The sequence below is a fragment of the Strigops habroptila genome, chromosome 5 (assembly GCF_004027225.2).
Source record: "Strigops habroptila isolate Jane chromosome 5, bStrHab1.2.pri, whole genome shotgun sequence".
In the NCBI taxonomy this organism is placed as follows: domain Eukaryota; kingdom Metazoa; phylum Chordata; class Aves; order Psittaciformes; family Psittacidae; genus Strigops; species Strigops habroptila.
In genome coordinates, this window is record NC_044281.2 from 64695936 (window position 1) to 64761644 (window position 65709).

Consider the following 65709-nt stretch of genomic DNA (forward strand, 5'->3'; position numbering starts at 1 on the left):
TTAAAACTAAAGCTTGGTCAAAGGAATCTGTTTCTTGGTATTTTTAAGTGATTTATGTCTCAGTCAAGAGGATAACAAGTAAGCATTTTCAGTTGTGATGGCTGGTCACAAAACTTGGCTGGAGGACAAGAAATGCTACTTTTTCTCATTCTAGAAGGTTTGGCTAGCCATGTATCTGGTTTCCTGAAGAAAAGTCCCACACTGAGGCAGAGAAGCCTTCAACCCAACTGAAGTTACAAATCTCTCTTCAGTTCACTTTTTTCTAGAGCAGGAAGCTGGTGGTACAGTATATATCATAAAAGCTTCTGTGCTGTAAGACAGATTGTACTATTTATCATAGAATTCCATGTTGGAAGGGATGTCAGGGATCATCTGGTCCAACCTTTCTTGGCAAAGCATGACCTATACTAGGTGTTCCAGCACCCTGGCCAGCCAAAGTGTCTACTGAGTTTGAGATTGGTAGATGGCATTGGAAAAGGAAAGGCTCCATGTCTAGTGCAGGCTTTGCAATGTGGAAGTTCTACATTCATTCCCTAGGTCAGAAACATGCTGTTCGCACCATTTTGCCTTTTGGGAATTGCTTTTTCATAATTAAAACCAGGCTTCTTGCTTTGAAACCCTTTGAAACAGATTGAACTAAACTGAATCTTGTCACTGAGCTGACGTATTAAAAAATCCCATCTAAAGTATCTGGTGCACAACTGTTGCTGGGTAGCCTGTTCTTGCTCTGTGCTGATCTAAATTGTCACTGAGGAGGAGCAGGGGTCTAACCAAGACCCTCTGCCCCCTGCAGACTAGGGCCCTTGGGAAACAATGCACCATTTTCTCTATTCTAAGTAACTACAAGGGTAGATCCACGCTGTAGTGTCGAAGGTGAATGGCTGGCTTAAAAACAAACACTCTATTTTGCAGGGAGCTGCTTGGTTCAGCTAGGTTCCTGGATGTAAGAGAAAACCCAACCTCTCAGTGCCACAAACAGCCCCAAAACACAATGAGCCAAGTACCAGGTGAAAGCAAAGCAAGGTAGAGAACACAATGTGCTGTTGTGTAGATGCACCTATGCAAGCATCACATATGCTATAGCTCCTGCCAGACAGACTCCTGTCAAACTCACCCATGCCACAGCAAGACCCCAGACAGAATCTGTCAAACCAATTATATTCCAGTTAGAGTTGGTGAGATACAGGGCTGTTTTTTTAAATGACACAACTCAAAGTGAATACTTTTGAGGATCTCTCTTTTAGTGAAAAGCTTGGACTTAATCTTCAGGGTAATGTCAGCTGCCAACCTGAGATACCATACCACAGCCAGCTTTAGCAACATCCCATGGCAAAGAACTGATTGGGCCTTATATCAAAACTGAAGTTGTTTAAAGAAGTTGAGAAAACAGATTGAGCTGACACAGTAACAACCAGGTGTATCAAAATACAATTTATTCTTAAAATGGCCAGTTTTCACATAACAGCAAGGATTATGTAGGGAAAAAGTGCAACTAGTGGAGGAGGCTTGTTTCACGTTAATATTTATCATCTTACTGCACTGCGAGTAGCTTCAGACTCAGGATATTATACTTAGCAATGGGCAAAAATGTGATTTATATTTTGATGTTAATACCACTTCCGTACAGCTAAAATGTGTGCCAGTATTCACACCTGCTGAGTATGTATTGGACAATTTCTCACACAAGTCTTGCATGAAACATAGATCACCTTTCCAGTTTGACACCTCAGCTAAATTATAAGCATACAGATATAAAACATACATTTACTGAAGTCTAAAAAAAGAAACTTCAAAAAATGAGGTACAATAAAATAGTTTTCTATTTATGTGCAAGCCTATATTCAGTCTAGAAAAAAACTAGTAGCAACCCTACCCTTTTAAAGAAAATAGCTTTCACAAAGTGCAGCTAACTCACTGTCTTCAATATGAAGGACCTTGCCTACGTTATACACTTGTGAAAAGTCATCACTGACTTTGCAAATGAGAGCAGGACACTCACCCATCAGATGCTGTAAGATCAGGTGATGAGTCAAATCATCTAATGCTGCTACAGACTGGGAATTTTGTTGTCACCTGACCCTGTTTTTGGCATGTAGGGCGGTTTTTAAATTTTAAAAGGCATGTTTTTCTTTTAACATTAGAAGGTAACTCTCTGCCCAATGAGTAGGATGATGTTGAGGTTAGATTTGTTCTCAAATGCAAGACATTTATTATTCACAAAGCAAATGAGGACAGAGATGTCTTCCCAAAGCAGCGGTCACTTCCAACGCTCACTATGCATCATTTTTTGTATCCTCTTTTTTTATCCCATAAAACATCCTCTGGGATTTAGAAGACTAGCTTTGGAAAGCACAAATTAGAACACTGCACATCTCCAAGTTATTCAGCACATCCTACCTCTTCTTTTCCCACTTTCTCAATATTCTCTCCAAGTTTCTTAACCTGTATTGAAGCCACAAATCCTAGCCATGCATTACTACCTGCCTCTGCTAAAAGCACATAGAGTCGTAGTGAGCCTCCATCCCGATAGCATCACCCCGTCTCTACTGCACACCTAATAGGTGTAAAATGAACTGTTATGTTCTGTTCATGTAACATCCCTGTGTGCACACACACACTTACTCACACATGCAGTTACTACAGCTTGCTAAGATACCATTGCCTTCCCTACTTCCTCACAAGAGTCTCTCTTCTAGTGACTCAGGAGAGTCAACAGCAGAAAGAAAGCAGCATATACTTAAGATACGGACATGCTATTTCTATAGTAGGTGGCATATGCACTGGTTGTATCCTGGTTGCCTTCCTTACAAGGATAAGGTTTGGCTACGAACTTCAGTAGCATAACGTGGTTTAACAAGTCCCACAGACTAGTGAATTTGATTTGTTCAGCCAGCCAACAAAACCTGCCAGCTGGTTTTGCCATGTAGTATGTGAACCAGATAACTAACACTGTTGCCAAATGGAAGAATGCTTCCTTGCTAATATTGATCACCAATATGGTGATGAATTTTCTAACTGCCCCAAGCTCTGCCACTGGGGGAAGAGACCCCTTGACAGCCTTGGACTGCCAAGTTGATCAGGCACTCTCTCCTGTCCTCTCCTTGGAGGCTGAGGATTTACACAGTCCTTGTTGGCAGATGGTATCTGAACACCATCAGGCTTCCACTCTGCATGGAGAATCTTGTAATTCTGACCCTCATTATTGTCCCAGAACGTATGACTTCCACTTTGGTAAGAAATGCAAAACTCTATCCTATCTTCAGAGGAAATGGCAGGAGGCAAGTCAATGGTAAATGAGAAGGTATCATTTTCGGAATCACTGTAAACATTGTTCATGTACACACACTCAACGTCTGTGTAGGCCTTCCATGTATCGAAGGTAATTCGAACCTGAACTTTTTTTTCAAAGCTCACATTTTTTACTTTCACAGTGCCTGACAGCACCTTCTCTTGCAGGGTGCAGTTCTCCAGGCAGACTAAGTTCTTCTGCAGGCGGTTCCTGAAGTCCAGGTAGTCAGCTGAGGGTCGAGGGAAACCCAAAATCAAGTTTTCTTCCTCATGTAGCTTTAAGCCAGATGTTATGTTTTCAATGCCTAAGAGGTCAAACTGAAGATCCCACCCAGAGTGCTCCTGGACCTCGGAGAAGGTGTGTATCGCCGTCAGGGACAGCCCTTTCGAGTCTGCAAACACAACTCGCTTCTTGGCTCGGGCTGCTGAGTGGTTCCAGCCACTTTTCTGAGATTCGGAGTCACGTTTCACGTGAAGACACGGTCTGAGGGGTTTCAGTCTGTTCACAAAGTTGTTTCTTTGGCAGTCCTCAAGGGGGCTGAGAAAACTCTTCAGCGGTGGAGAATGAGCTAAGCAAATTCTCATGGCCACATCCACAGGCATCATGGAGCTTGGCAAAGGTCTTGGGTCCAAGATCTGTATCATTCTGAAATGAGCAGAAAGACAGGATGTTATTTGTTACATCAGGTAAGAAGCTTCTTAAGAATGCATATTTGCACCATCAACTGTCTTAATTATTCATGGCCTCGTCTTTGCATAGCATTAAATAATGCAGCCTAAATTAAAATTGACCGTTCAAGCTAAGGAACTAGGGTGACATTATTCAGTCATTTCTTGCTAATGCTGAACTCTTCCAATTCAAATGTAGTCTTGTTTGCTTTTTCCAAATCTCTGAAAAACAGATTTTAGTGACAGCTAATTAAACATATTTCCTTGAAAATAGAGAAAATAACATCCTAGTAACAAGCAAAACGGATACAGTTGCAGTAGAAGTGCTCAGCCACTTCAGCCTCCCTTTTAGAGACTCTGAGCCAGGTCTTAAGGCTTCCAGCAAGCTGGATCAGCTGCTTCATCTCTGAGTAGAGACAGCACTATATTAAGCAAGCCACCTACCCCATCAAGCATCAAATGGGATGCTATGTACCTTGATGCAGAACCATCATGCTGTGGCTCTGAACAACCATAAGTGTCAAAACTCTGGTTTTGGTTAATTTGGATGAATAAAAATGCTAAAGTACCTTTGGAAGTATTTTTCTATGAGCTGTTAACCCAGGTCTAGGTAACAGAGCTCCTGCACTGTTACCTTTGACTGCTGATTGAATGTGGGGGTGAAGGGAGGGCAGCAGGCACACATTTTTTCACCTCATTGTGCTTCAAGAACTGGCTTAAAAACATCTTTTTATAGTCCCCAAAGCCCATGCCAAAAGCCTACTGCAAGTATTCAGTGAGAATGATACAGCTTTATCTTTAAAGATTTGTTCACAATCTGGCCTCTTAGATGTTGACTTGGCAATTACTATGCAAGAGCACGGCCCATTCAAAGCCAGTTAACTTGACTATTTGTAGAAAGGGGCTTCAACTGCAGCACATTCCTCCTGGGAAGGATGCAGCCCTTGCTGGAAATGCAGACTTTTGTTGAGTCATGGGAAGGCAGAGCGTTTGCTTCGTCACTTAAATAAATGGCTTTCTCCTTCCCAGGGTTCTCACTGGTATTCCAGAGCCCAGCCAAAAAAAGGCAGAAACTGCTCTGGCCTCTTAATTCTTCTCCTTGTTTTTTTTTCTTTTACTATGGCAGTATTTACCATAATAAGTAGGACGAGGAGAGCACCAGCATCAAATTAACCACGTTTTGCTTTGCTTTAATAGGAAAAGCACAAAAGCTTCAAAAACACTCTCTCTGCATCTACTGTGACCAGGTTCTAGGGCAATTGCCCCTAAGCTTTTGCGATACCAAAAAAAGAAGAGAGAGGGAGGAGAGCAGAAAAGAGACAAAACCCATCAAAACGACAGAAACCAGCCAACCAACAACACCCAACAGCGCAACCTGGAAAAGGCAGGCTGCTAGGAGAGGCACAAATGAACTGCCAGCACGGGATGCGGCGGGTCAGCAGTACTGACAGGCGCCGCACAAGTACAAGGACGCTTTTGCAGGCGCTGTAAACCCGGCGGAGCGGAAGAGAGCAGCGCAAGTTCCGAGGCCGGAGCCCGCCGGCCTGGGGGAGCGCACCTAGAGACAATCCGGAGCAGAAGCCCGGGGCAACGCGGGGACCTGAGCGCAGTCGGGGCGGGCGGCGCTTACCTGCTGCAGTGCATGGAGCCGCGCAGCCACTGCTGCTCTCGGGGGCCGCTCCACGGCTCGCCCGCGCCGCCGCCTTTATGTGCCCTGCCCCCGGCGGGCGGCCAAGGGGCGGCCCCGGCCGGGAGGGCGCGGCGGGGCTGGTCAGGCCCGCGCCGGGGGCGGCGGCTGCCGCCGGTTCACGTGTCCCGGCCGGGCGGCGGGCCCGGCTGGGGAGCGCGGAGTGCCGCTCCCCCGCACGGACAGCCGGGGTGTCCTTCCCCCCTCGCCTCCCTATGGTGACCTGTGCACCGTCCGAGGATGCGACAGGCCCTGCCGTAGCTCCCGCATTCTATCTGCTGCCTGTTTCTGAAGCAAGGGGACAGAAGTCAGCAGGACGCAGCGCCCGCAGCGTTAGCAATAGCGATGCTGTGCTGCTGCTCGCGTCCTGCCTCCCAGAAGGCCCTACGTGCAGGATCCACAAGGGTGACAAGCCCCTTGCGGATGCTGGAGGGGTGGACAGGCCTCTGGAAGCCTTGCTAGCTGCAAGGGGTTTATTTCTCTTCAGGAAGAGCTACAAATACTTTCAACCACAGCTGCCTGCCTGGCAGCAGTAAGCAGGGCCCAACATTCCCCATGGGCATAAGAGAGGATTGGGCACATGGCTGACACTTAACAAATCTCCTCTATTTACCCATTATAAAAGAGGAGTGAATGGCTCTGGAGAAGTTTTATGAGCCTCCGATACTTGAATCTTTGTCCATTCCACTTCCCCCTCAGCATCACTTAGCTAGGCTACTGGGGAGCACGTGCAGCAGCTGAGGCTGCTGTATCACACTACCTATGTGCAGGCATTAAATAAGACCTGGGAAATTATTTTATTCCATGCTTGAAGCCTACACAAAAGGAGTCACCTCAAGGCTTTGCTACCATATAGCACTGTTCATCGCACTGTTTACTGCTATAAAACATTTTGTTCCTGTTGTGTTAAAATACCTGACTTGCCTGACTTGGAAAACATCACGAAAGATTATTTAAGGTGATATGCTTAGCAAAAAAAAAAAAACCAACACAGTAGTAAGATACAGAGCCTTTCATGGGCAGATCATTGCCCAAGTCAGTAAATATGGACTGGATACAGCAGCTTCGTGCCTGCTTGGTAAACCTGGAGCACGTTCATGGCCATGGACTGGTGTCCCAGCTTCCGGTTGCCAATACAAGCAGAAAGCGTTGTGGCGAGCCAGGATAGCTCTTTCCTCATCCAAGGAGATGTCTCCACTTTGAGGCAAACTGACAGGGTTATCTGAGGTAGTACACCAGTTTGCTCTGTCAGTGATGGCTCCCTAGCTGCGCTTTTTATAGAGGACTCAGGTTTCCAGTTACTTTGGTTCAGCAGCTCTCCTGTCATTGGCAGCTTAAAAGGTAAATCTGTCTTGCCTTTCAAATAGGGCTGCTAAAATGGGAGCACTGGAGGAAAAAAAAATCATTGTCTTACTCTGCATTTGACAGCACTCTGTGGCATATTAGCTTTCCTGACATTTGTAGGTGCATATAGAAGCAATGGCAAAAATATATTCCCGGAAAAGGCAGGGTTGATTATAAAATCAAGCCCCATCATAGGGGGTACCTCCAACTGCTTCTGTAACAAGGAAACCCAAACTGACCACCTAGACCAATTCTTTGTCTTTTTCTGAAAACATTGTACTTTAAATGTAAGACGCTAATTGTAACAAGTTAGTTATAGTAAATACAGTTTTAGCTTAGTCACCATAGTTTCAGTAAACTTTATGTTTTCAAAAATAGTTGCAGCCTAGATGATCTGGAGGTGATGTGAAGCGCAGGCTCACTTTGCAAAGAGTTCACTGAGCCTGCTTGGTGGCAAGCAGGCAATTGGGTTCGCACTGTTCTGTTCAAAGACAAATATTTGGTATTAGCTCCTCAGTGAATGCTTTTATATGCAGCCAGCCCTCCAGGTCTCACTGTTCTTCACCTGTTTGAATTAACCAATGCTTTTCGATCAGCATCTCTGAGAGCAGATAATGGGTGACTTGTGTGTTTCTGTCAGCTATTGGGCAGCATTGGGCTGCTTTGGTCATTTGTTTGTCGGCTCTGGTCATTTTATGGCAGAGTAGAATGAAAGAGCTGCTCTTTTCACTCCATGTTTTGAAATTGAGTAATTATTCAAGGGTTTTGTGGTTTACTCTCAATTTATTACTTTCAGGTATTTCTGCTTCTCTGCTGTCCTCCCCCACAGCTCCAGGAGGAAAGAAGTATGTTGCGCTTGACAATTGAGCAAGAGTTGAACAGCCTTTGGCATTTAATTGAAGCTTTTTGAAGCAAAGATAAGCATTTCCTCAGAGCAAAGTTAAATCATGACCATATTTATCAGAAAAAAGTCCAGACAGAAAAAACCTTAAGTCTCCATTTCACTCACATAGTAACATAACCCGTGAAAAATCATTGCTGTTTGCAGGGTGGGAGAGCAATGCTAATGCTAGCTCAATGCAGTTATAGTATGCAATTTAACAGGGAAGGTTTTGACTTTGTTTTGGGCTTGAGAGTAAAATCAATTGCTGTGCCAAAGGCAAAATACTGGGGTAACTAGAAAACAGAACATCTACCTTCTTTTGGCTCGCACATACTTGGTGCCTCTAGTATCACTCAACGCCTGTGAGTGAAGCAGAGCTTTAATGAAAGAATATCTGTGATAATAGATGTGGCCCAGTAGGCCAGGGGACAGTGCTGTCCCACGAGATTTACAACAGCCTTTCTTTTTTTCCCCTTCTTGAATTGAGCTCTTCTGTTCAGTATTTGCTCTCTGCTACTAAGACTTTGTAAACCTGTATCACCTCTGAAGTTGGGCAGCAAGTTTCTATCAATGTGACTGTGATGCAAATAGTAATTATTCAGCTACCTAGGAAGGGTAGTAAAGTACAAACTGAGTTGAGCCTGTGAGCCTTTGAAAATTTAAAATCAGTGATTTATTTGATGAAATACAGTGAGAAGTCTTATATAGTCTTCATAGAAGGTTATTTTCTTTACTTGCTTCTCAGAGCTCTTTGGTGAACTTTGAAAATTCCTAATGGTTACAAATATATACCGAGAAAACTTGTCCTGGGAAACTCCATTGTTGTTTTAGGGATTTCTTTGGCACTGGCACAGTCCATATGTGGAACAAATAAGTTTTGGGTATTTTCAGAATTTTTAGTACCCCATTCCTCATGGTTCAACCAGACCTAACACGCTCTAGCCTTTCGGATCCCCTCACCAAGAGAACATCAGTAACTTGCAACTACTTCTTAACAGACAAATCAGATAAAGTCTGGAAAAGAATATTTCAGTGCCCACAAAACTTCTCTTTACCATGATGATACTGCTGTGCTTTGGGAGACTCCAAAAGCATTTTTTGTGGGTATCATTCAGGATGAAATTGCCGCTAAACCATGTTTGTTTGGAATATGCTGCCTTTGGAATAAACTTTAAATTTTGAAAGAAAGAAGGTAAAGAAACAAAAAACATTTCAAAAAAAAAAAAAAGACAAAATGACATGAAGTTGGGGATGGAAATAGTAATTTTTCAGAAATGTTTAACTTTTCTAGATACTGCATTATTAGACAATATTAGAAAATTCAGACTTGGACAGGACAGTAAATCCATTTCCTGCTTGCAGAAATCATGCCTTTTCACCAATCTGCCCACCAGAATGCACCCACCCCCTAGAGAATGGGGCAAGGAGCCCCCAGCCAAACTCACCAAGAAACTATGCAGAGATGGATGGGGTTTATAACTCTTACAGCAGTTATAAGGATAATCAGTCTCACCAAGATACAGTGTAGGCCTAGCTCTTCAAGCACTGGCAGTGGGTAGAAGTCTGGTTCTTTTTAAGTCAATAGCAAAAAGTTCTTGCCAGTCACTGGGTCTCAGAACTTTGCAAGGTTAAATTCAAAGGCATTTAAATTTTAGGCATTTAAATTCCTAGAAACTGAAACCTTTTGACTAAATTAGAAGCTAGAAATTGATGTAAAATGTCTAATCTTATTAAGACTGATTAATGATAGATTAGCGAATGGTAGGTGAGTCATCACTTCGGAAATGTATAGCGTAAGAGAAGTGCATTGCTTTCTGAAACAACTGACAGAAAAAGCAAGAAGATGTATCTCAGGCTGCTCAAATGGTTTGTGTAATGTGATTATATTAAATTCAGGATATTTTGAGCAAGATTCCCTTAATCTTTTATGCAAAATGAAGCCTTTTAAAAGTATAATTGCTTTGGTTGTATGTAGTAAGCAACAGATGGAATAAAGACAATACCATGTTACTTATGAAGTGTTGCTAGTTAGAATAAAAAGGGAAGGAAAAACTGAAAGAAGGAAGAACATGAATGTAAGTATTCATTCTTGGAATAATCTGAACGTCCAATGAAGGATTAATAAGAGTGCAGAAATCAAAACATACACATGTATTTTATACATTAGTATAAATTTGGCTTATGAATACAGGCCAGTTTTTGAGAGTGCAAAGACCCTCCTAAATGTTTTAAAGGAATGCAAAATTTCTTTGAAACTACATTTCTTTTATCTTTTTTTTAGTGATTTTTTTTTTTTTTTAACCACTCACCCAAGAAGGTTGAACTTTGAGATTCTGCGGCCAAACATTTTGTAAATATAAATGATGTTTCTGTGTACAGATAATCAGTGTTTATTCTCTATTCCTTTTTCTAGGCCCAGGTGGAGGAATACCTCTTCTGATCAGTAGTATTTTCCAAAGAAAACAGTAAGTGGAATGATGCTTTGTGCATTTGGGTTATGTTTAGCCTTGTGTGACCAAGCAAATGTTGGTTGAATAGACACTTCCATCAGCTATGTAGAAAGTATTCTCGTTCTTTCCAATCTTTCAAAAATTCACAAAAATGTGATTTCTCTATCCACATGTGAACAATTCTTTACAGCCTTGAAGGAGCCACATGATTTTTCTATATGATCATCATTCCCATAAGACACATGTTGAATGAAAACCTTCGTCCTGAATGAGCATTTTTCCATCTGACAGCAGCCCAGCTAACATCTGCAATATGTTCATCCAGAGTGTTTAGAAGCCTTTAAAGGGTCTGGATAATGCTCCCTTTCTTGTTCTCCCACCCAAGAGACATGATCCATTCCTGTATTTTAGGTTCTCTTACAAAGTTCTTTTTGTCTTGTGTATCACAAGGGAAGACAGGGCTTGGATATCAGTACAATGAAGTTCTGTGCCAAGTTTTTCTTGGATTTGCTGTGTGGAGGGAAAAAGCTCCCCTATGGCATAGGTCTAAGAAATGAATGAACCTTTTCTCGTTCAGATTTAGTCTAATTTCTAATCACTTCAGCCATAAAATCAGTTTCCTAGGATCTGACCTAGTTATCCTTTCTGGATGCACATGTATGTGTGTGTGTATATATATATTTCCCCAGTTTCATAGGGATCAGATTTCATGCAGAGATTAATTTCATTTTTTGATTTGCTGGAAGGAATGAAGCTGTTAAATCCAAGTACTGTAACAGCCTCAGTCTTGTTTCATCCTATAATGGGAGGAGAAGTAGTTTGGGCCCTCAGTGTAGAAAGATCTGTGGCCTAAATAACATATTTGCAATAAATTGGTTTCCTTGGGTTATTCTTGGATGCTGCTTCCCAGAACACAGAGAGTTTACTGTCAAAATGTGCTTGCTTCATATATGCAATAATGCTTACAGTAAGTTTGCAATCTTTAAAATGGTTTAATCAGTGAGAAAAATCATGCATGGTTCTCTGGAGAATTAGTCATAAATAACAGAGGTTGCAAGGGGCCTTTTGAGGTCATCTAATCCAGCCTCCTCCTCAAAACAGGACTAACTTCAAAGTTAGATCTGGCTGCTCAGGTTGCTTGTCCAGCTGAGCTTTTAATACCTCCAAGGACAGACAGTCCACAGCTTCTCCACGCAACCTGTGCCAGTGCTTAACTACTCTTGTAATTTTTTTCATGTATGTATCTGGAATTCCTCTGCTGCAGCTTGTGACCACTGCCTCTTCTCCTGTACATACTGGGGCAAAACCTGGCTCCACCTTTGCTCCTGCTTTCAACAGTGGGAGACCGCACTCTGACCCACTGTTACTTAGCCTTTTCTTCTGCAAGTTAAGCAAACGCAGCTCCCTCAGCCTCACCTTGTGCCGTACGTTCCAGTCCCCTAACCATCTTGATGACCCACCACTTTCACCCCAGTTAGTCCATGAGGCTTTCTTATTGAGGGACCCAAAACTGGACACAGTTCTCCAGATGCAACCTCACAAGTGCCCCATGGAGGGGAATAATCTCTTCCCTTTAAAACTTCAGGATTTTAAACAAGATCCATGGTGTTCTCACATACATAGAACAGAAGCAGAACTTCTTTGTTTGCTGTGGCAAAGCCTCCGTACAGGTTGGTACGTAGAAATTTGTGCAATTTCTTCAGGGTTGTTTGGTTTGTTTGGGACACAGCAGTTATTTCATTGCTGTTTTGGCATACAATAAGTTGCTTTTTTTTTGTAGAATGGGGATTCTCTTTTTATCACTCTTTGTTCCAAATCTGTCAGTTTTGGAAATCATTCTCTCATACACGATTTCAGTCATCTATGGAAGGGATATTGCACTTCTGTAAACAGACTATTGCAATCTTTCCCTTAGGCCTTCAGGACTTTTGCTTTAACATCTGTCTTCATTTCCAAATGACAGCTGCTCACACTTATGTGTAAAACTGAAAAAAAGTTTTCCTCAGAATGCTGATACACAAACCAATTGCTTTGCTTGCTGTCATGGATAGGCCAACTTCAAACTTCTTTGGAGACTTTTGCTCTGACACCACATCTTAAGATCTTCCACATCTCTATTTCCACACATGTTGCTGCTTTCATCTTCCTATCTCTTCTTCTAATCAGTTTTGGTTGTGTGACTTCTCATGCTGTCAATTTGCATTTCATCTTCTCATCCCTTCTGGTTCCAAGTCTACTAAACTGGTTCACCACACTTCCACTTTATCTCCCTTAATGTATTACCAAAGGCTTATTGCCCTGTTAGCTTAGCAAAAGCCACTAAGATTTTCATTACTACTTTACCTCATCTCACCTAAGCATTCAGGCTGGCAGCTTTTCTGTTTTAATTTCTGAAGCCCATTAAAAAGGCAACTAATGCAAAAAATCACAGCTGCTCTTTCACCATGCTGTTTCTATACCACACCAACAAAAATTTGCTTCAAACCACCTAAAGTTGCTCAAATGCTAATCTAACCCACACACATCCTTCCTGGCCAGTTCTCTTTAGCCACTTTGTGTTAACCAGGCAACTGGATGGACTTTGTTCATTGAGCAAAACACAGTTCATGTACTAACTTCATCACACTTGCACTCTACTGTAAAGGCATAGATCTCACCACAGTGACACATTTACCAGTGATAATGTACTATTTAAGGGTATGAGGAGTTATTGGAGGACTCTTCTCCAAAGGAGAAAGCACTGAGTTTGTTGGAGAGGAAAAGGAATTCTGTTTTTCTTCCCAAACTAATAAAAAGAAAAAAGCTTCTCTTAACAAGGTGTAGTTAGAAATTTTTATTACAAAATTGGAATGTTCAGAGGAATCAGAGGAATAAATATTCATCAGAGTGCTTCCTGAAAACATGAGGGTTTAAAAAAAAAACCACCAAACAAACAAAAGAAAACCAAACCCAAATTTCTCTCTTTGTCTTCAGGAAGGAGTTCTACCAGGGACCCCTTCCCAGAGAATGAGATGGGACACAAAATAACATATGGCATGGTTGGCATGGCATTCATGTCCTTCTGATGGTTTAGGGAAAACCCATCCTAAAGTTCCTGAGCCTCCATATGGTTTTCTGCGGTTTATCTATGTATGCAAAGCTGCACAGCTCTTAACAGGGAAGGCTGAGAGAGGTGGATTCCAGTAAAGGCAGCTTGCAGCCTCTGATAGGGCAGGAGCAAGCTATCTCCTGAGCCCGTGAGTGCCTAGCTGTATCAACTGGCTCTGGGAGAGGAAGTTGCGATTCTGTCCTTTGGGAGCAAGATAAGGAATGGAAGGAAGTAAATTATTTATAAAACAAAGCTTAATAAATCTGTTTCCATCCAAACCAGAATGCTAACTTTTTTAAACTCTCCATCCCCCAAGGGACAGAAAGTTGCTCCATTTGTAGCTTTTTTCTCAGGGTAATCATAAGCACATTAGGCATGAGGAAAAACTTAATTCTAGCTTTGTATAAAAATGGTAGCATAGAAATGATGCACGCATTTTATTACTGCCATCATGCATTACACATTTGGCTTCTTGAGATAATAACCATGTTCATAATTCATGCAGTCTGTATTTAATATCCCACAAAGAAGGTATTTAAGGAGAAACTTCTCTGCTAGTCACAGCACAGCAATGTTGAAAGCAGGATGGGGTGCTGGTCAATGGAATGTCTCTGTTTCAGAAATGACACCTTATTATCAGGGCTGCTAGCTCCAAAATCAAATTATGAATGCCCTGCAGGCGTAATACCAGAAAATAAAATAGCGTACCTGGCCCCTTTATGTAACACAACGTAGGTACAGATAGAGGAAGAGAAGTGATGATTCATTATCTGTTCATCCAAAAGCCAAGATCGCTGATTCATATGCTACATCCGAAAGCTTCACAAGTCTAAACGTATTCTTGACTAATCTCTATAAAAAGATGCTGTGCACAGGAGCATGCCCATGCTTTCTGTCATTGCACTTGTTCTAAACCATAAGGTCTAGATCAGCCTTAGACTTATTGGTATGTAATGCTGCTTCTAGTATGCCCTACTTCTAGCATCCCTTTCTTTACAGGTAATATAGTATTAGTTTTGTCCTCTGTGTTTTCAAATGGCATGTAGAACTTCAAAAATACGTGATATAGTTTATAGCACGCTACAGCTTTTATAAATTGCATTCTAGATTCATGCTTGTGCCCTATTTTTTTTTACAAAAACCATATACAAAAATGAAGGCAAATCACTCCCTCTTGCAGGTCAAGGTCATTCTGTCCAAGGCAGGGAGCTTCCTGGACTCAGACTTTTTTTTAATTATTTTTTTTTTTTACATCAGTTTGTTGTAATTAGCAAAACCCTCTTTCTATCATTTTTATCAAAAGGCATTAATCTCTATTTTGTTTAAACTCTATGAACCCATTAGAGTTGGATGCAATGTTGATTAAAGACAACTGTGCCTAATGAAACTGCAGATTTTCTGAAAACAAAAATAAAAAATAAAAAGAGACCTACTCCAGAGTAAGTACCTCATACTAGTGAGAAGTGACGAATAACTTGGTACCATATAAATATAGAAAGTCCCTGTCATGATTCTCTGGCTGACGTTTCTAATGATAAGTTCTCACCTAAGTCAACAGAGATATTCCTCCTGCTTTGTGGGTCTTTGAGGTCCTCTATTCTTAAAATCATTTCCTTTCTTTATCCATATGGATTTGAAAGAATAATTATACTCCTGAAGATCTTTCCCTGAACAATGTTACCACACTCAGTGTGTAACCCCTACAATGCAAGTAATAACAAGGGTGGAAACTCCCACTTGAAACTCCTACTACCAGTCTTTTTTTTGATGGAACAAGGAGATGCTTAGAAAGCCATTTAGTGGGATGTGTTCTGAGCTTTGAGACAATCCCACTTCCACTGTGCATCATCTCCACAGCCACAATAGTTTGCAACTACTTAATGGAGCACAAGGTTCCTTTGAATACGTGGGTTTCTGTACTTCTGTGCCGGTAGAATTTAATCAGCTTGAATGGCGAGAACCAACACCAATCTGTTGCAGTGCTGAAAAGAAACACCACAAAAAACCTAGGATAGTTTCAAGAAGTGATGCCTAATATTTATTTCATCCGTCTGTATTATTTATGAAAGAAGTGGTTCAGCAGACCAGCTGAGCAAATCTGCTACTCCCTGCAGATTGATATTGCTATAAGTTTCACAGCTGAATGATGATGTTTTCATGCTTTATCAAGAGAGTCATATGGTCAAAGATCTGAAATAAGGAATTAGAGCAAAACTTTCTAGCAGGAGGGAAAGGAGACTTACAGATACACTGTACTATATACACTCCAAGAATCTATAGCCAAGCTACTGTAGAATTCTTTGAGCCACTGTTATGCAGTACAATGATTTAATTGTTGAGTCAGCATACTGTTAGCAGGGTAAGACTACTGAAACATATTATGACTCCACTGCTGACACACAGCATCATATCTAAAATCAGTTTTCTTCCTTTTTAAGTCTTATGAGTAGGTGAGTTCAATTACCCACTGAGACTTCATTCTTGCAGATAATTGACTACTCATCCATCTTAAATTTGTCTTTGGTAGCCTGGCTCAGAAGGCAGGTGGTAGAATGACTGATGTAAAAAGTGTATGCGTGGATTTAGAGTGGGTAAGAGAGACGCGAGCATTCCTTCTGAGAAAATGTTTAGTTTGCTTTTTTTTTTTCCCACATGAAAAACAGGGCACTGATTTCCTGCCAGGGGACACTTTTGAATAAGAACATCTGGAATTATCTATTAAATTTGGTCTAAGTTGGAGTAGGAGGCAGAAAGCAGGAGGAAATGGTTATGGAAAAAATGGATGCCAAGCTAGGAAGTAAGTTGAGTTAGAGGCTCTGTATCTCAGAGGCTTTGTTCTGTCTCTGAGCAGTGTCCCAGAATGGGTACTGACATGGCACTTTGCTATGGTGTCCTACAGTTTCCTCAAATGGGAACTGGAAGACAGCACTGCCAGTTCACATTGTTAATTTTATCCCGTCACGTCATAATTTAAATGTAACATGTGCCAAGAAAGAATTAAGCAAAAATCTTTTTATTTAGATACATTGTCTAAATATGAAGGGAAATTTTAAACCTTCATAAGTTCTGTATTTTCACTGCAAGTAAGTGTTTTGTAGGCACATTTGATTTTATCCAAACATTACTACTCTGGCAGAAATTCCCCGTTGGGGGAATGTGTCCTCGAGCAGTGTGAAGCACAATGGCCCTAATTCGGAGGTGATGTTGGCCAATGCCCTTCCTTTGCTGTGTTCCCTTCAGCTTGTGCCTCAAGTGATGTAACATAAACGTTGTAAAAAGGTGAGAGCTAAAATGGTGCATGACATTTGAAGAGGCACATTTTCCTGCCATCCCATTCCTCCTCCTCCTGCTCTTTTTTTGTCCCTGCAGTCAGAGGAACTGTGCCAGTCCTAAGCATGTCTAGCTGCTGTATGTGCCAGCCTCAGGGCTGGGCTCACACATCCACACAACAAATGCTCCACAGTGGAAAACTCATCTCTGAATGGAGGCAAGGCAGGTTGCTGGAGAGAATATAACTGGGAACTCAACCTGCCATTCTTGCCCTGAGGTCATGAGGGGAAAGAATCAGATATGACCTTGCCTCCTCTCACCTGTAGCTAACAGAAGACAGAATTGATTCATTGAGTCTTTCTAATTAATTGTGGGTCATGTCAAAGAGGTTTGCTGAAGCCACAGCAGGACTTCACATGAACTTCCTTGCCCTGAAAATCAACTCTGAGCAGTCAGGTTCTCAGTTACAGCTGAGAGGCAGCTTAAAAATTTAGCAGCCTGTCAGCTCCAAAGTGGTGCCTCACTGTAACTGTGTTATTAGACACATAAGCTAACATGTCAGATGCAAAACCAGCGTTTGCTTCTGAGTGGGTCTCATTGCGAACAAGTTCCAATTCAGCTCAAATGCACAACGTGTCTTTTAAAGGATAGAGTCTACATCAAATTCAGAAAATTTAAAAATAGGAGGCTGTCAGTTTCATACAGATAAATGTGGGGGAGGGATATAAGTTGGCAAAGGCACATAGCAAAGGGAAAGAACACACAAGTAAGCCCTTGCAGGTCACTGTGGCCTTGCTTTGAATTCCTTCTGAACTTAGCCTGGAATATCAATGCCCATGTCAAGTTTTTGTTTGAACACAGCACAACACAACCTGCCCAAGCTAAGCTGCAACCATAAAACCCAGTTCCTCTACTTCTGTCATATTTTTCCTTGTTAATCTCTTGATAATTTAAAGCCTTCTGATAACTGATGAGAAAATTGCTAGTAAGCTTTTTAGAGATCCCCGAGTTGAAAGGCAGAATGTGAAATGAACACCAGTAAAAATTCCAAGAAATTACAGAAGCTCTTTCTCTTCTCTGTGATCAGTCCCTGGAAAAAATTAAGCAGCCACAAAGTGCAAATAATTGTCACGCGCTAGTGAGAATATCACCACCACCACCACCACCCCCCCCAAAAAAAAATTAATAATCCAAGACTTATTATATGTTCACCATTTTTTGTTGTTTGGGATTCTTGGTTAAAATTTATGCTAATGTTTCCATCCATTAATTTTACATGTCCCAGTGTATTGCAAAAGATCATGGTACAAAATAGCCTGTGTGCAGAATTACAAGGTAATTTGTTAGCCATATTTCTAAGGCAGTTGTTACCAGAACAAAAGCACATGAAAAATCAAGGTCTTTCACTGATTTAAAATTTCTGATCTGATACTTGTTGACAGATAATGCACATCATGTTTACAGTGCTTTCTCCTCACTTCTTTTTCCCTGAACAGTGGGGAGAAGTCAGAGTTTCCAAATGGCACCGTGTTCCAAGATAGTATCAGAATGTTTGGCATCAGAAGTAAAAAAAGCAGCAGAATTTGCCAGTACTCGCAATAACCACATATCCAGCTGCTTTACACAACTCCTCCCAATATAGGTACAGTGGTGCTATGTCAAGCTTTTACAGAATGCAAGTTTGGAAGCTCTGTCTAGAGAGTATGAAGTCACCTAAGCCTTCACATTTGTGCTGGGATCAGCTGGAACAGAAGCAGGGGTTTAAAAGAGGACACTGGCAGTTTGCCTAAGAAAAATATAACTGCCAATAAATCTTCTGTCTGAAGTATTTGGACAAAGTGTAACTTAGAAAAGTAAAAGAATTAGTAACTGGGCAATTTCAAAATACAAACATAGACAATCTTAGATTTGTTTCTCTGTAATGAAGAAATGTATTTCTGAAGTAGTGTAGTAACTAAAGGTCACATCTGGTTCCTGAGGCTCCTTCCCAAAAGATGAGTTTCAGTGTTGTCCCAAGCTGACTTCTGTCCATACATATAGTTCTCTAGCTTGAGTAACGCTATGAGCTTGGCCTGTGTGGGAGCATAGCTTGGAATTCACGTGTTTCTGATGCTCAGACCAATAATAATAGCAAGGTTAGGACTATTCCATGCTGCCAATGTAAGTATTTGGGTGGTTCTAATATCACTTTGCAGCATGTCTCCTTTTACTTAACTCTTTCATTCTTGAGACAACACTTTTACCATATCTACTACAGTGAACTCTTCTACCATCTCTGCAGGTGAATTAGCTCCATAAAAAAGACAAAATAGCTGTATATATCCTGCTTGAAAGAGTCCACACAGCAATGCCATACTCCCTGTCCATCTTCCATCCATCCTGTTGCCTCACAAGTAGCTTGCAACCGGCAGCCTTGGTGGCCTCAGGTGCTGGCATCTCAGCACTGTGAGGGATGAGCTTACACCATCTCTTAGCCTGTTGCTTCCAAGTTGGCATCTGACTGATGAGATTGTTGCTTTAGAGAGTGGTCTCAGGGCAGCCGTTAATGCATAATTTAGGTTTAGCCAATATGGTTTCCCATAGCTTTTTTCCAGCAGTGTAAGTAGCATGAATACTTGTTTAATTTCTTACTGTACTGAAGCATAATGTCTCCAATTTCATATAAGAACTGGTTCTTCTCTTCAGGGGCTTATTAAACATTCCTTTTAAGAATGTTATGAGCTCAGCATCAAAGTACATTATAAATCTGTCTGTGGATAAATAAAACAGTACTGAGGAATGTTAGCCAAGGGAATCTACAGTAAGATTTATTTCTTTCTCTATCCTTTCTGCCAGTGCAGAGCTTCAAGCCTCCCCCAGCAGAACTGCCTGGCCCAGAAGCAAAGCCTTTGGTTTTCTTTCCTATCCCAAAGGGATTGGCAGCTGGTTGGCTTATTTAGCAAAGCCTTTAGATATGTTATTGAACTTCCCATATGCAGATCTCTCTATGTAAGTCAGCATGACTACTCAAAATATTATAATACTTTGCTAGGCAGAGCTAGGCCACCTGGGGAAAAAATAACTGATTCAGCTCTTAGCCAAGGTGGGCTACACCTACAGGACTCCATGAGCTCTCTGCTAAAAACAAAGTAATTCTTCCCCAGAAGCTGGTGTTGCTGCGCTCCTAGATGCAAAGGGCAGTTTCTAGTTCATGCTCTTTATAAGGTGAATCCAGCTTTCCGGAGCTGCCCTCTCTGTTACCTGAGCAGATGCCAAATCAGAATAGCTCAGAAAATAAAATATTTTATTTGGATCCAAGTTCATTTTGCTAAAAGCCATTTTGGCTAAATTGGAGGATTCCTAAGACCTCCTGATGCTTCCCTACTGTGATTGTTCTGTCTCAGATAAAATGCTAGTAGCATGAGAGCAGGCATGTATCAGTTGTTCTAATAAGAGAAGTCTGCACTTCTGGTCTGCACTTTTGGATCCGAGGTCACTCAGATCTTTGCCACAGCAAAGAGACTGCTTTCAGATCACTTGATCTAGCTATAAAATGGGAAACTGGTATTTCCAACAAAATTATTAGATATTGTTATAGTCTCAAGTGCCTGAATAGAGAAGAAAGTCCCTGAGCCATTTGTGTACTCTCCTGTGTATGCTGTCCTAAGTTCTACAGTGCTCTGCACCCCTCTGAATACATGGGTGATACTAGAGACTTCATTGGCTGCATCAAACTAACTAAAATGATAAAAATAATTTTTGGCCTACAATTGGAGATCCCTAGTCACTAGCATGCATTCCATATATTTTTTTCAAGGAATATCATTTATCTTGAACAAATACAAATAAGGCCAACTTCTGTGCAGTGCTTGTCTGTTGCATAGGATTTTTGTTTACAAGATAAGAGGGCCACAAAAAATGGCTGGGTGCTATGTCATCTACACTGCAAGGGCTATTCTGGTCCACACTGAAGAGTTTCCATACATGGATAGTATCAAGAAAGCCAGCAGTAGAGCTGCTGCATGAGCTGTCCAGATAACAAAAAAAAAAAGGATCAACAGTGAAATAATTTCTGAAGAAAACCAGTTAATAACCTTCTGGGAGAAAGCTATTCCACTGTTACAGGCCTGTAGGGTATTTATTTTGTGTGCACATGTATTGTGTGCAGTTACAGCATTTCAGATGTCCTTGAGGCTTCAAGATCTTAATCATGCCCGCTACCTCCACACCCATCTAATCTTCCATTCAGCTGCTCTGTTTCCAGGTTTGAAATTGTTCTAGTTATGAGGTAGATCTGGAAAGTAAAATAAACTCTCACTGGGCACACACTGGTGAAGTGAGGTAGGAGATTCCTCCAGCTAAGTACTCTGAGATCCCATCTTGAAGGCCAAAGGGCCTGGCCACATGATGCAAAGAAGTGAAAAGGAAAGGGAGAAGGAAAACCACTCACTCTCCTGGAGGGACTCCAGAGTGATATAACCTGAGATATATTTAGTTTTAACCCCAAATAACCTTGCTGTTGAAATGACATCCTGTGTAATTTAATCTTAACAGCAATAGTTAGCACTTATATCACTCTGAAAAGTAGAAAGTGCCTATTTTTTAATTTCATAGAAATGTGTTTGGTCACCTCTAAAATACAAAAAGGATAACTTTTAAATACATTTCCTGGATAGCTAAAAACCCCCACTGACATAGAATTGCCCTGTAGACTCAGAAATGTTGCCATCTAAATTGAAATTTATCAGGTGTTAGGCACTGGCTGTACTGGCCAAGTACACAGCGGGTGCATGCTATGCAAAATAATCACAGTTCCACGTGAAAGAAAAGCATTACTATTTACTATTTTTAAGCAGCTGCATTATATCACTGTGTAACCATGATCTTGAGACTGACCCTAAGGCAACATTTCAACAATCAAAGTATGTTAGATACAAGAAGAAAACCAGTCATTTTCTGGAATTAATGGAAAAATTACTCTCCATAGATCAAGAAAGACATAAGTTTCAAGAAAGACATAAGGCTTTCTATAACCTATGGAGAAGAAACATCTCAGTTACTTATAAAGAATTGCAGAAAGAAGTGGATCACAGAAGTAACCTCAGAATAAACTGCTTGAATAAAGTGCTTATTACTAGAAAATACGTAATCCAGAAAAAGGTTTTGTATGTACGCAAATGAATGGTACATGGTCCATTTGTTTACATCGTTCAACTGTGATAAAAACAATACTTAATTTTCTAATATTTTTTCCCATCCTTTAAATATGTAATATTGGCGATAAACAAAGTCTACCAATATACTAACTCTTCTTTCAATTAAGAAGTCAATTTAAAAATTGCTTTACTCATGTTTTTTTGTGTGGCACTGATGCCCAAGAGATTCTACTTTTAAAACATTTTAATTGCTATTTTTAGTAATCAGTTGAAAGAGAAGTGATATTTGATAATTCTGTGAACCTGTATGTAAAAGGTAATCCATGTGAAAGTACAAAAATCACAACAGTTAAACAGTTTGAACTTTGGTAACATATCAGTATTTGTAGCTGGTAAGGTCTCTTTGAACATAATATTAATAATCTGTCAATGAATGGAAAATAAAGATGATTCTTTTCTTGCAGCCTATGTAGACAAACCACCAAAAAACCCTCTGCTATAGATCAGGAGTTAGTCTGCTATCATGTTTCAGAGCCCATCCTTGTGCTAAATGCTCACTGAATCTTTGTAATGATATACTATAGTGTAAAATCCAATACATCGTTTGTATACACCTGTGAAACTGGTAGATTTTTATCTTGCACGCACTTAGCCGGGTAATACATACAAAAATAGAGACCTTCATGGCAGAGTCTCAAAATTAAGCCTAGTTAATGACTTTTAATTTAGTTTTGCAATTTAGTTAGCTCTTAAGATAGTTCAATCATAGAATTATTTTAGAAGTTTTTGGCTACCCACGGTTTTCTGTTTTGTTAGGCCTGATTCTGTCTTAAATTTTAGGTATAACCAGCTGTTGTGGTGCTTTGCTTTGATCTGAGAGGTCTGATAAATAGATTGTGTTTTCAATTTACTCATGGATTAGCCACTTAAATGCAGTGTGGCTGCCCACTCTGCATTCAGGTAGGAATGCAAATATGTTTACCTGGTAAATGTCTGAGTCTCTTGAGATTTATCTGCTACAGGCAAAAACACCTTTGGATGGAGATTTTAAACACTGTTTGCAGGAATATAAGAATTGTTTTAATGAATCACAAAACTCTCTTTCTCCAGGAATATCTCTTGCAAACTGTACTAAAACCTTCTTGAAACAGTACTACTTGTTACAGTGAATTATTAGATGTTAGAAAAATCACCCCAAAGGAGAAGTTTCTAGTTGTCATGTGTTGGTTTATCTCTGTGAAAAGTTATGTTAGCAGGACAAAACTGTGTTCACTTCTTACAATCCTCTAAAAATCCCAACTATTTGTTTTTATTGGTTTTTACCAACAATTTGTGACCATTAGAGTATGATTCCAATAACCTTTTGAACCCGTTTCCTACTTCTGTCACTCAGTTAAAAATCTACATAAATATTCATGGTAAGATTTTAATGTTTTCATATCTGATTTTAATACTGCTGTAATGACATTCCTTCTTTTCATCACAATTCCTCTTCTGAATCAGTGCCATGGATTGCTTTTCAGTAGGAGCCTTCCATTAGAAATACTGAAATTCACTGTATTTGATCATTATTACTTCATGGTGAAACTATAATTACTGCTTGAACCAAGTAACTGCATTGCTCAGACTTAAGTCAAGTTCAGCCTCTTATTTTTTTTCCCAGACTGTGAAACTAGCTGTTCCACGAAGCCATCATTTGAATTGTTGAGAAATTGCCTCTCAAAAACATCTTGCCAATCAATGTGCAAGTAGTTGGAGTAGTACACTACCACTTAAAAAAAAAAAAAAAATCATTACATTTACTCACTTCTTTGATTTCTTTCACACTGCATACTCTGTATGGTATTTACATTACGTACTATTGGCAGCAGTTTAGGTATCCAGATTAAAAGCATAGGCTTCTTATACCACCAATGGAGAGATAAAGTGCTTCAAAGGGCAATTAAGAGTACATCAGTGAGAAACCTGCCCGCTTTGTTAATTACTTGGAGGATCAGGATGCTTCTGATAAATGCACAGGACAGATGGTGAAGATGCCTGAACCCTCCCCAAAGTCTGGGGTTGTTTTTTTTTTCCAATTGGGATAGGAAACTAATACTGAAATTTGTTCAAATAATGTCACTGGAACTGCAATTTAAATGCGTGGAGAATCTCTCACTATTTCTTGTTCCCCTGAAATTTTCTCCCTCTAAGATGATTTTTCCAAGAAAATTACCATTTCCCATCTCAGTTATAGATAGATTATAACCTAAATAGCCCACTATTTTTTTCTTTTGATCAGCTTCAGAAAAGCTGAATATGTCATGGTTGGACAGACATTCTAGTTTACCTTTATTTGCTTTTAGCTTTTCATATTATTGTACTTATTTGAGACGCAAATTAACCTGTTTTGCTTGCATCCCTAGTCAATGGCCTAGTCTTTGGCCCTCCTGTGCCTCTGCTGCTTGTGGCTTTCTTCTTAATAACAAATAACAATTTCTCAGGTCTCTGCCATGTTCCCATGCTGGCAGCCCACATAATTCCATTTTGCATATGTGGAGTCTATGCTTTTAAAACAGCTCTCTGTCCTCTGACGTGTTCCAGGCACTACAGAAAAACAAAAAGCTCTCTTTAAGCCCTCTAGACATGTTTCTGTCTATCAGTCGTTGACAGCAAAACTGGAATAATTTTAAAGAAATCACAAGGGTCCTAGACTAAAGGCCTTTTAGAGGCTTTTTTTCCTGTGTAACCTCAGACACTTATCTGTGATCCTGGTGTCAAGATCAGAAGCTTCTACCACCACTGAGAAGAACCTTCTCTAATGCATCATGTGAACTGCTGTCTCCACAGCTGGTCACCAAGCTGCTGAACAGCTATCTTGGTTGCTGCATACAAGGATACAGAATTTTGATAACTAAGTTACCTATCGTTACAGCTTGTCAACAACCCGCAGTGTATCCCCATCTCCTAGAGGGACCACTTGGCCCTGTATTTGCTCTTCTCTGCAATGGTCAGTCTCTCAGTGTTTCACTCTCTCAAAGTCTCCTTTCATTTACTTTTTTTTTTTAATCCCTTATAATTCCAAAACATTTTATATTTATTCCACTTTACCCCCATCTGCTGGTAAAACAAAGCTGGCACATGTAATATGCCATTGACTACAGATGAGTGACTGGCAGAGAAAAGGAATTGGCTCCTGCTTGTTTAAGATGAGTCACCAATGTCCTTGATAGATGGGATGGGAAAGGGAAAGGAATGGGAAAGGGAGAAAGCAAGTTCCTTTATAAATCTAATTGTACAGCCTGTACTGCTTTGATTTTGCAGCGAGCTCTTTCTTAAATTGATCAGCCTGTCTTTTCATTTAGAAAAAGTAGCTTGCACTGAGGAAGTTTCTATTTATCATTTTAAAAATTTAGTAACTAAACAATAGACCATTTCTGCTTCTCTCCACAATTAGCTCTTTTCTTTATAGGCATGTATGTACAGCATTAATTATTATCGGTTGGGGTTTTTTTCCCAAGTCTTATCTGAAAATGCTTCAAATTGAATAAATTTTAAATCATTCTTCTTTCGGAATAAGCTAAATTTCTGAACACTTGAAATGTCATATTAATTCTAGCATTTCACATTGCTTCCAAGAGCAAGGCAAACCATTGCAGGAGCCAATTAGAGCTGAGAAATGCTCATAAAATGAAGGGCTGACAGCTAAAAATCCTAAATCCGATGTACTGTCTTGCAGAGTGGCATGGCCAATGTCTCTGCCTATAAGCAAACTTTAATCTCCTAAGCAGAAAGAAAAAGGGTTTATTTTTAAGGCTAACTTAGTCTTTGCATACCTAAAACAGTCCCTCTTTTCCTCCTCCTCCTTTTCTGCCCTCTAGCGACCAACCAAACGTGTTTCTAACTAAACTAGTAAAGCACACTTCAAAAACACTTTCAGGTATCTATTAGGCCAGGTTATGCCACTAACATAGATGAACTGCAAAGGCAGAGGTAATGGCTGAGCGCCTCTGGTGGTGGTAACAACAAGTGGGTTAAGACACCCCTGCTTCCTCTAGAAAAATCCCTACCACATATATTGGATGGGATTTGGCATTGTATTTCAGCTGTGGTTTTCTAACCATACTGTTGAACAGAAGGCTGAAGGAAAGCACTGGATTTTACAGGGTATTTCCCCCCCCCCAAAAAAAAAAAAAAAAAAAAATTGTTACGTGAATCTCAAAAGTTAGTGTGAAGCCTATTAATACACCAATCCTAAAATATGCCAAGAGTCTTTGATTCACTGAACTGAAGGCTAATCGAATCCTGCTCCTATAGTATAATATTTTTTAAACTGTTTTCCATTCACAGACGCCTGCCAAAGTTTTACACTCAAGCTATCAGGAAGCCATACTAGAAAAGGAAGTCAGGCAATAGGTAATTTAGAACAATAGTATCTTTTTGGTATAATGATGTGGAAAGAATTGGTAGTTTGTTTCTTTTAGATCATGTTCTTTATAATCCTGCCCTTTTTCTAACTCAGATAATTTTTTCCATTAGCATTTGATATATGCTTTTGCCAAGAAAAGAAAAAAAGATTTTTATACTGAACTAGTGAAATATTGCTCTAAACTTCTTTAGAAAACCTGGAGAGCAGTATGTGTTTGTATTTACACTTCCACAAACTTTCAGATACACGGTCCCTTCTTCAGTCTTGAAATGGAAGCAGCCAACTTAATGCATTTGCTACTTCTGCTGAAGGCCTGAAGAAGGGTTTATGAACTCAAAAGCTTGTATATATTTTCCAGCTATGCTAATGGGGCTAATAAAAGATACAAACCCAGGTCTTGTTTTCAGTCTGTGGAGCCTGTATGTAGAAAGAGCAGTTTTCAACATGCATACTTTGGAAAAGTTGGGAAAGTCTGAGATGGCTGCAGGCCTGTGAGCCACATTTGATGACAGTTTATGCTGGAACATTATGGCCACATGCAAAGCAGCAGATGAATTATGTATGTGTGACAAAGCTGGAAGAGACTCTGGTCATAGCCTGACTCTTCCCTGCCTGCCAAGCACAGCTTGTCATTTTAGAGGTGATTGAGAGAAAAGCCAGTGGGATTACAGAAAATACATAACCAAGGCAGCATGTGTTTGTCAAAGCACACACGTTTTGTCCCTGTGCTGGCTGCATTCTTCTGTCACACTTCAGCTGTGGCTATGTGTAAATTAGCAAACTGAACAATGTCAGGCCATTGATACAGGCATTGGACCTTGACCTGTTCCTGTAGCGCGGGTTCGGCCTGGTACAGCTAGTAGTCTCCCCCAAAAAATTCCTGGGCACAGTTTAGGCATTAGCATGGACCAGGGACAGTCAACTTAGATGTAACTGCCCTGTTTCAGAGACAAGGATGTTTAACAGAATGGAAGTGACTAAACGGTACAAATTAGTAGCTAGATCTGTTTCCTGGTTCTTAAGCCACATTTAATTTGCTAGTATAACAATTTTCTGCAAGTTCAATTGAGTTTGGAGGCACTTACCTTTCCTGCCTTTGGAACAGGAAGCTACTGACCCTATTCAACTACCTTTTCCAGTGTGTTTTATTATGACATGAATGGAAAAATACGTTTCAAAATTACCGAATGAATCCTCTTCTAGTTAGTCCCATCTAGGCTCAAGCTTCCCTATCACGGTTGTATGGCTTACAAGAGGGAAAGAGATGCTGTTGTCTTCCAAAACCTTGAACTGGCAAAGTCAACTAACAAACAGTATAACTAAGTAAACTATGTAATTTATATTGTATATTATTTCATAGAAACTATGCAAGCACTTAACTTCCTTTTGAGCAACATATGAAGTTATTAGCACCAAAATGGTCTTACACATTTCACAGGGAAAAAAAAAAAAAAAAAGAAATCCCTCAATAGTTATCAATTCCTAATTACATTTAATTGCTATAAGCAGCAAAGGAACATTTCTGTTCTTCTGGGACAAACTGCTAGTGCTGTGTTTCTGTGCCACAGTTCTTCCCTTAAAATGGAGCGGGCAGCAGGTTAAAGACAGACCGTGTGATAAGTAGTGTCTTTTATCTTGCTTCCTCCCCGTCCTTTAAAAAGTGTACTGCAAGACTGTCTTACATTAACAGGAATCCAGTTTCAGATTGTTCCCGCAGCACTAAGCGGGGGACCGAGGAGCAGACGGGGACAACACTTTGAGACACGAGGAGTTCCGTGAAGTGCAAACGGCCACCAGAGCGGGAGCCCCCCGCCTCAAGCACACCTCCCGCAGTCCGGCCCCGGCAGCACCCCCCAGAGCGCAACGGGGGCGCCGGAACCCGAGGTAAGGACTCTGCGGCCCCACGCACCGCTCGGAGCCGCCTGCAGGCGGCGCTGCGCATGCTCGCTGCGACCTCCCGCGCGTGCCCGGCCACCCGGGGCGCCTGCGCAGCGAGGCCGGCAGTGGTGCCGCGACAGCTCCGCCCGGATCCCTCCGCCGCGGTGCGCCGGCCCTAGCGCCCCGCCCAGCAGAGCGTGTGCAGGCCTGCCGCCGCGCAGAGCCGCGGCCTGGGAGCGGGGCGGCGGGGACTGCTCGGCCGCCTCCGGGGGGCCCGGCATGGCGGGGCGGCGGTGCGCGGGCGGGGTGGCCGCCTTGGCTGAGGCGCCGGGCTGCGGCGCGGCGGCGGAGCCGGCGCGGGAGCTCTTTGAGGCCTGCAGGAACGGGGACGTGGAGCGGGTCAAGCGGCTGGTGCGGCCCGAGAACGTGAACAGCCGGGACACGGCGGGCAGGAAGTCCAGCCCGCTGCACTTCGCCGCAGGTACCGGCCCGAGGCCGCCGTTACCGCTTCTGTGGGGGAAAGGGGGAGCCCGGGGGAGAACCCCGCCGGGGCCAGGCCCGCTGCCGGGCCGCGCACCTCCGCCTCGCTGTCGGCGTGGGGCGTGGGCATTGCCGGCCCGGCCCGCGGAGGGGCCCTGCGTTGCGCTGTTCCCCGCGGGCCCCTCCGTGGGGAGGGGGTCTGGGCCCTTCGCCGGCCGCCGTGTGCGGCCTGTGGGCGTCTGTAGGTGCGACGCCCGCTCTCGCGTGGCTGGTTTGATGTGACCCGCGCGGTGGTGGTTTTGCAGAGGGGTGCGGGTGGCGTCTTGCTTCTGCTCTGCTTTTCGTTATTTGTTTATTTAAATGAACCTCAGCTGGTGTTGAGGACATCTGGACTGGGGTTTAGACTGTTCGTGTTGTGGCATGTGAGCTCTGACAGGTAACATATGCCCCAGGTGCTGTTTCCGTTGATTTTAGCAGGCCTGCTCATCTTTAGAATTTCACCCATGAAGGGTGCTTGCATTCTTATCGTTAACAAATAGACTTTGTTAATTCGGGCCTTAAATGCGCAAACAACTGACATCACAGAACAACTGCTTTTGCTGGCAACAGGCCAGAGGATTGTATCCCACCTTTTCAGACAAAGACCTGACTGTGACTGTTGTTTTCATGTTTGTTTTGATTTGATTACAGCATTGGATGTAGAACCCCAAGGCTGGCAGGCCACAGAAGACGACAGCTTCTTTTCAGCTAAACAGTATGGATAGTAATAAAGAACTTTGTTTCTTTACTCAGTTGTTTTAGAAAAGGTTTCTACTTTAGGTGTCCTTTCCAATAAGTGTAACACGTCTAAGTTCTTGAAGGTCTCTTCAGGACAGCTGCATTTCACAGATCTAAGAAACTTGGTCAACAAGAGGGCCCAGGAGACAAAATATCCTGTCATAGGAAAACAGTTCTGCAGCTATCTTTTTATATACAGCAATCTTGCCTATTCACTTGTAAACGCTGAACTTCTAGACAAATGGGTACATTTTACAGCATTCTGGAGAAGTGAGGGGGTTTTTTGGGAGTGCGGGTGGTGGGTTGGGTGTATAAGGAGTTCCTCATGCAATATAGTGATCTAGTTTCTCTCTCTGGACAGGAATAATCTGTCTTGACTTTAAAGAAGTCCTGGTCTATAGAGAGCCCTTTTTTTAAAAAGGGCATAGCAGTAAGTTCATGTAGTTTTTAAACCTCCAGTGTTAAACAGGTTGGTGTGTAAATAAGAGGCAGTTGCCATGCTTGTGTCTGCTTCAGGCTTAATACAGAGAAATTATATAAATACAGCTCTTCTCACAAGACTGTAGGAGATGCCAAAAGTTCCTGGTTAACATGTGACATAAAATACTTGTGTAATTTCTCAATTTAACACTGCTCCCCTGCTTCACGTAAAACTCTGCTGTTGTCAGCCTACCTGTGATAGGCTCAATGTGAAAGATGGACATAAGTAACTCTTGGATTTTGGGCTTATTGTTTTTGCTTTGTTTTGCTTTTACCCCATTATTCATAGTTGGAATAATAGTAGCTTCTTTTGTTTTCTGTCTCTAAAGGAATTACCTTCCAGGAAGTAAAAGCAAAAGTGTGTTGTATTCTTGCTTTGTTTAGCCTAGGTGGCTAGGTGTTCTCAGATGATGCATTACAAAACTTCTCTGACTAGTTTCATTCAGCTTCAAGACTTGTTTTGTGGAAGAGGCGGAGCTGAAGTATGCAGATAGGCTTTTCTATTGGCCTTTTTGTCTTTTTTTAGTGGCATTCTGGGGTTTGAACTTGGGTTCCAGTTTTTAAGTCTTTTCCCAGATCTTACCTAGCAATTTAAAGAAATAAAACAAATTCCTCTTTTTCCATGCGTCATTTTGGAAAGATGGATTTTAAAATATGTTAAAAGTATGTATAAGAAAATACCGCAAGCTCTCCCTGGGTGTGTGTCATTATTAGAAGTAATACATACTGGCATCTTGGTGAAGGTTGCCCTTTGGATTTTGCAGTACACAATTGTGTGTGTGGTAGATAGGTTGTACTGAAGCTTCAGTCAAGAGCCCACCACCCTTCACAACATCGTAGGCTCAGTCCTCTCTCACCATAAGCTGCATATACTTCAAGTCAATCCTTTTCACCACATTGTATGTTAAACTGGAAAGTATCACAACGGTTTAGGGACTTGGCAGGAACCAAAATGCTCCTTCTGCAAACTAAAATTCATTGAAAATATGAATGCCTGGGGGCAGGAGAGAAGAATTGGAGTTCAGCTGTTTCTGCTAGGTTTTCAACCCATCACAATTAAGTGAATGTCAATTATGACACAACAGTGACTATATTTTTTTTTTTTTTAATTCATATGCTGCTACGAGTTGCTACTGTGATTAATATTCGGGATTTGTTCCCCAAAAAGTTACAAACTTTTAGCTGACAAGTGCAGTGAGCTACTCAGCTGTCATAGGTGGTAGAAGAATGTTGGCTGGAGGACCTGAGTAGCTTTTCTGCTTTGAAGCAAGAAATAAAGTGTTCATGATGTTCAGACAGTTTTCCTGGACATTTGCAAGCTGTGATACTATTTAGTTGATAAAAGCTCAAAAGCCAAAAACAATCCCACAAAACCCCCACCCCTTAAAACTGACAGTGTTTGGTTTTGGTTTTGTTTTTTTGTTTTGTTTTAAGAAAAGTGTTAAAATAACTTTTGCCTCAGTGGACTAATGGCAAAGAGGAATTGTTACAGTAGACAGTGGCTCCCTTTCCTGTGTGAAAGGCTGTCCCCTCTTTCCACTCTCAGTGAAAATGAGAGGAGAGGGAGACCATCATTTGGAGTTTGGCCACCTCCTCTGTACACATACACCCTTTAGAAAATAATGAGGAAATGCTTCTCTTCCCATATATGGTGCCCTATTATGCAGATGCTTCCACAAGGAAGTAAGGAATCCCAGCTGTGTACTCAGTGCTGAAACGAAGTTACAAAGGTTAGTGTGATGCAAATGATCCTGTCTCTACATTAAAGTAACTACAGGTAGTTTAGGGATGTTGCTATACTTAGGGTATTTTCCAAGTGGATGCAGGCTTTGAGCAGAGAGAAGGTATGTGTTGCTCATGAACTGTGCCTGTTTGAACCTATGTACAAAATAGAGGGCACTGAGGTGAATTCTCTCCACCCATAATGAGGTTTACTACAGCTGATTTTCGGTTATGGTATCAGTTCCCGCTAAGGTGGGCATTTTACATTCAAAAACATGGCTATACAGCAAAGCTTTGAGGGACAGGAATGCCTTCTGTACAAGAATGAGTGGTTTGTCTAGCAGAGATCTGGACAGAGAATTTGACCAGAGGCTTTTCTAGTATGACTAAAGTAGTTCTGGAAAATATTTTTTGATACTGAAAGAAGATACCAAGCAGTCTGTCATCAAATAACAGCTTTGGTGATGTGTTTGCAGGGCTCTGGCACTTGTGAAAAGTCACATCTAAGTAGATCCTTAAATAATGTAGCAAATTTTGAGTATGCATGCAAACTAGAAACAGAATTTCTTGAAATTTTGAAGACATAAGAAAAAAATCTGGACACATTTATGAAAAATAACCTTATATGTCTTAGTTATGAAAGCTAAATTTAAGAATGAGAAATATGCTGCATATAATTTACTGTATAGACAATGTGGCTGCATGGGTATATGTTGTATAGGCACTTATTGTGGTTTTTTGGCAGCAGAAATATGTATGCATGTGCAGTGAATATGGCTTGCTATGCCTGGACAGATAAATTGTTTCTGCACAGACCGTACATCTGATCCAACTTTCATCCCAGTTGTGCTGAGCTCCTGTTCTCTGTCAGGATAGGCAAGGTGCCTTCTGTTTCTTAAAAGATGGGTAACTGCAATCTTGAGACTCAGAAGGGAATTTGCTATAAACTATGGGGTTCTATTGTAGTCAAGGTACTAGCAAGCTAAGATTTGTATTGTTGGTAATGTACTTTGAAAAATCGAAGCATGTCACCAGTATAGTCTTGTGACTGTTACTTGAAAATACCGTGGAGTTAATTCTGGGATTAAAAATTTTCATATGAAATTATTTTTATAATAATCAGAAGTCTATGGGGAATGTGGTTCCTTTGCCAGGCTTTTGAGAGAAAAGAAGGAAATACAGAATTTTAAAAAGGCTTTTCTGAATACCTTTCCTGGCCTCTTTACCTGTGGCATATACAGCTTCCATACAAGATCTCTCAGAAGGTAGGATCCAGAAATAGCCTAATAATGGCAATGTTTGGTTTTTGCAGTTTGAATAGTGAAGGTGAAAGTGCTTCTTACTCCAGGATTTCAGTTGCTGTCAGTTTGGAAATAGCTGGGTTTAGTGAAGAACGTGCTATGAAAACGTTCAATTGCAACTTAACTAAAATTGAAAACTTTAGTTGTAACCAAAATCCTGGCACTTCTCTCATGCTTCTGTGACTTTCTCACTGAAATACTGTGTAGTTACTGGAATAAACACTACTTCTAACTTGTGGTTGCAGGCATCTATACCTACCGACCTTCCATGGATGATTTGTAACAAAGTTTAAATTTGCTGCATTCTGAGCATCACTGTTTTTGACAACAGTGTGATGATTCCCTCTGAGGAAAGAGCTCAAGGCTTAATTTTCACCCAGTTCTTCAGGTTTGCAACGCAGGTATTTAAAGCAAGGAACACCAGCCAGGTCCTGCACGCACGGGTTATTTCCCAGGAGGCACTTGGCACAAGTTGATACATACCCAAATACGGCTCTAATGTGCCCTAATAATCCCCAAGACCCAAAGAGACCTTCTTGAAACCTCTGAGGGATTTCTGTAGGCAGTGGCCTTTGGAATGTAACCAGATGGACCTAATGGTTGCAAGCAGAAGTCCTAGGTCATTCTGGCCTCTTGTGAAGATACTAGAGAAAATGTAGATACAGTTTGATGTCCTGATTTATCTGCAGTTACATAAATGCACAAGATACAGCTGAAATTAAACATTTGTAGTTGTAGAGTTGTTTTATAAGAGCAGCTACCTTATTTGTGATATGTTTCTAGCTCCAAGTGTACAAGCAGGTGTATTTTTTTGCTGTCCATTAACTTGAATGACGAGTTTATAAAAAAAAAAATGCCTCAGTGTATAACAGCACTTTTGTGCTTCAGTCATGATCAAATATTTATAATCATTTTAGGCATCACTGAAAATAGGCATTATAAATATCTTTAAATTACAGTTGTGCATACTCTCATAATAAATATCTTGAATAGAGCATGGTTTCAGATAAACTTTCTATTATCCCTAAGGGTTTGCTTAAGTGGTCATTTCTAAGATGGAAGTGATGTGTGCATTATGTTAATTATTCCTCAGAAAGCAAATAGCCATGCTTCTAGTTTGAACCTGACAGCAGTGCTGCTTACTTGCTTTTTTGAAAATATAATCAATGTGTTTCTCTAAAACACTTTGCATGTTTTGGGGTCTTTTTTTAAAAGCTTAGAATATGAATTGGTCATGCTTGGCTTGTAGCCAGTCTTATCCTTACTGCTCCCAGGGCTCATCTATTGGTCCATCCACAAACTGGCTGTGGGTTGGCAGAGCATGATTTAAAATATTGTTTGGTTTAATGGCAATATAAAATAACTGAAAGAGGTTTTGTTGTCAGTGTTTTGTTCTTTTTGTTATGTTTTCAAGAAGCTGTTGATTCATTGGAGCCCTATCAAGATATTTATTGTTCCAGTAATCTTGAATATCATTTTTCTATTTATTTTAGTCTAATTTTGGATGGCTTCAAACATCTTTAGTGTATACATGCACTTTCAATAAAGAATGCCAGTTGTGATTGTTATTTGGAATGGTTACTGTTATTTAAGTTTGTTGTTTTAATCTGCGTATGTAAGACAGGGAATTCTCTTACACGTGACACATTTCCTCCTTTTATCTATTCCAGGTTTTGGTCGGAAGGATGTAGTTGAATATTTACTTCAAAGTGGTGCCAACGTCCACGCGCGAGATGATGGAGGCCTTATTCCTCTTCACAATGCTTGCTCTTTTGGTCATGCTGAAGTTGTCAATCTTCTCTTGCGGCATGGTGCAGATCCTAATGCTCGGGATAATTGGAATTACACTCCCCTTCATGAAGCTGCCATTAAGGGCAAGACAGATGTCTGCATTGGTAATTTTCTCCCACACTTGCTGTGACTGGGTCATTTCTTTTCACTGTGAAAAGTCAAGAACCTTTTAAAGACCATTTTTATTCTATGAAGCCATGGCTGGTATAAGGATTAAAACTAAAAATCTTTCATAAACTTAAATTCAGATGCCAATTTTGTAAGAAACAAGTTGAAGCTGATGTGAAGTAGCTGCTCTTTTTTTGGGTCTGTCAGTCACAGTCAGCTGAGATTGCTTCCTGCCAGTCTGTGATTGTTCCATTTCTGCTTTGCTTTTTTCTCATAAAATGTGTCTAGGCATTTTTCACTAATTAAACTGTTCACAGGTGACATTAAGGATTTCTGATGCTAAAAATTAGTGAGGGGAAATTAGGATCAGTAACTGGATGTTTTCTTTTGTTGCTTGTGGCTTAGAGTAATGATAACATCTCATAGGCTTTGTCTTGTAGAATTGTTTTCTTATGGAAAACTTTGGCATTTTGTAGTACTGCTGCAGCATGGTGCTGAACCAACCATCCGGAACACAGATGGAAGAACAGCTTTGGACTTAGCAGACCCGTCTGCAAAAGCAGTGCTGACTGGTAAGGGATAATCTTTAGATAACATTATGACTAATAGCAGTCAAATGAATATAATACAGTATTTGGGTTTTGTTTTTCTGATATTACTTTAACTTCTCTCTGTTTTATAATTCTAAATAGAAATTCCCATATGGCCTTCATTGTGTCAGTCATGGGATGTGTTCTGAATAAATAGTTTATTGTGCTAATTCAGTAATGGACTGCCAGATTTCTAGCACTCATGTTCTCTAAAGTTTTGGAAGAGGAGGATAAGTAGTGAACTTCACATAGATAGGTATTTAACAACTAAAGAAACTCCCTTTTGTCTTCCAGGTGAATACAAGAAAGATGAACTCTTAGAAAGTGCCAGGTATGCACGTTTGGAATATAACTGTAATTTAGTTATACTTTTAGAATTGCATGTAATGACTATATATGTTGGCTTTTGAGCTGGCATTCCATCTAGATGCTAACATTTGGCTGTTATCTGTGAATAAAGCTACAAAAGTAGTTACATAAATGCATTTATTGTTTCATTTTAATGCCGACAACACATCAGTGAATGTATTGGTTCAAAATAGATCTGCCAAACATAGCAAGGAAAAATATAAAATATTAGAAGCTGTGAAAAACTGAAGTACAAATATTTCTGCCCATTTCATATCTTGTTTTTCAGGAGTGGAAATGAAGAAAAGATGATGTCTCTTCTTACACCATTAAATGTTAACTGTCATGCAAGTGATGGCAGAAAGGTATTTTTGTTCAAAACCTGATTTAAAATCAGTTCACTCTTATATGTTTCACAGTTATTATTTGACCAGACTTTAAGAATGGTAAACATAGAGTCTATCTATTTCCTTTGATATATGTGGGAAAATAAGATTGTTCCTCTCTAGCAGTGTAGCTGATTTTTTTGTTTGTTTGTTTTTTAACCTTAAAAGGACTATGTAGGTATTTCCATCTGGGAGCAATAAACAAACACCTTTTCAATTGGAACTTCTGCTTGACATTAGTATCTGCAGTGATAAAGAAGGGAGGCCTTCTCATATATTCTTATCACTAGCACAGAGAGATACACACAGGTCGCTTATTTTGCCATACAGCCTAGGCAGGTTATTGCTGCTGTTTCAGGAACAAGCTATTCATTGCTACAAGTATTGGTAAAGAACTACATGAAAAATGTTCAAAATCTGCATTCTAAAAAATCCTGATAGTCCCCTGGGTTCAGCCCCTGGCCTACTGAAAGTTTAGATTATTGAATATCAATTTTTGGCATCCTCATTGTTCTCATTAAGTATGTGTACTCATTCACTTAAGTTTTGTTTTAATTAGTTTCCCTGTTTAAGACTTTGTGGTAAGATTTTGGGATCTCCAGAACACCTACACATCTCTATTTTCTCATCTTCTACTTATGAGACTCATCCTCTAGGAACCATACAAACCCGGTTCAGTTAATGGGTTTGTAAAGGAAGAGCATGAGATTTCTCTTCACTAATTTGTAGCTCTGCCTGTGGTGCTGCTGATGGGAATGCTTGAGTGGGTTTGCTACAAAAGATCTTAGAGCGGTTACCTAACTGCTGTGTGGAGGGTGAGAATTTTCAAGAGAAGATTAAGTTACTGCACAGATGTGGATAACAATCTTGATAATTTTTAAACTTCATCTGTTGATTGGCAGGGAGACTTGTTAATAATTTAGCAGTTATCATTTCTAATGGCCATCTTATTTCCCCTTTCAGAAGGGCCCAGCAAAGTGTGTAGGCTAAAAGACAAAAACAGACCGCAGGACTCAAAAATCCTTTAAGAAGGTCTTCCTTGCCAGAATGTATTAGTGATGGAGTCAATTCAGGATTTGTGTTTCTGATGACTGTGAGAGTGGTCAGTAAACAATGAACATAGTTATCAAATGTCTGATTCAAACACTCTGGGTTTTTTTTAATGTTGCAATTATTTTAAGAATTTCAGTAATTAGTACTATTAAGTTTTGAAAAAAATGAATATAAAATCAACCCTTGATTTTGTGTTACTGATTAATTCTACATTCTGTCATTTCAGTCTACTCCTTTACATTTAGCAGCTGGGTATAACCGTGTAAAAATAGTACAGCTCTTACTGCAACATGGGGCTGACGTACATGCTAAGGATAAAGGGTAGGTTCATTTTTCATTTGTTCAGAATAAACAGAATTTGTTTAAAATTGAGAAAAACAACAGTATTACTCTTTTAGCTATGAAGAATTTCTAACTTGAGACCGTTACGTCATTTTTAACCTTTCTGTTATGACAAAAATGCAAAGTGTACAGGCTTAAGACTGATGAATCAGTAGAATCCAAGTTGAGCTAGCTATAGAGCATGCTGCCTTTTAGGTATCACTAGCCAAATTATTATCTCTTGTTTAATAAGTTCATACACCACTGTGAATGAAGTAATCAAATATTTCAATGATTGAATCAATCTTAATTTTCTTCTCACTTTTACGTTTCTGCATTTCTTTTTCTGCAAAAGAATTTGATAAAAATTGAAGATCTGTTTCACAGAGCTTTTATTTGGGCTACATTTTCAAGCATTTGGTTGCTATGTCAGGAAATGTAGTGAGATACAGGCATGCTAAGTTTAGTTACATAAAATATAATGAAAACCTAGTTTTAAAATGTGTATTCATGTACATTTAAGGTTATGCAAAGCAAACTCTTATTCCTCGTTTTTGCTAGGATCACTTCACTGCTACATAAATAGCTGCCTGATCAGACAGCTTTAATTGTCCCATTGGGGTTGGAATTCAGTTCTGTAATTTCTCCCTTACTAGCCCACAGTGAAAAAATTTGGGCCATTTCTCACTCGCTCCAAAGACCACTGGGTTTGAGAGTGTATGAAGTTGCCTCTAAAACCTCTGTGGCGCTGCTGTTATTGGAGAATAGTGTTCCTTAAACATTAGCCAGTAATACTTGGTTTTAGTTTCTAAGGGAGAAGATAATCTTACAGCAAAGTTCTTGTGAAAAAGGAAATAATTACTGTCACTTCCAAAAATCCCCTGCTTAGGGTTCTGAGTCTGAGCAGAACCACTTCATTTGCAGTAAGACCTTGCAATTAATTTCTCATCGTCTGATTATTTTAAATATTTATTGTTCTGAAAAATGCTGAAGATATTTTCTGGGTTCTTCTCCAGCTTCGTATTTCCCCTCAACTTCCTTCGAACATCTCTGATGATATTTTTGCAAAATGATCAAAGCGCAGCATAGTACCATTTGCAATGTTACAGATGCATTTGAAATTGAAATATGCATACTAAGATAATCATCCTCCCCCTTTCTCTCCTATATAGAGATTTGGTGCCACTTCACAATGCCTGTTCCTACGGTCATTATGAAGTAACAGAGCTCCTAGTAAAGGTTAGTCTTTGAAGAGATAAAATTGCACATTATTAAATAAGAACAGTTTATAATAGACTACTGCAAGTTGAATATATTTTATTGTTTTGTACTTAGATTTACAAAACTTAAAGAATGGTAGGCTGCTTTTGCTCTACATGTTAGTGTTTACTAAGCTGGAGCTACGGAACCTTCTGCTTGCAAGGAAGCTTTTTTCCTTATAAATGTGCTTTCTGTTTTTAACTCTTTGTGCTCCAAAACCGAATGCTTTTGTGCCACCAAGTAAACATTTCTTATATCAACCTTTCCACCCTCACTCAAAAAAAAAAAAAAAAAATACAAACCATAAAACAAACAAACAAAAAAACCAACAACAAACCAATTTTGGCAATAGAAAAGTATTTCAGAAGACAGAGGTTTTTGAAAATACTGGTAAAGATCATAAATGTTTTAAAATTAAGGAGTAATCAGCCTCTTAAGAGAATGAACTTTACAAAATTAATTCTGGCCCTAAACTGTAGCCTTCACGCCAAAGGAGGAGAAATGTGTCAATTTTTCTAACATAAGTGAACTCTTGGAACTGAAGTGGCTTATCTGGATTATGTTAATCTTAAAGCTAAAGTATGATGTGCATTAAACTAGTGGCTGGAAGATGTGGCCTGCAAAAACCTGAGTGTTGTCCACCAGGGGACTTTGTGCCCTTTCTCAGCTGCTACATCAAATTGTGATCGTTATAGCAGCTGGGGTGTTCTGTTAGATAAATCTACGTGTTTGGATGCTCAGGGAATAGCTGTTGTTGTTCTGTTATGTATGTCTCAGTCACCACTAATTCTGTGTGTCTTTCTATTGGTTTAGCAAAAATTAAGTAAACAAAAACTGAAATAAGCATATGTTGAAGTAAGTTCAGTCAAGGTGATATTTATTTTTTTTTAATTCAGAGGTCAGTTGTAAAGTGAATCTTTACAGTTGTACTGGACAAAGAAACCCTGTTGCTTAAACACTACTGTGTCATAACTGTCAAGTAGGGTTGTATTCCATCTTGGATTTCAGCTCCAGTGAATCTTGAATTATTTTTTGCAAAGCACTAAGGCTTTAACAGGAACAATGGGAAAGAGCATGTTCTATTAGACTGTTGAAGTCAACTTTGAGTACCTATCACCTTCTAGATACCTTGGCATTCATATCTTTGGGGATATTCACAGAACATGTATGTATCTTAGTGCAACTGTTCACTTATTCTAGAGCTTGTTCAAAGGTGATTTGGAGTATATGAATTCGGCTCTTTCTTCAATTAACAGACCTGTAGCAGAGCTACTCTTAGAGATTCTGGAGAAAGCCTGAAAAGACTACCCTGCCTTTGAATTCTTTGAATGTACCTATGAGACACCCGAAGATCAGAAACTGCAATGTGCTGAAATGTTGTATTATATTGAAAATTAATGTCTGGAGAATGTCTTGGATACAGTTTGCATAGAAGCATTGATTTTTATTTTAACGGTCTACTGCATTGAAACTAACGACAGAAGTCTTTCTAATTACATGGTTTTGATATTGCATCTTTTTTACCCCTTTCAAGCATGGAGCATGTGTGAATGCAATGGATCTGTGGCAGTTCACCCCTCTGCATGAAGCAGCTTCTAAGAACAGGGTGGAAGTATGTTCTCTTTTGTTAAGTTATGGTGCTGACCCAACACTGTTGAACTGTCACAACAAAAGCACCATTGATTTGGCTCCAACACCTCAATTAAAAGAACGATTAGCATGTGAGTATAAAGTGAGATCAGTTATTGATTGTAATGTGTACTTACGTTCCCTAGACAAGCGACCTACCAGAAATCAGATTTGGAAAATGCTTATACTTTCCTAGCAATTGTACTGTTGGACAGTACATTACACTGTTTATAATTTGGGATTGCTACATTTGTCTGAATCTAGGCATTTAAAATAATTTTATGGTCAGTTTTATAATCATGTAGTTATGATGGGGTTTGTAACTTTTCTTTCCTGAACGACCTTGCCAGTACACTTTCATTTTCCATACTTGGTCCTTTCATTGCATCAAGACTGTTGAAATATTCATTTTTATTCCACTGTTTTATTTGGAGAAAAGAAAAAGCATAACTGTTTAGAATGCTGAATATGTTTGAATATGCCACAATTGCTGGAAGGTCAGAGAAATTGATAAAAGACATAGCCTTTCGTCCAGCAGACTTAAGGAGTTGGAAAGAATGCCCTCAAATCGTGTCCTTGAGTGGCCAAACAGTAACCTTCTGTGATATGTGCAAAATTATCAGTAAATACTACATTAGACTTCATGTTAGCATCTAGAAATGGTTTTTCAAAGACAGGTCAGGAGTAGAGCCTTGTATATGCTTGAATTGGTACATATGTGAAGAGTGGAAACTAGAACAGTGGCAAGTAAAATAGTTCCTGTTCAGCCAGCTTGGATATCTCTGGCTTTGGTTTAGAAACAAAGCACATTCATTTAACTTAGCTAACAAGTTCTGTCAAGTGATGTAAAAGGTTAAGTCTGAGTTGGAAATGTCTGCACTGTGGCCTGCGGAATAAAATGAATATTTTTATCTAAGTGAAAGAAATAATCTTCTTGATCCTTCTCAAGTTAAGGAGTGTAACCTGCTCTTATGTATCTATTTCTTTTTAAAGATGAATTCAAAGGTCACTCACTGCTACAGGCTGCAAGAGAATCAGATGTAGCTCGTATAAAGAAACATCTTTCTTTGGAGACAGTGAACTTCAAGCATCCTCAAACACATGAGACGGCATTGGTAATATTTCAGGATTTATTAATTATTTGCATGTATTGTGACTGAACTAAATGTACTAGGTAATAGTTCAGAACTGAAAATTTCAGTGTCAAGCAATGTAATTCAAACCAACGTGGAATATCCAGTGTCTAGTTAAATAACATTAATATTTTGTTGTTAAGGTTAATGTTAAGACTAAATTGCCTGTTTAATTTGTCTAAATGACTGTTTCTCTTTTTCTGTAGAATAGTCTAGTTTTAAGCAACAGCAAGCTTACATATGCGAGCTTTGTTTGTAAAGCATGAAGGTTTCTAGCAATTATTGGGGAGGGAGCTCTGGAAAATGCCAGAGTAAATACAAAAGCCTGTGTGGAATCTCCCAAATTAATAAGCTTCTACATGTTTTGTTGGGGTTTTTTTCTGTTGACTAGGCACGTAACCAGCTCTTAACTGCCAGCTGATCAGCAAGCAGTAAAACCTGTATATTGCTAGCTAGTTGTAATGCTACACTTTTTAATGTTCTCAGCACTGTGCTGCTGCATCTCCATATCCCAGGAGAAAACAAGTATGTGAATTGCTACTGAGGAAAGGAGCCAACATCAATGAAAAAACAAAAGAGTGAGTGGTTACAAATGAATGCTCTAAACTTCTTGTTTAGAAGATTTTGCAAAATGCGTTTTGAATTATTATTCTGTTTTGGTTTTTTTTTTTTAAGCTTCTTGACTCCTCTGCATGTGGCATCAGAAAAGGCTCATAATGATGTTGTTGAAGTAGTTGTGAAACATGAAGCTAAGGTATGAGCTACTATTCATACTTCTTTTTTTGAGGTTTGCCTACTACGTAGGTTTTCATACCATGAGAATGGACAACCCTATGCATTGAGGCATCTTGTTGGTTTGGTCCTATTTTATAAGAAGCGTGAATGTAGTTCTCACTGTTAACTGAAAGCTTGTAGAGTGTCTTATTCAGTGTTTATTCAGTGATTCAGTCATAGTGAAATGCTTAAGGAAAGAAAAAAGTGGGGGATATATATGAACAACAAGAAGCTAGACTAACCTGTGTAACAGGTAGACTTTATGTGATGTTGTGTGCAGTAAAAATTGCAGTGAAGGCAAATGTTAAATCATAACACAGTGTTTAGTTCAAATTTGCACAAAAAGAGAAAATGGAAAGGAGCTACTCTCTAATGCTTGAGTCCTCCAGAACTAGAACTGAATCTCTCGTGGGAATTTGGTTACAGCCTGACTGCAGTGGAGTTTCCAAAGCAATGATCAAAACCAGGGCATGGTAGAGAATACAAGTAACCTTTGCGTGCAGAGTTTTAAATTGTTAAATACACCTTGACTAAAACGCACAGAAAGTTCTGTCTGAAAAAACACAATAAGCCAATGCATGTAAAAGCTGTTCTACAGTGTTGGCACTGAGGATTTGTGCTGCCGTGAGTAAAATAATGGCAGTAAAATAATAACTTCTGTATGCGGTTAAATTCTGTAACTGTTTCTGCTGGATTGTCCACATGCCTCTAAAGGGGGGCTATTCTTCCCCAGTAAATGCAGTTATAACTTTATGAACTGCTTTTGTTTAAATTTTATCTCTTGAAATGTCATGCCTTTTGGAAATGTGCTGAATATTCAGCACATTTATTTAATTAAAGTCAGAAGAATACTTGTGAAATGCTCTCAGTCAGCAATGGAAGCAGCTTTAAGTTTCAATGGTGGTGCTTCTTGTCTGTTATTTTTAGGTTAATGCATTAGATAACCTTGGCCAGACCTCTCTTCATAGAGCAGCACATTGTGGTCATCTTCAGACATGCAAGTTGCTGTTGAGTTCTGGATGCGATCCTTCCATTGTGTCTCTGCAGGGCTTTACAGCCTTACAAATGGGGACTGAAAGTGTGCAACAGCTACTACAAGGTATAACTGATTTAGTCAACATCCATTTCTGAAGTAATGTGGTGCTTCATTTTTCTTGCCATTTCAAGTGCTGTCAAGAAATAATGGTGAATAGAAGTCAGGGGAAAAAAAAAAAGGGCCTTCTACAAAAGACAGTACTGGGTTGTGCAGTTCTTATTCTATAACCAGGTTCATAGGGAGACTGCCTACTCTAGGTGTAGTTAAAGTATCATATGCTCTCTAGTATTCAGTTCAACAGATGATTAGAGGTGCACAGAATGGTTTCATGGTTTCATAGCCACCTGGAATGATTATAGAAAAATCCAGAGGTAGGGAGGGGGGAATCTTTTAAATAGAAAATTAGTTTCAGAAGCAAAAAATGACTGCTTTGTATTTGTGAGCAGAAGCAATGTGGTACATGAATTTTCAAGAGTAGTGTTTGGACACTGTACACATAGGTAAGCTAATTCTGAAACTGAAATAAGAATGCTTAGTTGGTTCCACAGTACTTCAAAATAGATAGGAAGCATGTTGCTAAAGGCAACTTGCAAAGCACTATTAGAGATAATATCTGCAGTTGTAGGTAGTAACAATAATATATATATTATATTGTCTATAATAGGTTAACTTTTTTTTAAAGGGATATAGTTGAAATACTCAAATGATTTCCTGTCTTAACAAATTCCTTCAGCTGTATACACTTACCTTTCGTGCAACCTCATTTATTTTGCAGAAGGTATCCCATTAGGTAATTCTGATGCAGATCGACAGTTGCTGGAGGCTGCAAAGGCTGGAGATGTGGATACTGTAAAAGTAAGCTTAAAGCTGTCCTAAGAACAAGAGGGAATTATATCCCGAACTATAAATTCACAAAATAAGCAAACAGCCCTTCATTGGCTGCTTTAGAGTTGTGATCTCTGTTCCAAAACCTTTGTATTGCACAAATATTACAGATGACAAAATTTAATATTCACTGCCTCCAAACGTTTGTCTATATAAAAATCATGTGAATTTGGGAGGAGGGAGTGTTTAGTTATTTTTTTTCTTTGCAAGCAATCTGTGAAAATTAATCATTTTATGTAAAAAAAAAAATTAAGAAATCTTTTTAATGCAAAAAGTTTTTTAAAATTAAATGTGTATAATGTTACTAAATTAAAATATGACAGTACTATATATTGTGATGTCTGTTTTGTTTTGGTCATTTCACAGAAACTATGTACAGTGCAAAGTGTGAACTGCAGAGATATTGAAGGACGTCAGTCCACACCACTTCATTTTGCAGCTGGATATAATAGAGTATCCGTTGTCGAATATCTTCTTCAGCATGGAGCTGACGTGCATGCAAAAGATAAGGGGTAAATATTTGAATGTATATTTTCTTGCAATTGTAATTGCTGATAACTTTCAGCTCTTGAACATTGCTAGCTGGTAAGCATCCCGTCTTTCAACTATTTTATTTTCATCTAAAGTTCTGTTAGATGTTCAGAGTATCCACGAAAGCATTTGGCAGTACTTGAGGCTAGAGTGTCAAGAATTTCTCTGGCCCTGTGTTTTTACATCTCTTCAGTGCCACTGCTGATGGCATTTTTACTGCTTTGGCAGTAGATATTCCTACTGTATTAGACTATTGTGGGAAATTAAAAAAAAAATCAAAACTGTTATGGTTCGATTGTTGAAGGTGCATTGTGCTTTAAGTTTGTATCACTTTGTGAAGAAAGACCCAAGTTTAAAGATAATTTATCTTTTTTTAATTGTTTCCAGAGGACTTGTCCCTTTACATAACGCTTGCTCGTATGGTCACTATGAAGTTGCAGAACTGCTAGTTAAACATGGTGCAGTTGTCAATGTAGCTGACTTGTGGAAATTCACTCCCTTGCATGAAGCTGCAGCAAAAGGAAAATACGAGATTTGCAAACTCCTGTTACAGGTATTACATATGCTGGAGAGAGGTTACTTTCTTTTCTTTCTTGTTCAGTCTGAAATGTGATTGGACTTCTTTGAAAAATTGATTTGTATTTTGTGGTTTCTTAATTGTAGGTAAATGCATGTTTTCAGTAAAAAGGATACTACTGGCAACTACGTTGTCCTTTTTCACACAGTACATGGAAGGCTCTCTGAAGGGTCTGAATATGTGTCAGAATATTTGGTCAGTGAGGCATAAGATACCTAAGATGCAATGTATTTATTCTACTTACATACTTACCACCTGTTTTTGATGTGCATAGCATGGAGCTGATCCTACAAAGAAAAATAGAGATGGAAATACTCCACTAGACCTTGTTAAAGATGGTGATACTGATATTCAAGACCTACTTAGAGGAGATGCAGCTCTCCTAGATGCTGCCAAGAAGGGTTGCTTGGCCCGAGTGAAAAAGCTTTGTTCACCTGACAATGTCAACTGTCGGGACACACAAGGACGGCATTCAACACCACTACATTTAGCAGGTCTGTGTTTTAATTAAGCGGTTTGATAAGTTACTAGTTACTGTGGCTGAACTTCCTGTGTCTAAGCAAGTTTGGAGTGTAGCCTCAAGCTAGGGGATTCCGTATTTTCTCTTTAAGAAAAGGATTAGTATTTTATGCATATTAATCCTATGTTGCTCTTCTAAACTCCTTAATGACTTCAGTTTCCTATTCTGTCTAGCCAGAGAGGATCTTTTATTGTTTACTAGCAGACGTTTTAAACCGAAATACTCTTAAATAGGGTGAAACTGTCCTCACTAATAGATAATAAATACACTATCTTCACTGCTATTGACATCTTAACTTGCAAGTAGTTCAAGTGAATTGCTACTTCTGTATAGCCTGTTGAGGATGTTTTTTTAACATGTTCCATTTATTCTGTCCTTTTGCAACATTCCAGCTGGATACAACAATTTAGAGGTTGCAGAGTACCTGTTACAGCATGGAGCAGATGTGAATGCACAGGATAAAGGAGGTTTGATTCCTCTGCATAATGCTGCATCTTATGGGGTAAATATCTCAAACTTTGTGAGGCTTTATTTATTTTTAAATAAATAAATGAGGTGGTACATTTCAGTGACAGCATTGTGAGCCAATACTTTCTAGAAAGCTTTTGCCATTGAGTTGTAATGTGATCTTACTTGTAAAACACACAAAAATAATTTCATCATAGTCAGCTGATTGTATAGGTGAAGACTCTTCCGAATTTGTAAAATTATGGTTGGAGTTTACAGAATTATCTGAAAATGAACAGTTAGAAAGCCAGCAGCCTGAAAGCTGTTCCATGAAATGCGTTTTCTTACCTGTGCTAGTCAAATTTTATCAGCAACATCTCATTTTCACTTACGTGGGTGGTGTTGAGACACTAACTGGTTTTGTATACTTCCTGGATCTTTGTGTTCAGATAAGAGTTTTTATTCAAAACAGTTAGGAGTACTTTCCAAACTAGAAGTTCAAATTCATGCTTTTTTCCTTCAGATTCCCCTGGATTTGGGATTCTGTTGTAGTCTGTCCTTTTTTCACAAGAGAAGAAATCTTAACTTTTTACTGGTATGTTACTGGTGAGGAAGAAAATACCTTGTTTAGTACATTTTTTTTAATCATAATGAAAAAGTAAATGTATTTTAAGAAAATACAGAATGAAGATTACAGAGAAGTATCAGTATAATAGTTCTAAGTTAGTTTAATACACTGTGGTACCTTGAAATTTATCAGGTGTTCTTATTTTCCAGCATGTTGATGTAGCAGCTTTACTTATAAAGTATAATGCATGTGTGAATGCTACGGACAAATGGGCTTTCACACCTCTGCATGAAGCAGCCCAGAAAGGAAGGACACAGCTTTGTGCCTTGTTACTGGCACATGGGGCTGATCCTACTCTGAAAAACCAAGAAGGACAAACGCCATTGGACCTGGTCACTGTAAGTGATGGGGCTCTTGTTGGGAAATCTGTGCTTACCTGCCATTTGGGGCAGCTCATCTGAAAACTGTCCTAAAAAAAAGTAATACATCAACTTCTGTAAAAATCTAAAATACTGTGATTTCTCTGGTGTGTATATGTATCTGGTAAGGAAAGCCAGCAGAGCCTTTATAAACCTTCCTGAGATATTTTCTTGTGCTAGACTTTTTATTTCAAGATGAGGCGGGGGACAGCACAAACAAACAAAACCCACACGCCCCCAAAAGGAATTCATGCTTATGATTTGATGCTTTTAATTACGTGTTTATATTTTGACTACAACAAAAATTGTGGCAATACATTGTAAGCAAACTTTGTAGCAACATAAATTTAAGAAGCTATCTGCTGTTAAGTTTTTGGATTTTTTTTTTTTCCCCTAAGTATTACAATACAATTCCAAGTCGCACTCAAGAGTAACTGTTTTGTTTTGTAAATTCTGGTTGCCGTTAGAAGCTTTTGCTTGGTTTTCCTAGCAAATGTCTTCTGTTTAGATGACCTTAAAGTTTTTTAGAAGTATCGAAGTCTCTACTTTCTATCTTATTACAGTTTTTATTTATAAACATTTTACAGTTTCATGTATGCTGTTGTCACAAAAGGCCATTCATAAAAGAGTCTGGAATAATGATAATGCATTATAGAAAAAAACAATGTGTAAAAGTGTTCCTCTGTTTTACTAAGTTGCTTTCTGTTATTTAGGCAGATGATGTCAGTGCATTATTGACAGCGGCAATGCCTCCTTCCGCCTTACCGACTTGCTACAAACCTCAGGTTATAAGTGTGTCTCAGACTACAGGTTCTGCAGCTGATTCCCTGTCTTCTGTTCCATCCAGTCCATCCAGTCTGTCTGCTGCAAGTAGTCTTGACAACTTGTCTGGTAGTTTTTCTGAACTTCCTTCTGTTGTTGCTACAAACAGTGCAGAAGGAGGTACTGTTCTGGAGAAGAAAGAAGGTGAGGCTTTCTCAGTTAGGAATGAATAACATTTTCTACTGTATGGTAAAAAGAACACACAAGTGCCCACACATGCATACAGTTACTGTAACATATGCAGTATCTGTATTCCTTATGATGTCTCATTAACGATGAACAGATGTCTAAAAGTCTTGTATATGATTTTAGTACTTTCCCATTGTAGAATCTTTAAAATGTTCCTTTTTTGCTGTACAAAACCAAAATGGTGAATTGTGTTTTAAAAGAGAGGTCAAATGAAACTTGGCTCTATACCAAGCAGTATTTTACTACAAACTTTAGTTTCCAAGAGCCTGTTCTTGGATCAGATATCTTGAAAAGTTTACTTCTATAATGTTTTATTTCTCAAAATATTTGCTGTTTGAACATGCATTTCTGCACATTAGTTGCTTATTTTGTGGAAGCACAAAGACTGTTCTTGAGGGGGATAGAAATCTGAGAGTGTTAGGGTAGATTAGGTAATAGTTGCCACTGGTTAGTTAGGTACTTATTCCCCACCTGCAAAAGACCAGGAATTTTGTCTCTCTCATTGTTGCCACAGACTATGAGATGCGTGTTCTTTATTTTACAATAGGTGTATGAATGTTCATTGTGAATTTTTCTTCTTACGCAGTTTCAGGTGTGGATTTTAGCATAAACCAGTTTGTGCGGAACCTTGGCCTTGAACATCTAATTGACATATTTGAGAGAGAACAGGTACGTAGCTATATTTATTTCCAAATACTCAGCTAGAAAGCAAGGGAATAAATACTGACTGTTTAAAATAACATCATGAGACAGGTTTAAAATGAGTGAATATCAGAATGAGTGGAATGAAGGAAAGGAGTGTAACTGGAGTTGTAAAATTGTTATCCAGTATCAATACAGATGAAAATACCTGTCTATGTAAAGAAACTGGGAGCAATAATGTCTATATCAGTTTGAGAGTGTAGGCATGTTTCCTTTCAGCAGTATAAATGGCGGAGTAAATAAGTAGTCAGTGCTGCTTAGTCATTTCTGGGTTTGTTTCTATTGGCTTGGATACATCTAAAAATTGTATTTCTCAGTCAGAAATGTGATCCTTGCGAACAATATGAATTACATAAATGTAGTGTGTAGCATATTTATATAAAGACGTTTGGAGTAAAAGTAAAGTTTCCAATGTTTGTGTTCTTTTCACACTTGCTTTTTATCTCAACTACAGTTAAGTATTTTCAGTGTCATTCACAGCTGTTCTAGTCTGTTTCTTGTGTTGTACAAAAAAATGGTGTTGCTTTCATTATAGATAACACTGGATGTATTGGTTGAAATGGGACACAAAGAATTGAAGGAAATTGGAATTAATGCCTATGGACATAGGCATAAAATCATTAAAGGAGTTGAAAGACTCATTTCTGGACAACAAGGTATATAGCTGTTTCAAATTGTTCTGTAAGACTTTAAAGCCTTTAAAGAATCCATTTCTATAAATGCTTTAGGTTAAATGGCACTTCAAACGGTGTCTTCTGACTTGAAACATGAGCGCTTTTACTTGTGCTGTGACTCTTGCCTTTTAGTTCTCTTCCTCCCCTGCCTCCTCTCCCACTTTGTGATCACTGTTTTGTGTTTATTCAGGTAAAGTGTAGATCTTGCGCAAAATGATTGTAAGCTTTTTGAGGTAGGGAATATTTATCTTTATCAGAGCAGTCTGGCTCTGTACGAGACAAACCTTTTTTTCTTCCTTGTTTCACTGAAACATCACTTACTATTGTTTTGCTGTGTTGCATAGAAATAGCATAAATTAGTTAGAATTCAGAAGATTTTTTTCCCCTCTTGAGACACCATTTGTGAATTCTCATTCTAAAATCTGCACACCATAGTAATGAGTCACTATCCCAAGCTCTAAATTACTTTTTCCTCCTTAAAACAGTATTAACCAAGCCTTGAGATGATCCTTTTCCTAGCGATGAAGTGTTTAAGCAAATCTTCATAATTTTGTCTTAATTGTCAAATGATTTTTTGACAGATTCATTGGGTATTTTGGATAGAAGTTACTTTCAAGGTATCATTTCATTGTCTGAGTTTTAAGTTTACCCGACTGGTAATCATATACTGGTTTTGCCTTCCAAGTAGACGTGATATATTTTTGAGCATGTGTATGTTTGTACATATTTTGATGTTTTAATATAGACAATGTCAAACATCTAAATCCTTCACCACTCCCACCCCTATTCTTTCTAAACTCTTGCTGTCTAGCCATAAGAGGACTGACATTTTCATTTATTACTTTAACCGCAGGCAAAAGTACTTAAATTGAATATTTCAACAGCCCTTGATTTTCTTTCTAGGGTGTGTTTCGGGGGTGGGGAGGATTGTTGCCGTTAGGTTGTTCTGTCAGTTTTCTGTATCTTGCCCTTGGGCTCTTGCACTCAGGTATGTTTTCATTAGTATTTTGGCATCTCCTCCTGAACACAATTATTGCTATTATTCTGAGGTTGGGGCTTTTCTGGAAGAGCTTTATTTTGGTTCTTTCTTGCCAGTTTTTTGCTCCTGAACACACTGTTCCAGTTGCACGCTGCTAGCATGAGGCTTCTGACTCTGGGTGAACGTGTAATTTCCCGTTTCCCCACATTACTCCTTTCTAGAGAGATTATCTAACTCTGGTCACCTGCTAGTTGTCTGGGAAGGCCATGAGCAAGAAGACATCTGATACACACTGTCTTTGTATTCTTACATCCAGAAATTACATTTCTATTACTTGCCAGTTGTGATGGAAGTCTGTACGCAAATTGACAATGGGTTCCACATAAAATGTCTTTCTTTTTGGCGCGGGGAGGTGGGGTGGGTCATATTTGGAATGATAGAGAAGTTTACGCATTCAATATCAGGCTCAGGCCTTTTAGGTTCACAGACTACCGTAGTTCTTTCATCAGCTCTTTCTGCATGATACATTGGAAAAATATTCCTGCTGAATTAGTGCTTCAAGTCAGTTCTCTTGTTCATGATGCCACTGACATAAGTAGGTATGGAATCTGCACAGGGACAGGTTGCTCACTGTTTCACTGCCTAGAGTTTAAATGAACTCTTAAGTAAGCAATTGCTTATATATAGTTTCCCTGTCACGTGTATTAATATATTGAGCTAAGCACAGATAAATGGGTTAGTGTCTGAAGTGTTTATTCTTGCTGAAAGAATGATTGATCTGTATCCACAGATCAATGAAACTTACTGCAGTTGATCTGCATCCAGACCCAGCCGCTGTGCTTCTCATGGCATTTATAGTGTATGCATGGTAGTATGTGGGTGGAGGTTATAAACAGAGATGCTGAAAAAGTTTGTTTGAAACTAATAAAATTACTTAAGCGATCACCCTTTGACATCCACAAAAAAGTACATGGCTGTTGGAAGGCAATTAAAGTAATTGGTAATCTTTGTCTTCCTTAGCAGCTAACCTCTTCATTTTGTAAACTCAGTTGTGAGAAAATCTTCCGTTTAAAAAGAAAGATTTCTTGCTGGTTATCATTCAAAATCAGCAGTCTTCAAGCAGTTTCTGAAACTGTTGTTATGTTTTGTTACATTCACAGGATTAAACCCATACCTGACTCTCAATACTTCTGGTAGCGGAACTATTCTCATAGATCTTTCCACTGAAGATAAGGAATTTCAATCAGTAGAAGAAGAGGTACGCCTTTCTTTGTAGCCTCTCGCTATTTTTGTTATTTCTATTCAAGTAGATAAAGAAGTATTGCTAGACAATTTAGCAATACAATGAACATTGCTTAGCCTAAGAAAAACTTCCATAAGGATACTTCAAATCTTCAGCTCTGACCGCACCACTTACAATCTGTGCTTATGATATCTGTAACTTTTTTCTTACTTATTACTGCTTGTAGTATTTTTAAAACCTCTATTATATAGAAAAGCTCTTTGATATAAAGTATAAATTCTATGCTACAAATTGCCGATCTGTTAGACACAGGTTTAAGTCATTTCCTTCCAAAGTGTCATCATCACACAGGACAAAATTCTGAAGAAATAATATTCTAAATAGAATAGTGGCAATCTTTTTCAGTTTGAAAACTAGACCATAGACTCTTCAAGATACGTTTTTTAAACCTGTTCATGTGCATCCATATAATCTGGCATTACTTAATATGCAGGTGTTGCCTAAAAAATTCTTGTATTATTATTAAGAAAAAATCCATTCTGTTAATTATTTGATTGGGTGAATGATGTGTGTTTTGAACGTGCTCTGAAGCAAATTGATCCTTCTTAAAATTCTCATTCTTCAGATGCAGAGTACTGTCCGAGAGCATAGGGATGGAGGACATGCTGGCGGGGTCTTCAACAGATACAACATCTTAAAGGTAACTGTTGCATTTTTATGGTCAGTGGTTATGCCTTTAGAGTTTTGGCTGAAAATAAAATGCCCGTAAAATGTTCTACATTTTTTTTTGAGTTCCATAATGTGGTACGATGTGCCGTTCTGAGACATGCACAGGAAAAAAGATCATCTTCCAGGCAAATCCCAAGAGTCAGATTATATAGAAAAGTGCTTATGAATTAATAGTCATTAAGAAATATTATCAGAAATTGACATAGAAGGACCTCACAGAAAACTGCAGAATGTTTGGAAAAAAAAGACAGAAGGTTTTATAGGAGACAGAAGAAGGTTTCTGGTGAAGGAATATCAGGGGGGAAAAAACAGCAAGAAGTGAAAGCAAAACTCGTGAAGCATGGAAGCAAGGGCACCTATTTTGGCTTGATTTAGCACCAAGGAAGCTTAAAACAGCAGGCAGTAGACAACCTTGCGTTAAACAATTTAGTGGAATTTTGGGTTGTATTCTTTTTTCCCTGAAGAAATTGTCATTTTCATTAATATGATAGATTTTGATTTGCAAGTGTTACTAAGTTTTAGTCTGAACTGATGTTACAGTTTCCCCAGTAAAACTGATAAGCTGTATCTCCAAACATAAGGCTTTGCCAGTGTCCAGCATACCTCTGCTGCGTAATTTACTTTCTTTTTGAAGTGTTCTAGAAGTCCTAATGGAAGACACTTCTTTGTTTACTAGATGATCTTTTTACTAACGGTTTGGCGTCAAGCTATGTTTGGAACGATACTTGAGTAGAATTGTGACTAAGCCTGCTAAATTTAAATTAAGAAGTATTGCCCAACAGATGGTTTAAATGAATTGATTCTTAATTAAGCATATAATTAGGATTTCCTTAAGTTATGCTACAACAATCAGCTTCTGCAGGAGAAGTTAGAGAATTTGTTTCATTGAGTTCTAAGGAAGGTTTTCTTGTTTAAGTGGCAGTGTAAGTGTACTGTGGTATAGCTGCTATAGGTTAAACATCTGTCAAGTAAAGTAAATGGAAGTTGTCAGTTTCAGGATGGAACTTATATTTTGACTGTTTCAGATTCAGAAAGTGTGCAACAAAAAACTATGGGAAAGATACACTCACAGAAGGAAAGAGGTCTCTGAAGAGAATCATAACCATGCTAATGAAAGGATGCTGTTTCATGGTGAGACACTGAAATGCACCTCATGAACTCATTTCACCATCAATGCTCTACTGGAGGGTTTCTCCTGTCTTGAATTTTCTCAGTGGAAATAGGTTCTAAGTTTTGCATGAGTTTTATATGGACAAGTGTTTGTGTGTGTCCCAGTGGGGAAATAAAATGCAATGCATCTTTCTTCTGAAATTGGCATCTCCTTGTCCCTCCCCAGAGAAGACATCAAAGATATAAGTGAAAACATTTTAGCAGTTAATGAATGGAGAATAAGGAGTGTGCCCCCTCCTTGGTTGAGTTACTAATTCTGCTCTATCAGAATGACCAAAGTGATTAAGGGTCAAACTTTATTATGCTACGGGTTGTTTTCGGATGGGATTTTTTTGTTTTCTTATTTTTATAATTTGATAAGTTCTTGTTTATCTTTCCAGAAAGTTAGCTTATAATTAACAAATTAAAACCAATTGTGCATAAAAATACATAGTTTGATCTTAGGAGCAAATTAAGCAAGTTCACAGTACATCCTCACAAATGAAAGCTCCATAGTTCCCAACATAATACATTAGCATTGGAAGAAGCAATGACACAATAATTAGCTGCTTGCCCAACCTTGTAGATATCTAAATCCTGTCTTTTGACTGTGGTCTGTACCCTTGTGCGAGGAAACAATCCATTAATGGAATGAACTGGTTTTTAAAGGAAAGTCTGCAATTAGCTAGATAACAAAATTATCGCTGGAACAAAGCAATTAATGCCTTTTGAGTGTTCTACTTTTTTTAAGTCTTTAGTTTATATACTTTTTTTAAAAGCATTAGCATGTCTGTAACCACACATGCCAGTTGCAGAAGATAAAAAGCAATTGTCACAAGTTTCTGTCATTCTCATCTGGAATGCTTTGCTGCATATAAGGTTTTATCATCTAGGACAGAGAATAAGGTTTTGGATTATTTTCACTGTAATTCCTAGCGTAACTCTTAAGTTACATGCTCTTTTAGAACAGCGTTTCTCTAAAAGTGCTTGCATATTTATATATACTGTTATAAAAATCCTTACTAAAAAAAAAGGAATAATGCACTTTTTGTGAAAATTAAGGGGTATCAGGTGTCCTGTGATGCAGAGTCCAACCATTTTGAACAGATTATTCTTTAAGGCTAAATTTTATGACCATTGCAAGCAAATAAATACTGGTTTACATTTATTGCTTTTTAAATGCAATCTCCTTAGTATTAGGAAGAAGGAGGGATTTGCGTAGCTATGTATTTGATGAATCTTGGTTAAAATGAAGCTCTACCAAAGGGAGTACAGATTCATAGAGCCTTCTCTTGCAGCAAGAGTTGTCTCGGATGTTATCCTTTGTAAATCTTTGTTAAAAATGTACACTTATCAGCTACTGTCCTTTGTATAATATCTCTAGCAAATTGGCTGAGTAAATCGGAGGTCAGAACTTCTGGAGATTGATTTCCTTGTGTGTGTAGAAAAAAGGTACCAAAAAAAAAAAAAGGTTGGGAATAGATGGTTGAATTGTGACAAAAATCTCTGTATACTGTATTTTCAGTATTTTTACTTCCTTTCTCTTAGGCTCCCCGTTTGTGAATGCCATCATTCACAAAGGCTTTGATGAGAGACATGCCTACATAGGTGGCATGTTTGGAGCTGGGATTTATTTTGCTGAAAATTCTTCCAAAAGCAATCAATATGTGTATGGAATTGGAGGTGGCACTGGGTGTCCAATACACAAAGATAGATCTTGTTATGTTTGCCACAGGTAAGTCCTTGCGAATAATCTGATTTTGCCTTTGTATATTGTACTATAGACCATCAAGTCAGCAGAGTCTCTGTGAAGAAAGATTTGCTTGTTAACCAAACCTTCCCAGCACTCACTATATGCCAGGCCTAATAGAGACTTTCAGATGTTTAAGTCTTTAAAGAAACTTCAACCATCTGCAGTGCATTTAACCAACTTTTGCTGATAACTTATTGTAAAAATCAGACTTGGGTAGCCAGAGAGTGAAGAGGATCTGGTAGATGCTTGTGTGAAAGATGCAGCAATGTGAGGGTTTAGTCTATTGCCTATTACAGAGAAAGGAGAAATTCAGTGGTATTCAGATATTCAATATTGCTGTATTTCTTTGATGATGATGTACTTTGTAACAGTTAGACCCCGCATCACTGCTGCTTCACACACTAAAATACAGCCGTGGATTTGTGGACTCTACCACTGATTGAGTTCTTAAATCCACTTTTCTGCAGAACACCTGTTGCGTTTTATTGATACCATTAGTTCAGAATAAAGTTACTCCTCATGGAATTCATTGCAGAACTGTCTAATTTCAAGCAGCAGAATATTTTGTGTGTGTCTGTGCATAGTGTTTTGCATTGGTATCACAGGGATAAGGTCGTTCTTCCAGTTCCCTTCCTGGAGTTTCTGCCCCTTTTCACATTGCTTACTCTTTTTGGCACTGTCAAATAAAGTAAGTAGTCTTACAGAGTTAGAGAAGGTGGCGGAGTCTTTTCATGCTTTCTAAAGTTTTGAATAAGAAGGGGTTTTTTGTCTTGAGTTAGAAAGCAAAAGTTTTGGCTGAGCAAAATGGTACATAACGTTAGTTTACAAAAATGCTGAGATTCTGTTGCCATTACAGTAGTACATACCTAAAGAAATACTCTTATTCTGCTTTTTTAAAGTGAAAACAGCATACTGACAGATGCTAGTATGAGGTATTTCATGTTGACCTAGAGTTTGTACTTGGCCTTGATTTGGCTGTTAGATACAAATCTAGTGTTAGAACACAAGTGAATTAAGGTGGGAGAGGGAACACCCTCAGAAAACCAGGGAGCATAACTTTTGTCCTTCAAAACAGAGCTTTACAATTTTATGAATTACAAAGAATGACTGAAGTGGCTTTGAAGTTCCACTGTTCTCCTCAAGTAAAAGTTTCAAATTCTGAAGAGGGTTTTCCTGGAGCTTCACAAACATTGTGTATTCATCATCCTTTTTGCCTTTTAACACAGGCAATTGCTGTTTTGTCGTGTAACACTGGGCAAGTCTTTCCTGCAGTTCAGTGCTATGAAAATGGCTCATTCTCCCCCAGGACATCACTCAGTTACTGGAAGGCCCAGTGTAAATGGATTGGCATTGGCAGAATATGTCATTTACAGAGGGGAGCAGGTAAATAACATTTGGTTTTTCGGATTTGTTTGTTTGGTTGGTTGGTTGGTTTTTTTTTTTTAAGGCATGTAATATGTTGGGGTTTTGGTTTTTTGTTTTTTGGTGGGTTTGGGTTTTTTCTTTCTTTTGAGGTGCTAGGACTTGCTTTTGTCTTAAAACAAACTCCAGCTGTGGTTGCAGGTGAAAGGATCAGTTTCCTGAATGCTCCAGGCTTTTTACCTTTGATATTTTGCCTTTTTTTCTTTGGCATAAATAACATTTTTTCCCCTCTCTAGGAAACACTCTGAATTTATCCAGTAAATGAAATGAAATTGTAATAAAGAACGTGTGTGTCGCTCTTTCAGGCTTATCCAGAATACTTGATCACTTACCAGATTATGAAACCTGAAACCACCACTGAAGCTTAAGACAAGTTACTTGTGGGAAACCATCAGACTTTGGATGCGAAGATACCAATGGCTGCCATCCTGTTAATTATAAGTTGTTGAAAAACTTTCATCCACAGGTGGTGTGGTAGCAAATGTGAACAAAATATACCATTTTTGACTTGATAAAGCTTTAATAATGTACAGTATGTTTTCTAAAATTTCAGAAATGTCCTCTTTTTCAGCACTTTAACAGATACCATTCCAGGCATAAACTGGGGTTTGGCTGTACTAAATTATAAACAAAAATTAACTTGAAACAATGGTTTTATACAATACTGCATTGAAATTTAGCAGAAGTTGTAATGCTCTATACAGGAATGCATTTTACTAATATTGTGTTCTTTAAAACACTGCATTTACACTGAAAACGTTTTCATTTGTAAAACTGTAAATAAGAGCTTTTGTACTAGCCTGGTATTTATTTACATTGCTTTGTAATATAAGTGTTTTAGAACTGCAACCTTGTACAAAATGTTTTTTCCAGATATTGGTTTGTTCATCTGTGTTTTCTCATGCACGATAAATTTGAAAAGCCAATTTTTTTCAGGGTTTATCACTTATTTCTGAGGGAGAAAGCAAATTTTATCTGAAGAGGTTTAGAAATATGCAACTTTGGATTGAATACACAAATTTTTGTTCTGTATTTTAATTTATGAAAAACACATTCCTGGGAATGATGGTCTATGAAAATAGAATGTTCCAGCTGAATACTAAAGTGTTTTTCCAGCTACTTCCTAGAGTTGCATATTTTATTTCTGTAAAGTGTCTTCTGAAGTTTTTTATTTAACTATAGGTATAGTTAACCTGTATCCTCACTTCAAGGCTAGTAGACCTTGCAAGTTACAGTTTCAGTAAATTATTTTCTTTGAATGTAGTTGGAAAATTAACCTCAAGGAGGTCTTTCTTGAGTTCCTCTTGCTTACATTTAAGCCAGGAAGTTAAATAGTTTATTCCTAATATGAGGGCAAACAACTTGGCCTTTTTTTGTATGCTTATTTTGGTAAATTAATCTACCTGTTGGTGCCCTCGGGATACGAGTATTGTGAGGTGGAAATGTTAAAAACCATCCTGTCATCTCCTGTGTTTCTTCCATGTTAACATTCAAGCTGTAGTTGAAGCAGGTGTGTAGAAGTGTGTTTATCTGCAGTGCTTTTGGCTGAGTGGAACTGGTCGGAGTGCAAGGTCCTGCTCCCTGTGCTCGGCCGGCTGGGCGAGGAGTGTGTAAGCGGGACGAGCAGCTCTTGCAGCAGTGTTTGGTTGGTTACCAGGGCCTTTGGTAGCCCTGGTAAGACTGCTTGAATGGAGGAAGAGTGCAAAAGGTACAACCCCCTTCTCAAGTCTCCTTCGGGGTTACTGAATGCGCCGATCGGTTTGGTCAGCCCTGTCGTAGCTCTCTTGTGTATTCTGCTTCTCTTCCATCTGCAGTTTTTACCTACATATTTCAAAAATATGTAAATACAAATTATAGTTCATTTGGGGTTAAAGTGGTTAGGAGTATATTTTAGTTGTTTTATATTTCTACATACAAGACGCTGTCCCAGAAGACAATTTGTTTGCAGGGCATGTTATCATACCATGGTTTTAAATGTAGTAACTGGTCAAGATAATGAAATCGTCTTGCTGATGTGGTGGTTATGTGATTATGCTCTATGTAAAAATGTATTGAACCTTACCCAGTTATGTGGGGAATCTGAATAATAAGAATAACTCTTGCAGAAAGTAATATTGGCTATGAATAAAAAAGGCTTTGATTTTTTTAGGTACTTTCTCCCAGCATGTTGCCTGTTCCTTAGGTATAGTAATGCTGGAATTGGTGTTCATGCAAAATCTGTTAAGTATGTTTAAAACTTTTTTGTAATTGCTAAAATGCTTCATTCTCTATGAATGATCACTTAATGTCTTGTAAAATATTGTGGTATGATAGCATTTTAAGTGATACCACAATGCTGGTTTTGTCTGTTTGGGGATTTTTTGAGCTGTTTTTTTGCATGACATACCTTGCACTCTGAAGATGGAAGCTGTAATGATTTGATAATGCTGACTATTGAGGTGAACCTTTAATCTCTTGTGCAATTAGTTCTGCTTTACTCATCTTGAAGTGTCTTTCCATGTACTGTATGACATTCCATATCCATTTAACACTAAATAAATTTAATTCACTGGTTTTCTGGTAGCATGGGAGTAATTACAGATGTAGTATGTCAACCCATTGTTTTAAATGCAAGCATGCACAATACTATAACAAACTACATCAATAGAGGCAAAATTAATTGCATTAACTAGAAAAGCTTTAAATGTGGATGAAAAACTGTACTGTGAAAACATGTCATTTGGTATATGGCTAACTAACAGCTTTAGCTATCAGTGAAAATGTTCTAATAATAAATCCAGAAGTAAGCTTTAACTTATGCATTTAAAACTCCGTTATATGGTCCAAAACTTAAAAAGAAAGCTGCCTTACATTGGTTTTGTAAAATGAAAAGTAACCTGCAATGTCTTACCTTACAGATAACTACATAGGTAGCAGTATGATACCTACATGAGCAACAACAAAAGTACTGCTTAGATCACATGTAGTGCAGTGAGTATTTTATTTCAGTAAGACCACTGACATGGTAGGAGATTTCCAAACCAGACTTGTGTAGATGATTTAAATAGATGTGAGCACTAGAGGGCAGGAAAGCAAAAGTTTACTAAGATCAAGGGTAATTAAAATCTTTACAGTATCCTGAGAATACAACTTCTGAGAAAATTGCTTCTGAAAATACCACCTATCGAGGCTGTAAAAAATTAGAATTAGCTTTCTGTTCTGCATTAGTTTTTGGGGTTTTTTAAACTAAGCAGTTTGTATGAAAACAAGTGCTGCAGCTAAGTAAATTGAAAATGTTAGGGTTTTTTCTTAAAAGCTTTACTCATAACTTAGACCTTAGTTCTTTGAAATTAAAAAATAATTTAGCCAGACTCTTCTGTCACACTGAAAAACTTAAGATTATTTGTACAATGTACATTCAAGAAGTATGTTGGCACTAATTTAGAATAGAAAGGTGTGTCTCCTGTACCTTGAACTTGCTTGTTAAACACCATGCTGTGTCTGTATGTGTGCGTATATATGAGTACACAAACACACACTAGTTCACTCTCTCACTCCATTCACCAAGAAGCAGAGAAAAAGCTGAGAGAGTGACTGTTCCAGCAAACCACCATTGTCAGTGAGGGTGCTGCAGCCCAGGAGCCATTTCCCCTTCTTGTCTCCTGAACTTGATGTAGTAAAACAGTTTTTCTCTTTTACTGGAAACAATAACAGCATCCCATGGTTGGCTTGCCTTGTGCCTTCCAGTGAAACAACGATAAAGGCTTGGTTTGTACTTATCTAATGCAACAATACAGCAGACTGCTTTCTTACCTCAATGAACTGAAAAATCAGACTGACTGAGATCTGCCCCTCTCTGATTCTTGGAGCTGTGCTTTTCCTGCACGCACTGAGGTTGCAGTAGGAGGTGGTGTCAGCAAGAGAAGTGCTATAGTTGAGGGTGTAGAGGGAGGTGTGTGCCTCCCTTTGCTCGTCTCCAGCAAGCATTAGCAATGGTACTCTGAGAGTATCAAGGGATTTCTTCCCTCTGCTTGTGGCTCACTAGATGAGGAAAAGCTGCAGGCAGACAGAACGGAATGCAAGATGAAAAGAAAAAGCATGTAGATGGCTGGTTTGAAGCTAACATGTTCTACCCTAAAAAGGGGCAAGGTTGGTAACTGAGAGAAGATGGACTGGAGGGGAGAGAGAAAAAAATAATAACAACCTGTAAAGAAGGAAAGCCAAGTTCTACAAGCACAAAAAAATTATGGTAGGAATAACTAATGTACTTATTAGGAATGGCCAAGATAATAGTGATACATCAACTTCCCAGTTGATGTTTAAAACATCAAACAAGTGATGTATAGACATTACAGGGATTTCAGAATAGCTTCTCTTAAGAACTTTCTTTAGGTGGAGAAAGTTGCAGCCAATTCAAAACATTAAAATCAAACCTGGGAAATGATGTCTGCAAGAAAAAGAAATAGGGTAACAGGATTTTAAAAACTGAAGGCAAATGTCCTCAATGATAGTTCTTTAAAACGTTGGTTTTGAAGCATTGATTATCAGAAACAAGCTGAAAAACCACAGTAGATAGCATACCACTAAATTAAAGGATGTAACATCAGATGATCTACCTGGATTCTGTCCTGGGGAGAAGAGGGGCTGAGGAGGAGGCAGAATTTAACGCAGCAGGGAACTTCAAAGAAGGGAGTGGAGATCAGAGCCATCTCTCTATGTGTAATCTTGAGAAAACTGGTAAATTTATTCAGCTGCAACTCAACTATGTTTCAACTTGGATCTTACTGGGTGGCAGCAAAGGGGATTGGGGTGGTTTCTTATGTGGTTGCAGTGTACAGAATGCCTTTGCACAACACACGTTCAGGGACACAGGGGAATGCTTACTTGCAAAGCTTTTAAGTTGGGACCATTAAGAGTTTTAATATGATCATAGTAGTAATATTTGCAAACTTCAATATTTAAGTACACGTAGATTCTTAAGCAAAAAAAAATGCGCTAGTGCCTAAGAACATATGATTGAGACTTTTTACAGTTGCAAAAGCAGCTTCATGTCAGCTGATACACTGTGTACAGCTCTAGGTTGGTATGTGTGGGAAAGGGTTAATATTGAATGGTGAAGATAATAGAAATAGCCTGAGGAACAGACTTGAAAGTAGTCACTTATTTCTGGACTAGTGCTGTGTGGTTTCATGTTGTCTAGCTGCTCTTCAAAAAGGTAATGTGTTCCAGAAATATATTTGGAAGTTTATTTCACAACAAGAAATATATTCAGTTTTGCGAGGCAGTGGGATTCATAGATCAGTAGACATGTATAGATGTAGAACTTGTTCCAAGCCTGATAAAGAAGTGGGTAAATAAATTAAGCAGGTAAATAAATTAAATAAATAGGATTGACATGTAAGTGGAACTGAAATTACATGAACAAAGGAAAAAAATTATTTTGTTGCAAAAATAAGTGACAAAATCAATTAGTGTATATAAGATTTATGACAACTTAGGAGGATATTCTAATAGTTTTTAATTATTGAAATAGTCAAAGTGGAAGCTGACAGTGGTTACATTAAGTATTGTTTTAATTAATGATAGTGTGAACTACCAAACAGTCCAAAATATATATGAATGTGTGTATGATGACCAGCACCTGATAGATAGTGGTTCCCTATATGGAAGTATTTTACTAAAGCATTGCAAATGTGCAGTAGAATAAATTAGATTTGGGTTGGTATTAAAAGGCTTCACTTTTAATAATAAATATTTATTAGAGCACCTCCATCCAGGTATTCATAAACTCTTAATTCAGGATTTAGGGTAAGAACTGCTTTAGGGAAAGAACCAACTTAGCAGTAGGTTACTAAAACCTAAAGATTTATAAACAATCCGAAAACTATATAAATAAGGGCAGTTGCACTGATAGTATAGTCCCTGAAGCACGTAACATAGAAGGTTACTATGTGCAAAGATTCTAAAATCAGTAATCAGACAAGGAAATAAAACTGACTTCAAAATAAAGAGACTAATGCTAAAGCTTTTTTCAAAACATTAGGAATGTGAGAATGCACCAGAAACTGCAAAAACATAGGTTTTAAGAAAAGGAAATGTTCTGCTATTGGAACAAGAGCTCTAAGAACGGCAAACAGGTTAGTACACCACTAGTAAGATGCATTTCTAAAGGTGCAGAGCAGACCTCGAAGAAAGAAATGGGGTTAAAAAAAGGGTTCGAAGAATTGACTGAACATCTCAAGAGTGGTGGCAGATACGTTAACAGAGAAAATCTGGTCAGTGGTATATGAGAAGATCTGAAATAGCCTACACAAAATCAGAATGAAAAGGACTAGGTGTCCTGATGAGGAGGCAAAAAGAGAGAAAAGTGCTGCTCTTCACTGTGAAGAAGACTAGGTCAGATATTTTAATTTCAGAAGTTCAGCAAACTTTTAAAGTAAACCTTCTATCCAACATTCTATTTACATATGCCACGTAAGCATTTTAAATATATTTAAAAGCCTCTGAACATTTGTGTAATAAGACTCAAGATGAGGTGGAGTGGCAGAATAACGAGCTGGTGCTAGCACATTTCAAGGGATCCTCCAATAGTAGCACAGAGCACACTAGTCGCGGGGGGAAGCCTAATGGGACTAACCCATTAGAATTATGGGTATTATTAGTTATGAGAGTTATGGATAGGGTTGGACAAAAAATATAGAAACCTGTTCTTTTATGTAATTGTGTATAAAACCGTATTCCAAGGCACTTCTGAAATGTCACCTGCAATTAAAAGTGAGCTAAATCAATTATAAGTTTAATAATTATAAACGCATAATAAAAGAACAGAGATTCGTAAAATACATCAAAGAAATAACAGTAATTTCAGACCTGGACTAATTGGAAAGAATATTTCATGCTTACTGTAGTTGCTTTATAATCAGCTTTGGACTGGTTTATATATACAAGTGCTACAAGTCTGCTGTAGGGAAATAGTCCAGCAGAAATACTGGAACAACAATAATTAGCAAGAGATATGAGAACCTTGTGCATGTGGCAATTTTTTATAGCCAAAGATTTATACAAAATGGTCCATAAACAAATAGTTATGGATTTAGGTAAACCTCTTTTCTGTCTTCTGAGACTTCCCATTCCCAGAAAATGCGAGCTTTTCAATAAAGGAGTTTAATAAAATGTAGGAGTTAAATATTTAATATATCAAGTTTTGGTTGTGTTTATTTTTTTGAAGAGAAGGGAGAGTAAGGATGCAATGTACAACGAATGGCTTAAATATTATTGTGTAATAGGGTGCATTGTTGTGTATCACAGATGTTTTATTGTAATATCAATAAATAACATGTTCTCCTTAAAAAAAAAAAAAAACTTTTAAAAATAATGCTTAATACGTTTCCTTTACTGAACTGATTTTACAGTACAGATTTTGGGGAGTTTGTGGTTCAGCATCTTTAACCTACTTGAAATACTGTTAAAATAGTGGGTTTGGACTTGCTGACCTACTAGTTTTAGCATAATGAATTTTCTCATCTCTGTAAACAATGATGAAGTCTCATGTATTTGCCTCAGGATTCTGTTGTTCTCAGAAAAATTAATCAGAACTGTATTTATATATACCCTAATTTAGCAACACAGGTATTTTAAGGTTATTAACCAGAAGAGTTGGCTTCTCAAACTCAGACACAACTCATTCTCCCCTGTTGTATCTAATTCTGGAGGTAAAACAGGATTTCCTAAGCAAATTCATGAAATATTTAGTTTTTAAACTTTCTTTATGCTGGTTTCTCCTTTTTCACAGCATTTTGTCTCTTTTGACCACTTTCGTAAGTGGAATTATAACTGCAGCTACCTAAAAGAAGATTCACTTCACGACCACTAGTTCTCTCTTACACTACAATTGCAACGGGCTTTGGCACGTAATACTATTGTGAAGAGGCTGTCCACAAGCTTACTCCCTGAAGTAAACTTTTGCTTGTTCACATCAGGAGGGGCTCAGGGGTACTTCAGGAAGGTTTGGGCGGCCAGATGGTCTGCCCCTCTTCCCTGAGTGATACCGAGAGTCCCTATCACATTCTCCACCACCACTGCTGTAGGAGACTTCAGAGATCCCGCTGTCAAAGATGGCACTAAACAAATAACATCGCAGCCTGCATTCACCTGAAAGACTCAGGCTCTCGTCTGTGGTCTTTGCGCCTTCTACCCTGATAGACACAGCAGAGACTTGCTGGCATTGAGGACTTTAGCTTCTTGGTTCAGAGTCTGCCCTGCTATAGGCTACATCTGATGCGAAGAAGCACTAGAAGTCCATTCTGTGTGGCTGGAGCTTAATCATCTAAAATATTTGAGTGATGTGGATGGAATGTGACAGGAATACACATCCTAAATGAAGAGCAGTTTCCATGGGGATCTCTGTACCTATAGATAGCAGACAGCCCTGTATCATTTTTATTGCTGGAAAATCCTGTTTCTATACAGATGTTTCTCTACAGCATTCACTATAATTTTGCCCTATTTCTTTTTTCAGTCCAACTCTGTATTAAGACAACTCAATGCAGAGTTTGCGATAGTCACTTAGAGGCTGAAAGGCATTTCAATTTAGATAAAAGTGTGGTTTATCCAGCTTGCTCACATGTAACTTCACACAAAAATCTCTGCTGTGAAGCTTTAATATACGCACTGTAAAAGCAATTTGTTATAGAATCATAGAATGGTTTGGGTTGGAAGGGACCTTTAAGGTCATCTAGTCCAACCCCCTTTCGGTGAGCAGAGGGTACTTCAACTAGACCAGGTTGCTCAAAGCCCCATCCAACCTGACCTTGAACACTTCCGGGGATGGGG

At 38.8% G+C, this 65709-nt stretch overlaps 2 protein-coding genes across 6 annotated transcripts; one reads left to right on the top strand and one right to left on the bottom strand.

Moving 5' to 3' along the window:
• Window positions 1-1416: 1416 nt before the first annotated feature.
• On the bottom strand, window positions 1417-5665 carry PPP1R3C (protein phosphatase 1 regulatory subunit 3C). Its single transcript, XM_030488541.1, has 2 exons — window positions 5588-5665; window positions 1417-3934 (listed from the first exon to the last, which is right to left on the bottom strand). Exons 1-2 carry the CDS (start codon window positions 5599-5601, stop codon window positions 2989-2991), a joined length of 960 nt encoding a protein of 319 aa, XP_030344401.1. The 5' UTR covers window positions 5602-5665; the 3' UTR covers window positions 1417-2988.
• A 22551-nt stretch (window positions 5666-28216) lies between these two features.
• On the top strand, window positions 28217-59452 carry TNKS2 (tankyrase 2). Of its 5 annotated transcripts, XM_030486567.1 has the most exons (28): window positions 28217-28581; window positions 34531-34755; window positions 35236-35331; window positions 35644-35680; window positions 35987-36062; window positions 37363-37457; window positions 38630-38696; window positions 40252-40438; window positions 41340-41461; window positions 41966-42057; window positions 42155-42233; window positions 43181-43352; window positions 44065-44144; window positions 44541-44686; window positions 45093-45258; window positions 45557-45776; window positions 46195-46304; window positions 46773-46844; window positions 47027-47215; window positions 47950-48202; window positions 48834-48916; window positions 49485-49605; window positions 51763-51860; window positions 52471-52545; window positions 53600-53705; window positions 55272-55458; window positions 56703-56859; window positions 57204-59452. In XM_030486567.1, the coding sequence occupies exons 1-28, from the start codon at window positions 28380-28382 to the stop codon at window positions 57264-57266; spliced, it is 3576 nt and encodes a 1191-aa protein (XP_030342427.1). In that variant the 5' UTR covers window positions 28217-28379; the 3' UTR covers window positions 57267-59452. The 5 variants fall into 5 exon arrangements, 4 of the variants coding, with proteins under 4 accessions (XP_030342427.1, XP_030342428.1, XP_030342429.1 ...); XR_003991477.1 differs by lacking the exon at window positions 53600-53705; XM_030486568.1 differs by lacking the exon at window positions 46773-46844.
• Window positions 59453-65709: the final 6257 nt, after the last annotated feature.

Bases quoted from the DNA above. Each gene is read 5' to 3' on its own strand.
- TNKS2 (XM_030486567.1), top strand. From the start codon at position 28,380: ATGGCGGGGCGGCGGTGCGCGGGCGGGGTGGCCGCCTTGGCTGAGGCG. The intron at 34,756-35,235 runs GTAATTTTCTCC...GGCATTTTGTAG, and splicing joins CAAGACAGATGTCTGCATTG to TACTGCTGCAGCATGGTGCT. The intron at 47,216-47,949 runs GTAAGTGATGGG...TCTGTTATTTAG, and splicing joins CGCCATTGGACCTGGTCACT to GCAGATGATGTCAGTGCATT.